Source organism: Fringilla coelebs, assembly GCF_963513975.1.
Source record: "Fringilla coelebs genome assembly, chromosome: 1".
Classification (NCBI taxonomy): Eukaryota; Metazoa; Chordata; class Aves; order Passeriformes; family Fringillidae; genus Fringilla; species Fringilla coelebs.
The window spans coordinates 88,529,820-88,600,998 of NC_140028.1; the positions used below are offsets into that span (position 1 = coordinate 88,529,820).

General features: G+C 41.2%; 1 protein-coding gene across 1 annotated transcript; it reads left to right on the plus strand.

The window, feature by feature from the left end:
• The first annotated feature begins 20,263 nt into the window (after positions 1 to 20,263).
• TMEM170B (transmembrane protein 170B) lies at positions 20,264 to 34,053 on the plus strand. Its single transcript, XM_084213674.1, has 3 exons — positions 20,264 to 20,371; positions 27,930 to 28,100; positions 32,031 to 34,053. Exons 1-3 carry the CDS (start codon positions 20,275 to 20,277, stop codon positions 32,159 to 32,161), a joined length of 399 nt encoding a protein of 132 aa, XP_084069800.1. The 5' UTR covers positions 20,264 to 20,274; the 3' UTR covers positions 32,162 to 34,053.
• Positions 34,054 to 71,179: the final 37,126 nt, after the last annotated feature.

Consider the following 71,179-nt stretch of genomic DNA (forward strand, 5'->3'; position numbering starts at 1 on the left):
ATTCCGGAATTGACACTGTCTTGGCTGTGGTGGGTTTTTGGAAATCATATTTTGTTATTGATCTAATAAATCTTTGTTGGTTTTTTTTTTATAATTTGGCTGCAGATGTGATCATTTATAACAGAAATGAGCATAAACCTGCATGGTGTGGCTGCCCTTATTTCTCTCTCACTTTGAGATTTTATGAAGAACCAAGCCTTCCTTTTTCCAAGCCTAGCCCTTTTGCGTTGGAGAAATGCCCTCTCCTCAGAGCCATGCCGCCTTCCTCAGAGAGTTTATGTCCTCTCCCCAGGAATGGATTACAAATTATGTTGGGAATACATTTTTTAAAACACACAGCCTCTTATTACTCAGTGTTTCAAGTGAAACAGCACGTGAGTTTGTTAACTCCGTCTGCCACTCTTCTCATGGAGAACGTGTTTTTTAAACAAGCTTTAATATCCTTTATTAAATAAAAGTTGTTTTCAACAGGAATACTCTGAGCATAATCCTGGTATACATATGTGCCCTTTTTTTAAATTAAAAAAAAACCTAAAGAAAGAAAGACTCCAGTAATTGCCATCTGCCACTTTCTTAGTAAACATTGCGATATGTCATGAACTCAATTACACAGATCACTGGGGTGTGGACAACCGGTTGTCGCTTTTTAAAAACAAGTGTTGAAATAAAACTTTGCTTTAGGTGCAGCAAATCCATTACTGAATGTCCATCAAAGACAAGGGGCTCCTTCTCTTTGATGAAGCCAGCTGTGTGTGTTCCCTTACGTCAGTGGAAACCTGCCCGGGTACAACCGGCTCATTTCTTATTGACTCCTGTAACTGCAGGCAGGGTCAGCAAACGGCACCAGGTACTGCAAAGGCTGCCCCAAATTCTGCATTCTGTCTTTGGTTGAGTCGAGGAACTATGTAATGGATTTCACCAGATCTGCTTCTTGGCCAAATGTTCTCTGTGGCAGGGGAGGCCACATTCCCTGCTGAGGAGATGCTGTGGGCTCGGTTTTAGAAATAAGTTCATTTATTTAGAAAAAGTCCAGACTGAAGGGCTGAGGCACTGCTAGCACAGGGGAGAAAGAGGAGTCAAAAGAAAATATGAGGAGAAAATTCTGTGATTCCCTTGAAATCTGAATTTGGAAGCTGCTGGGAGAGATGAGAAATGCAACTCAGAATTGGTGGAAAGGTATTTAAATTAATTGAGCAAAGGCACTGGTCAAAGGTAACGCCATGAAAACAAAAGGCACAAAAGTGGTAAAAATATTCAACAATCATTTAATGAATGGGGTGGTGGGGGTCCTCATCCCTTTTCCCCAGCTCATAAGAAATCATAGTTAATTTATTAAAGGAACAATGGAAGCTTGAAAGCTAAGAACTCCAAGGTTAAGATTTGCTTGTTTTAATTTGAGTCTTTTTAGACATAAACAGGTAGAAGGAATTCTTAATTGCACGATAGATGAGACCATGCAGTGACCCACATCTGCTAATTGAACAAGGAGAACATCTTTTAGGACGGGAAACAAGTTACAAGTCCAGAGGCAACCTGTATTGCAAATACAAGAGGCGAGTCATGGTTATGATTCCTAATTTATGGTTCCTAATTTATGATTCCTAATTTATGGTTCACAGGACATTGAATCATCTTCTCTGGAAAACCTACAGAAATCTGCCATCTTACACCAGATTCTGAAAAAAAATTGTATCCTTTTTCAAATTACTACTGGCATCAGCTGACACTTCAGATGTCTTTAAATGTCTATGTAATTGTCTTACTTTGTGTTCATAGAACATATGGGTCAGACTCCTGTCATCCTGCTTGAGTATTCATTGTAAATTGATATTAGGTTGGTGAAGCAACTTCTGGGGCAATTCAACATCTTCTTTCTCTCTTTCATGTTTGCATGTCTTCTTTCACCTTTCTACACAAACCAACCTGCTTTCTCTTAATGATATTTTGATCAAATATATCATTATATATGGGGGGAAGGAAGACTGTTTGTGAGAGCTTTGGTACACACAACAAAACTCCTACTGACTTTATTGGAAGAAGGATCAGTTCAGAACCTGTCTCTTCTTTTTGTGTTTGTTGTTGTCTTGTTGTTTCTGTTTTGTGTGTGTGTGGTTTTTTATTGGTTTTTAGTTATTTTATTTAATCTTGTGATTTTTTTTGGCCGAAATGCACCAACATGCTCTGAATATGTGTATCTTACGTTCAGTAAGGCACAAAAAGAGAGCTTTCTAAGGTTCCCATGACCTGCTTACTGTTCAGGAGCTGCCTGTGTTTGATGTGGTGGGCACATTGTGCCCAGGTTGTCACACCTATTTGCTTCTCAGCTGAAACCCACTGGTGCAAAGCTGCAGCCCATTGTGCTGAGCACACTGGCCCCTTGTGAGTAAATTACTGAGTGAGTAATGATGAGTGAGACCTTGATGAACTTGTATCAAAGGGTTCTCTGAACTCATTTTTAGGAGCATGATGTGAATTATATGGAGCAGGTGTGAGTGCCAGGGGAAGGTGGAGGTCAGTGTCACACTTCACAGCAGAAAGCCACCCACCATCAAGGCTGCTTTTCATGTGCTCAGCCAGTGTGAACACTACTGAGAACAGAAGGCCCTCTGAGGCTACGTGCAAGCCTGAAGGAACAGAGCAGGCTTTTGAGGGAGGAAATCAAAGACGTTGGAAAAGTTCCTGCTCCAAATCAAGGTAATTTTTAATGACTCCTAAGTCAAGACTGGACTGAAGAAAGAAAAACATCATGATTTAGAAAAATCCTCTCCCTTGACTTCAAAGTAAGGAGGACACTTTCCAGATCAAATCACCTGCCCCAGTCACCTTGGCAGAACAGAGAATGACTCTGCAGAGGGAGCTGGTCAGAATTCCTGCACTGTGCTGCTGCCTTCTGTGAGGAGGGGCCGTGTGCTGTCCTGTCCTGAGAGAGCATCCTCGAGGGTGGCAAACAATTGCCTTGACTGGGAAACAGATCCATGCTGTGTGCTTTTCTCCCAAAGGGAACAGTAGTGCTTGGATTTGACCTTTTTGTGCCGTCTGTGTTGGGTTAGAGCTACCCAACCCCTGGAGTCTTTCCTCCTGGAGATATTGTCTGATGATGCCCTAAGGCTACTGTGCCTTTGGTAAACTGCCTTACAAGGGAAAGCCTCTGGCTTTACTTCCAACAAAATTCATGAGCTACTACAACTGGGAGAAGTTTTTGAAGTGTGGGTGAAAATTGTGTAAGGGTTATGAAACTTTATTTTAGCAAAGCAATTTTGGCTGGCTCCCAGTGGTTTGAGAAGGCTTATTTTGTACACATTCAATAATGTCACCTGGAAAGTCATTCTTGTCACTGTGTTCCTCAAGACACTGAGATCTTAATTACTGCTGTTCTGATAATGCTCCTGTGTATTCAGTGTTTGATGCTGCAGAAGCCAAAGCCACCTCAGCCTATGGGAGAAATTCCTGTGCATTTCATGGAGACTTCATCTCTGGTCCACTGTGGGATAAACCTGAATTATGAAATAACAGAGCTTTGGGTATTCATGCTCTGTGACCTGGTCTGGGAAAAGATTTGGATTTTGGTTTTTTGTTTTGTTTTGTTTGGTTGTTTTTTGTTGTTGTTGTTATGTTTTTTGGTGTTGTTTGTTTTGTTTTGTTTGGTTTTGGTTTTTTGTTGTTGTTGTTGTGGTCTTTACATTCTGCCTTGAAGGCAGTTAGGAAAGGGGGATGCCTACAGTGGTTATGACTTAATTTTTTGATTTCAGCAACTGGATTTGGGGGTGGAGGAAACAAACAGAAAAGTAGAAGTGTTAGGAAAAGAGTGTGAGGAGTCAGAAAGACTGCCATACAAAGCAGACTTCTATCTAAAGCTACATAATTTCTTCTCTATGTTGGCATACATCTGGAAAGTTTTGTAAGCCATCTTATATATTTCTGATTGCTTAAAAAAATTGTGAGAGCTGCATCACCCACATTAGTGTTACCCAATGTCAGCCTGCATTATGTAACTCCAAGGCAGTAGAGCTACAAAATTCCAAGACAGCTTGATCAAGGTTTTGTTAGAAGATGCTAAATGGTACAGTCTGTAATAACAGTTGCTGCCTATGAAGGGGAAAGAGCATTTTCTGCCAGTTCTGAAATCAAGGGTTGCATAATTTGCAGAAGTGGCTTTGGTTGAGGCTTTGCACTTCAAAGCTGTAATCTTCTGAAGTCTCTCCTAGTAGAGCTGGGTTCTCTTGGTACAAACTGTCACTCCTCATGTGCCACGGGTGCTGTTTGAACAAAGCCTCCTGGCTGGATTGAAACCCCTCATAATTAGCAGGTAATTTAAAAAAAAATCAGTTTCTCAAAGGCAGCATAAACCCCCACCAGCCTTATTGCTTAAATAATGCAGGAGAAGATCTCAAGTAATGCATTGACATCTGCAAATCAGAGTTAATTATTCTTTGAAATACACTTTCCAGAAATAATCTCCTTTATCACTTCTTGGTGAGAGTCATCAGCTGCCAGTAGAAAGAGCAGGGATAGACCACAATCAAGTATGCTACACAGAGCAGCAGAATGGGGCAAGAAGTAGAGTTGGGTTAGTCAAAATGAAATATTTCACCTCTGTAGCCTTCATTTGGCACCTTGCTTTAACCTTCAACAGGAATCAGTTGTGCCGTGCATCACCCTCTTACACTTTGAAGTCTGGAAATACCCTGAAGAATATGTTTACTTCTCAGATTAAAATCCTCCTAGCAGGGCTCATTTGAAAGAACACAATGTCACAATAGAGTCCAGAAAATGAAGTAGCAAAAAAAAAAGGTAATAAAATAGCAAATTTATAACCATGAAGTAAGGAGTACTTGACATCAGTAACAGTCTCAGGATGCTAAGAATGAGGACTCTAATTCTCCTGATGTTTTATTAAGGATAGGGCAGCAGAAAGAACTCTAGGCTGCCATAAGAAAGATGAGAGCTGATGCTTTTCCAGGCTAGCATTTGCACAACACAAGCTGCACAGGATTTTTAAGAACGCAGGTGAATGCAAAGGGTACCGAAAATAAGTGCCTGAGGGAGGGTTAGGCTCTTCAGTTTTCCCTATCCTGGGAAGGAGATGTGTGAGGTACCACCTTCACCACCAAATGTGCTTTGTATTTGTTTGCATGGTTTTCTTTTCATCCCATCTCTTTCACCAGTCCCTTCTACGTGAATGATTTTGGATGCACATTTATACTTCAAAGGCAAGAGTAAGAACAGAGTGCAAGGACAGAGAAGCCTTTTCTTGGCCACCCTGCTGCATTCTGGAGTTCTTCAAGCCTCCTGGTGGCCTGGTCCCATCCCTAGTTCCTCTTCCCTGTAAGTGTGGGGTGACACTGTCCATGATGGAAATCACAGATGTAGGCTGGTTTTACACTCCCTCCCTCTCAGCTCCACTCGTGGTTTATGGTCAGCTTAGTAGGTTCCTTTGCCTCTTTTAATATAAAAAGTGGCAGGTGCTGGTGGCCTAGACTAAGGAAGTGTGATGTAGCTTTAGACATGATTTATGTCTTCTAGCTATTCCTTAGACTAGCAAAGGGTATTTCTTCTTGCATCAACCTAAAACATAGTTGAAAACTACAGCTATCCATCAGAAGCAAAGACTAGGAAAACTAAAACCAGTCATTTGGTGCTCTTTTGCTTTATCCTCCATACAGCTTATTTTTTGAGTGGATGTTTTACAGGTACTTCCTTAGTTTCCTCCTCTGGACCAGACACCATGAGCTGCACTCAGGTTAAATCCAGTTTCCAAAGTAGCTCCAGTGCAGTTCAGGCATGGACAGGAGGCACAGACCATGGCAGTGCTTGGAACAAATATATATAGGATAGAAACAAGGCCTTCTCTACCTGGTGTAAATGTGTCAACGTGCACCTTGCTCACATTTTACCAGTGACTTAGTCAAAAGAAAGAGGTGGTGGTGGTGGTGAAACAAGTCAGTAAGCCTAAAGCCTTCTTGTCACAAATATGTAAGGGAGTCCTCTTCACTCTTTCAGCCTTGTTTGAATTCAGCTGGGTTAAAGCAGTGAACAAACAATTAATAATTTTTTGCCAGGAGTACAATGATCCACAACAATGACACAACAATAAAAGAAACAAGCTGAAACGCCCAATAACCTCCTCAACACTCAGCAGTTATGCTGGTACATCATAGAGCATAACTGAAGTGCTGGATAATAAAAGAGTTAATTAAGTAATTCTAAAACATTTTTTCCACTTTTCTGCTGAGCAGCATATGAGAGGTTCCTAACCATCAGTGGCATAGAGGGGCCTTTACAGGAACAGGGATGAAGGAAGGGAAAATCTAGAGAAAAGGGCCTAGATATCTGAGCACAGAGCTTCCTCTTGAACCTAAACAAAGATTTTATTTTCTCATTTTCTTTCCTAGAAATGTGAAAATTTTAGGATGCAGTTGCCTGAAGCATTTTCTGTGTCAGCAAGTCTCATTTAAGGAGACTACTGATCTCTTGTTCCTGTGTCTGTGCTGACATGGCCCAGCCTCTGTCTCCATCAGTGAACCCTCTGTGGTGCTGCTTGCTGGATAACATCCCCTGGCAGAGCACGAGAAAGGCCCCTGACCACCTCTGTGTGCAGCAGCAGATGCTGTACTGAAGAACATGGCTGTTTTATTTCTGGATAATTATTTATTTATGGATATTTATTTCACAACAGCAGTAGCTGCTAGTGCAGTAATAGGCCATTCGAAGGAACAGAAAGTAGCTCTAGGAACTTGGAGTACAAGCCCTCAGGGGGGCACGGACCTTTGATTTCTGCTTACAGATGCGTTCTTAATTTTTGAAAGATCACTTTACTTTCCAAAACACTATTCTGATCCTTTTTGCCACATTTTCAGAAGTAAAAAAATATCACATTGGGATATCTAGAACCTCTGCTTCCTGCCTTCCCGATAAGGTCTCTGTGAACCATGTTTGTCCCTCCTTTTTCAGACATGAATGGTTAGACATGTAAATATTCAGCAAAATTTCGTTGCCCTGCAGGAAGAAAACCTGTCTGACTGTCTTCGGGTCCTAGTTTCTAGGACTAGGACAGACTAATCATTTACAACTTCAGTGCCTTGTCACAGATACTGTGTCGATCAACCAACACGTTAATAAATATTCTAATTGTCTGAGGTATAAATTGGGAGTGGGGGAGGATTGCAGACCACCTGTTAAATAATTGCCAAAGACTATGCAAAGCCTTTGGTGGCCTCCTGAATAAATGTAAGGTTTATCTGCATTTTCCTCAGAGTAGCCTCCCTGAGCGAGGCAGAAAGAGATTTGTGCCCTGAGGAAAGGTACGTGACAGAGGTCTGTTCTTCGAAGGCAGCAGCAAGCAGTGCCAGCAATATCCGGTAGATCAAATGTTTCTAGGCTCTCGTGTTTCTTGTCTGTGAAATCAGATTCAACTGATGGCTCCCAGGGAACGTACAGAGTAGCATTCCCAGCTAAAATACTGCTTTGAAAACTAAACAGCCCTAAATGCATATTAGGTCTCCTTCATCACCGCTGCTGGGCATCACAGCAGGCAGTGGTTAATTACAGCTGCATTTATAAGTGGGCCCTTGGGCAATGAAACATTAATTCTCCAGTGTCATTCGCTATGCTGGCCACAAAGTCAATGCTGAGTTACTCACATGTCTGTCAATGTTTGGTTACTGTATCTGAAGCGATTCTCATAAGCTCAATCCCCTTGTTGTCTTCACTAACTAAATCAAAAAGTAAAATAAAATTGTCTTCCAGCCAAAGCCTATAGTGGCATATGGAGGATCTCTTCCTTATGACTAGAAATAAAGGATGCACAAAGACAAGTATGTGTGTCTCCAGACTTGCTATACACCTCCAGCTAAAAAAAAAAAAAAGTATATATATATGTGTGTATATGTGTGTGTGTGAGAGAGAGAGAGAGAGATATATCATGCCTTGATATTTGAATTTTGCTTCCCCTTCAGCCCATGGCTGAGTCAGCAGAGGAGTCAAAATGAATTGCAGATTAATGTTATGAAGGTTAGAAGTAAAGGGAACAAATAGCTCTGCCCAGTGTAGGAACCAGAAAGGAAGTCAGGGTAGATTCAGGGTATTGGCACTAAAACACTGAAAGCAGCAGGTTATAGTCACTTACAGGCCTTTAGCTAGGCTTCTGGAATTATTATGTGAGTCACATGAAGACATGTTTTGGACTGCAGTTAATGTGTTGGTGATAATAATTGTGGTGTTAATTATGCAAAGAGCTCGCTCTTCACATGTGATGCACATCTGGTGTTATCTCAAAGGCAAATTTTTAATTTGTCGCTGAGACCTCCATGATCCTGAGCACATTGAAAGAATCCTGATTGATTGTGAAACCCAGTAGGCACTGTGACAGAAAGCAGTATGATAAATTGAGTGATTTGAGAAATGTGCTTTTTTGGTTGTTGTTTCTGTTTTCATCAAGAGTGACATTTCAGCCTTAAATGGATAGCCTGACTAAAGCCCAGGCAATACTTATGCACCATCTAAGCTTTGACGTTTTTGGAACACTGTCAGAGCAGTGTGTTTTTGGACTACTCACTCTGGTGTGGAATTTCAATCTTTAGGTTTATATTATCATGCCTCATTGCAAAAACCTGGTAAAAACTGAGCCTGAATATGACTACACTCTCCAAATATGCCTCCCTGAAGCTGACCTCTTTGCATTCCTTACCTGGCTACATTTAAAGCTGCTGACACTTTTATGTAAAATTTAGTATCATCTACCTGAAATAGAAGACCAAATCCAGCTGTGTTCTGCAGTAAATAAGAACAGCTACTGTAACTTATTTGTCCAGGTGGTTTTACAGCACCCCCTGACCTTTTGTTAGGTTTTCTTGATGGTCTTTTCCAATTAGCATCCTAGAATGGAAAATTTGTATTGAAACAAATGTTTAAGCACTAAGGATCAGTATGTCCTCTTCAATGCCTTGGCAGGGGAAGCTCTGTTGGACAATCTCTTTTTTCACAAATGGCATCACTGTCAGTGCTGAAGCCTGTAGCAGAGTAAAGTAAATGGGGTGTCAGAACCTGGCCTTGCACCACACGTTCTTTTGGAACCTTTTGTATTTTCACTGTATTAACGGTGCACTCCATGGAGATCAGAGTGACCAGAGGTAATGCTGACATTGCAAACCATTGGATCCAACATCAGGATAAATTTCTGCTTAGCAAAAAGACTCCCATAGGGGGTAGAATCAAAAGGATTATCTGCTCTGCTAAATCCTATCCCTGCAATCACCTGACCAAACCAAATTCAAACTTCTTCCAGCATCTTGTAGGAGCCATGAGGTCTGTGGTGAAAGATAAAACAACACACACCAGCCTGTTTACCTGTGCCTGCCTCTCTTTTCTGGGTCTTTTAAGATCTACTTAACATTTTGTTCTTACAAAATGGGTTGAATGTGATCAGCTTTTGCTGATCACACTGTGGCATATTACAAAAGGGCATTAGGTGCAATTCACCACTGTGAGGCATCTGGTCTTACCTGTACACCATTTGCCAGTGAGATCTCAGATCACTCTGGAAATGTGAGTAATGCTCTCATTTCACACTTATGTCTTCATTAGCTGGGATTTTTTGTTAGAAATCCTTCCAAAACTGCACGATCAAATGTTAATACAATCAGCAAGCCCCTGGCACAAAAACCAGATTGCATTGGTCAAATAAGAGTAATAGAAAAGAGTCAGTGATCAAAGCACCTTCCACTATAAATCTCTAGGAATAGGCTAGGAGTTTTTCAACTAAAAGGTGCTTTAACTTTGCTTAAAAGCAAGGGTTGTTGCTCTAGGCTCTAAGATCCTCTGCATGCTCATAGATGCTGCTGGACAGAGTGGGCTGCCTCTGGAAGTGTAGAAGCAGAAGAGCTGAAGGTGAGAGAGGAGTTGCGGGGAGGATTCCATCCGAACAGCGAGGAAGGCAAACAGCATCCTTAAGGTACACCTTCAGTGAGCACCTTTCCCTGAGCAAGCCTTGCAGGTATCACAGGAGGGTGGGCAGCTGTGAGTCTTGGGCAGCTCTCCAGGGGGCTCTGGCAGCAGGGCACTGCTGGTGGGCAGCGTTGAACCACTGCAGGCTGGCAGCACAGCGCTCCTCAGCCAGCACCACCCGGATCCTGAGCAGCTCTGCTCTCCTCTGGTAGCTCTGGCTGCAGGGAGGCTGCAGCCGCTCTCTCCAACTTCCTCCCCAGACAGACAGTCTGTCTGGGAGGCTACGTGCCAGGGTTCGTGCTGTCCCAGGGGTTCAGCCCCTTGTTAGGAGGATTTAGTTACTAACACATTTGTAATTCTGATGCTGTTAGTGCTTGCAGCACTGTCATGGGTTTTACAGAAGCGGCATTTGTTTGCTCCTACACGAACGAGTAGAAACAGAAAGGCTAAATTTTCTTTTGTAGTGAGAAGTGGAAACCAATGCTTCAAACCTTTTCCCTGATGTCCTCACCCACTGTGCCACTTCACCAGAGAGGCTGACAGAAACAGAGAACTTGGGCCAACACGCATTTCTCCTTGTTTTGCAAACTGACCAAGTTCCCCTTTCAGATGTGAGGTGGTACGTGTGTGTGCACGCTGTGAGACCAAACAGTTAGCTAATCCGCTGCTCTGGAGTCTGTCTCACAAAGTGCTAGAGCACTGGGACGTTTTTCTTTTCTAAGTTGTTTAAGTAAACAAAATTAAATCTCTTCTTGGCCAGTTTTAAAAATCGAGTCATAAAAGCCTGGAATAGTTCTGTTGTATATATTTCCCTTGGAAAGTATCTGCTTCGGTTTTTCTCTTTGCTAATCAGGTCTGAGACCTCCATTAGAGAATAGTTTATTCCCAGCTTTAGTTAATATTTTTCAAGTGTGCTGTATTTGTGTACATTAATTCCTACCCCCTCAGCTCTCAGAGACTATCTAAGGACAGGACAGCTAATGGCTATCTGAAACCAGTCAACTTTTTCCCCTGATGCCAGAGTAAGGACAGGTAAAGTAGCAGTAGAAAACACCCTCTTAAATTAGCTGTGACCCTTTTTCTTTTTGTAAGATTCTTTCTGATTTTTGTGTTGTTTTCCTTGAGCTGTCGACTGTTTAAAAGTGGGTGCATTATTCAGTGCATAAGACAAGAAAACCTATTTAAATTCTGATGTCTTTGGGAAGCTTGTTCACATTATGCATTTATCTTGTGTTATAATCCCTGTGATAACTGCTACCTGAATGCACAAATTCTGCTCTACTGATTCTGATACTTACCAAGCAAGCATAAGGTGAGGAAAATGTTTGTGAAATTATCTTTATCCTCTTACCAGGACTTGAATTATTTTTAGAGCAGGGCCATAGCAGCTGGTGTAGTCAAAAGCTAACATTGTGTAAGCTGGGAATATTACCATTGCTGCTTTGGGTCAGATCCCACCTTTCCTAGCAGTAGTAAGTTTGTTTTACTTCTTTCTCTTCCATTACTGCCCCAGAAAGCGAGGAATTAGGACATACTCATGTACAGCTCCATCTACAAACATTTTCAGAGTGCTGCCACTTTAACTGCTCGTTTGTTTTTGTTCCTACAGGTGTATTTGTTTTCAGACCACTCAGTTTATTATTCTAGTCTCAGAATAATCTCTGCAGGGCTTTGTTAGTGCTGTTTTGGGGGAGGACCTGAGGGAAGAGTGGGAGGATGGTCATTTTCAGGGTCAGTGCAGCCTTGGGCATCCTTACACCGATTGTGATCTACACCTCTAATTAGGGCTTTGGACAGGGAGCCTGGCCTGCATTGAGCACACTTGTTTGCAAAACCCCCTGACCTAAGGCATGACCGTGCAGGCAGGTGCACATCACTTTCCTGTTGTTCAGCCTGAATTAATCCTTGAACTGTGAAATGCAGAAGGCAGAGCTCCTCCTGTTGGGCACAGCTCCGTGCAAATGTGCTTCCAGACCCAGGGTGGCAAGAGGATGTTGCACTGTGTGGCCCTCTCAGTTCGAGTCTCTGTCAGCTATCTGTGCTCTGCACAACTAAAGAGGCATAATTTTCCCGTCCTGTAAGAAGGAGATTTCTTAGATTAGATCAAAGAGGGCATTGTAGCCCAGACATAGTGACCAAGTTCATCCTGTGAGTGAGAGAACACACTTCCCATCCTCACCTGCCTCTTTCACCCTGTTCTTAAGACTACTGAGTATCATGACAGCCCCTTTTAGAGGGAACTGGAAGAGTGCCTCTGACAAATACTGACAATAAAGTACTTTACCTTTTTTTATCCCCCTCCCCACTTTAGTTTTTTGATCAGCTAGAGCTTACAACTCTATAAAATCAAATATTTCTCCTCCTGGTGGTATTAAATTGCATGCAAAGCTCTGTGGGCAGGTAGCCAGAACAATAACAAAGCCATCTTGAAAGAGTTTATCTCTGGCAATACCTTATACTTCTGATTTCTGTCTGTCTGAATTTTTCAGTGCATTTTGAACTGTCCATCAATTAAACCCCACAAATAAGTTTGCCTCATTTTTCTAATTGTAGAAACCAAACACCAAAGGTGTTACAAATAGAACTAGGAGACTTCTTTGTGTTTTGAGCACTACCCAAGGCCACTGGTGACAGGAGGGCTGTTCACAGAGTGTGATACTGCCTGAAGTGAATCTGGCCCTGTGGCTCCCCTGTCAGCATGAGGCTGGTCTGGAAAGAGATGCTGTGTCTCCTGATCCTTGGTTGTGCACCTCAGTGATGCTGCTGACTCTTTCCTTTCTTTAGAAATAAAGTTACTGAAGGGTCAGGCAGTATTCAAGGCAGTACAACAAGAAGAAAATCTTTGGTGTCCTGTTGGATCATACCTGCAAAATTTTATGAAGTATCAAGACCTGATCCAAACCTGTTACAATTATCCATAATTTCACATGATTTTGGTTTTCTTTTCCAGCAATGGGATTCCCTTGCTGTAGGAATGAGCTGATTTTTTTTTTTCTCTTTATGTCTAGCTTGAGTTTTGCTCAGCACTGCAGAGGGAGGTATTTTTGAAAGCATAGTTCTGTGACATATTTATATGATCAGCTTGAACTATGAACCAGGAGAGGAAACTCTAAAGGGGATGACAGGAATTCAAAGACTTGTTAAAATAGTTTGAAAATTCCAGGAATTCAAATGGGAATCTCACAATGGTCAGAACTCATATATGCTTGTGGTGGTGCCAAAAATTTCTAATTAACCCATAAATTAAAACCAAGAGCCAGATTCTGAATTTCATGGGATTGTAGCAGGGATGAAAGAACCAGCAGCTTAAAAAAATGTTGACAACACAGGTGCCCTCAAAGACATCTCTGAAGTCGACTGTACTGATGAAATGGACAGTTAGGGTATGTAAACCAGTGCTGCAAACGTACTGGGATAAGTAAATAAGTGGGTAAGACTTGTTAGAACTGGCCTATACTAAAGAGGAACAAAAAGTACTGGCCCTTACTGGCAGAACAGAATTGTTTCTGCCCTAAGGCAGCTGAATCTCTAGAAACACCTGTAACAGCTCTGCTAAACATAGTTACAGTTGTCAGATGAAAAGAAGAAACGATAAGATCAGATAATTCCCCCATTCAGAACTGGAGTCCCTGAAATCAATGAGGCATTTCCAGGTTACTTTAGAGGGTGCTGGGTCAGCAGAAGGAAGACCTGGGTAGGAACTGAAATATTTGTGGTTTTGCAGGTTTGTGGTATCGAAAAGCACTGCTACAGGGGGGGAAAGCTAGAAGTTTTGAGGAAATGTCCTGCTCTGTGATGCTGATGTGTCCTCTCCTGCCTGCTCAAGAATGCATGGATTGAGAGGCAAACAAGGGGAGGGAAGGAGCTCTGTGAGGGTATGAGCAGATATGGCTTTCATTGCGAAGCTTGAAGTTACAGGTATTTCAACTAAACTCAGATGTTTTCAATCTGAGTTTTCTTCAGTTCTAAATCAGAGAAAAAATGCAAATGTATTGCAAATGAGATGAGCCAGAGCTTAGGGCTGTGTGTAGAAGCTAAACTAAAATGCCTAGGTATTATCTGGACTATGGCATGCATATGTGAGATTAAACAAGAATTAGTTTAATGAAGGAACAGGTTTCTCTATCAAACTTCCAGCAACTCCAAAACAATCTAAAAATAGGATATTTAAAAAAATAATAGCTGGACAACGTTCTTGCTAGCTAATGACCTAAGCATATGAGAAACCTGATGTGGCTACCATGCATCAAATTGTTGACATGGACTGTGAGAGTCTGGTATGTTATTTAACAAATAATTGGAGGAGGGAGGGCTGTTCTGAAAGAAATACGTCTTGCTGGAAGCAAGTTTTCTTCATTTTAGCCAAACAACCTTTTTGAACATGTCAGTGAAGAGAACAACAAGCAAAAGTTATTCCTCACTTTTTACTTTATCTTCAGAGGAACAGTGAAACTGGCTTCATCCATATCTTGAATGATGGTTGTCCCTGCTAGACTGTTCCAAATGTCTCCTACTGGCAGTTCTAACAGATAATTGCCTGCTTTGAGTCAACTTAGAAAGGAAAACACAAACAATAATTTAGATTTCACAAGAATCCTGATAACATTCTTAGTCACAAGAAAGGATTCCTGGGAAGGAGTTCATAAAGAGCAATAAAATTCTTTTCTAAGTAGCAGCATAGTTGATATTAACAGTAGTCCTTACCTTAAACTGCTACATGTGTGTGAATGCACGCGGGTGTGTGCACATCTGTGAGTGTGTGCAGAGAGAGAGCAGGAGAAAGCTTTATATTTCTGAATTATGGTATTGTTTAAAACAAATACGTGAGTTGATCTTTTAAGCAGCGCAGATTTAAATATTTTTTAAAAGTTAGGATCAAGTCTAGGTAATTTTACTTCAACAAATCTTTTCAGAGTAGTCAGAGGGACTTTTCTATTACATGGTGGGTTCAATCCTTCAGGCATTTTAATACATGCAAACTATTGGCTCAAAAATCAATGTATTTTACAGAGGGATATTATCTAAATAGACTAAGCAGACTCTTTTTTTTTTTTCCTCCAAATTTTTAATTAAAAAAAAACAAATCTCACTGCAGTTTCTAAGCATCCGCAGGTATTTTCTTGCAGCAGCACTGCCAGCAAGCCCGGGAGCGTTCCGGCGGTGGCGGGCGCAGCCGGCTGCGCGGAGCAGGCTCGGTACCGCGGCGCTCCATCTGCCGGAGCGTGGGGAAAGTCTGCCGTGCGCCTCTGCCTCCCTCTGCCGCCCCGGGAGCCGGCTCGGGATGATTTCTGATGGCTTACATCAACCTGGGACGCTGCTTTCATGCTGGGGAGAGTTGCGGTATTTAGCTCGCGGTATCACCTTACTTCCTTCCTCTCCTACATGGATGTCCGGGCATCTTCATCCGTCATCGAGGTTAGCGGCTGAGATCGTGTTTCAGCCTTTTGAGAGCTGAGATTAGGAGGCCAAGGATGTCTAAAAGACCCACTTCTCCAGCCACAACTAGCTGTGACTGCCAGTTCTTCTGATTGAGTAGTAACTGTTGTGCATAAATCGGTGGTCTAGAAAGGGGACAAGTAGGAAGAAATCTATTGCTAACGTGAGAGGCATTAATTTATTATCTGCATTTGTAATATCTTGTCATTGACTTGGGTCAAAGGGCAAAAAACCCCTTTGAAATGGGGAAAAGTATCTGCTTATATGACCAGCGCTGGGGTTATCCATTCAGTTAAAACAGATCTTTAATTGCAGTGCCAGTCAATCTACATGGCCAGCTTTGGCTAGAAAATCTCAAGTGAGAATTCTGTTCTTCAAGGGGACCAAAAGGGGTTGCTATTTGGATTTTGATGTTTTATTGTGATGAAAATCTGTATTCACTATGGAAAATTAATATTTGTTTCAGAGCATGGCAATAGAACGTATTCAGTCTTGTCTGTTTCGCTAAAGAGATGTGACTTAAGAAATCAGTTCATTTTGAACAGCATTACCTTTCCAAGTGGAAAATTATTCAGCCAAGGGCTCTCCAATGAAATTTATCATTATTTCTTCAGCTTCTGAAAACAATACCAGAAGTTAATAGCAACTTATGTAGATGTATTCTGATATTTTGCAGGGCAGAGAAACTAAGCTGACCCTACTTTTCCACCTGTGAAACTCATTTCCTTTGGCTGAAGTCAGAGTTTACAGCTGGCTCCTTGCAGTGCTTTGCACGCACGCAGCACGGGGAAGCTCCCAAACCTCCCAGCTGCTGTGGGGAAATAGGGGAATGGGGGAAGGAAAATGAGCTCATCTGGGATGAAGATCAGTCCCTGTATAAGCTTTCAGGTGCTCCCCATGGACCCTTTCCCTGGCAGCTTTGGATGTGTACAGGAGGCCTGGAGTCTCTCAGGCGTTTGTGGTGGCTCAGGGCTGGCTGTCAGGCAGAGCTTGTGAGTTGAGTCCCTGCCTCTGGAATACCACACAGGAGCAGAAACCTGGGATTTCTACACAAATTGTGAAGGTTTCTTTGTCAGCTTCTCTCCCCTCCCCTGCCTTCCCTGCAGTTCCAAGCCTTCTCCTGAGCCCTGCTCTGCAGAGGGTTGTCAGGGCTGGTCATATCCCAGTCTGCCAGCCCTCCCTCGGCCATCCTACCAGCAAGCCCTCCTCTCTGGCACAGTCACCTTCCCTGATCCATCCCCACGTTCTCTGCTGTGCCTGTCCTCCCCATGTTCAGAGTGCCACAGCAGTGGAAGTGGTCTTACCACGCCCTTGTAAAAAGGACTACTTCTCTTTTTTTAACCATGAATAATTTATGGAATGGAGCTACCTTATCTGATGAAATTCTGAGATTATGTCCTCCTCCTCTTCTTTCTTCTTCTTCCTTCTTCTTTTTCTTTCCCGTTTTACTTATCAGGACAGTGCTGCCCACTGCGGTTTCTCCTCCCTGAGATGTTTTCAGCCCTCACCACCTTTGCCTGCCTTGCTCAAGCACATGTGGTTTATTCTTCCCCTGAGTGACAGTTTCAGCAGCAGCCTGGGAACCCCTTGCCATCATGACTGTTGCTCTGTACATTGCTGCCCACAGAGCTGATAATAATCCCTGCAGGGAGCTGCTACACTCAGGACTTCTGTGGCAGCACCACCCGTGTGGGAGGTCTTGCTGAGGACAGAGTTGGCTGCAACTCCCTGCTCCTTTGAAGCTACAGCTTGGAAGAGTGAATTTGTTTCTGCTGCCTCATTCAAGGGGCTCTGTTTCTCCAGAATGACATCCTCCTAGTGTCGTGCTACTGGGAAATACATACTGCCACGTATGACTCTTTTTTAAATTTGCTTTAAAGTCAGTAGTTTAGCCATATTTTCCTATTTTCCTGAATGACCCAGTTAGCCTTGTTTACAGATGATGAATTTGTATTCAAATTTGTACCCAGCTCACCGGCTGGATGGGCTGAGGATTAAGTTGAATAAATTATATGAATTATGGGCCATTTTTAAGATGAGTCTCCGTCCCTTTATCACTTGTACACTGTCCAAGTGTGTTGGAGGTGTTTGACAGAAAATGCTCAGTTAATTTAGATGCTGCATGCCTGAGGTTTGACAACCATTTTTAGCTCTTAGATGGAGTTTCAGTGGAAGCTGGACTGTGGTTTTGGTGGATCTCTCTTGGGAAGAGAGCTGGTTTGTTCTCCAAGGACTTAGAGGGGCAGGTCTGTGTTCCTGCTGTCCCTGCACTGCTGCAGAATGATCAGCCCTCCCTGGGAGGAGAGAGCGTCTGCAAAACCTTGAAGGATGGTCCCAAGCAAATATTGCAAGAATCTTCAACCTACAGAGATACTCACTCGACCTCTACAGGAATGTGCTCCCTGTACTTCTGCTGTAAAACCTTGAGGAAGGTGTTCTAGCAAGTTCTAGACCCTTGCTAGTGTTTCAAAGCCAGTATTCCCCATGCATTCTTCCTTGAGTGGAACACAAGAAAATCGTCCCTATGCAAGCTGAAAGGTCACCAGGCACCAGTGCAGCACTGTTTACAGATACATGCATGTTTCCATGCATGCCTGTGCCCTATCAGATAGTCTTGCTGACACTGTCAGTAGGTTATCATAGGAGATTTATGAGATACTTTTTTCCTGTAAGTTTGATTACACCACAGTGTTCTGCAGAGTGTACCTGATTCTTGGGATATTGGTCTACAACAAAAATAAATTTAGGGGTGAGGATTTTATTCAAGGACATTTAAAAATGTTTGTTTTCTCAATGTTTGGCACGCAGAGTTAAAAAGAATAAGCCAGAAAAACTGTTCCTAAATAATTAATTGCATGTTTCACATTCAAACTCAAATTATTTGACATTTTCTCACTGAGCCCTACTCCAAGTATGGAATAATTCTGACCTAAAAATAAATCACTACTGTATAATGAAGGGAACTGTTTTCTGTAGGGCCTGAATGGCGCAGCTGTGAAGTGATGGGGTTACAAGAAGAGAGAGGACCTTCCCTTGATCATGGAACAGGGACCTGGCCCAGACGCTGAGTTCTTTCTCCATTAGAGATCCCATGCTTAACCAATGAAACCAAGAGCCCCCTAGGGAGCTGTTCCCTGTGAGTTTCTCATTGCCTGGCTTGATACCTACTTGCAGAAATGCCAAGTACTGTCAGTTGCAAAAGGCTTTAGAAGCACTCCCCTGAACCAGACATCCTAACATCCTAGCAAAAATCTATCTGAAAAAAAAAAAAGGGTCATTGGCATCAAGGAGGATATGAGTTGATTTATCTTATTCTATAAATTGAAAATTTTATTCTGAATTGCTTTACCTCTCCAACCCTTTCCATCAAAGGATGCTGACATAAAATTATGTTTACGAGGTACTGTAGCAAGCACTGTTGAAGAAATGCCAGCGAGGAAGTGCGGGCACTAAATGTGGCCTAGGGATGCATATTTAAGAATGGACGCGGGATGATTGCTGGCTTTTACATCGGTAAGCACCGTGCATGCCGTGCTTCGAAGGAAGCCGCATCCAGCTTAAAGGGTCTGTTCCTTTATTACGTAAAGAAAGCGAAAACACCGAATAAAGATTCGCTCACGATTTCTGACGTTTTCTAACTTTCGGTGGCTTTAATCTGCGGCCACAGTGACGGCGGAGCTGCGAGGTTCAAAGGGGCAGGCAGGGACGTCACGCAGCGTTGCCTAGATGTTGCCTCGGGATGACAGCAAGGGATGGCAGCACGGGATGACAGCAAGGGATGACGGCTCGGGATGGCAGCAAGGGATGACGGCTCGGGATGGCAGCAAGGGATGGCAGCAAGGGATGGCAGCTCCTCCGCTGCGACGCGTGCTGTCACCTGCGCTCCGGCAGCTGCGGCACTCCCGAGCGGCGCTCCCCCTGCGCGCAGCGCTTCTCCGGCCCTGCCCCGTCCCGCTCCGCCGGGGCTGTGACCCAGACCCCGCCGAGGCAGCCGCGGAGGTGCGTCCGCCCGCGCCCTCTGGATCTCCGTGCGCTAAGGCTGTGAGCAGCGAGGTGAAAACACTGCTCCTGCTAGAATTCAGATTCTGCATTTTGCTCTTCTCCGGTGTTTACACGCACTCAGCAGCATGAACTTAAATACCAGCTTTAACACCATGGAATGTTATCACTTTATTTTCCCCTTTAAATCTACCCATAGGTGTATGTAGATTTTATTTGAGACACTTCTTGCCAAGGCAAGTTTCTTTGGGGGTCCACGACATCCCCAGTCTTTCCTGCCCTCTTTGACTCAAATCGTGATTCCGAATTCTGGTTCTCCGTTTGGTGGGAGGAGCCCGCGCCCCCCGCCTCCTCCCACCGCGCCTGCGCGGGGCCGCCCTCCCGCTCCCGCTGCCCCGCTCCCGCTCCCGCTCCCGCCGCTCTCTCCCGTCCCCTCCCCTCCCCTCCCCTCCGGCAGCCGCTGGTGTCTGGCGCCGGGAACCGCCCCGCTGCCGCCGCTGCTCCCGCATGGAGCCGCCCGCCTGAGGGACGGCCCGCGGCCGCCCCGCCCTCGCTCCAGGTGATGCTGGTGACCGGGGTGACGATGCCTCCGGCGGGGCGGCGGCGGCCGCTGCTGATGGAGGAGGCGGAGATGATGATGATGATGATGGTGGTGATGATGGGCTCCGCTGCCCGGCCCTGCCCCTGAGCGGCAGGGAAGCGCCAGCGGCCGGCTCCCCTCCTCCCCCGAGATCGCCCGGCTCCCCCCGGCCGCCGCCTCCCCCACTCCGTCCTCGATGTCTCCTCCGCGGCGCGGAGCTCCCTTGGCCGCCTCCCCGCCCTGTCGCTCCTCGCCGCCGCCGTCTCCCTCCCGCCCCGCGGTCCGGTGGCTGCCGGACCCCGCCCGGCGGCGGCACCATGAAGGTGGAAGCGGGGGACAACTCCATGATCAACCTGTCGGTGCAGCAAGTGCTGAGCCTGTGGGCTCACGGCACCGTCCTCCGCAGCCTCACGGGTAACGGGGCAGTGCGGGCCGGGCGGCTGCGAGGGTGCGCTCCGGGGCCGCAGCACAATGGAGGGCGTGGGGGCGGCGGTGGCGGTGGTCGGTCTGTCTGCGTGCTGCGCTTAGGGAGGGCTGGTGTCCGTGTTCCCGGGTGCCTGCATGCGTGTTCTGTGAGCGGGTATATCGGGAGTGTGTGTGTGTGTGTGTGTGTGTTTGCGCCGGCTGAGGGGTCCAGGGAGTGGAGCGGGGTCTGTGTGGGGTGCTGGCTGTGCTGGGGTGTGTGCCCGGTGTCTGGAATGCCTGCCCGTGCGAAGGACATGAGCGTGTGGGATGTGCTCGCTCACTTTTCTGTGCCCATGTATAATAAAAGAAGGCTAATGGCATAGGGTGTGTGTATGCGGGTGAAGTGATGAGTACCTGTGCGTGAGTGAAGGATCGTAGAAAGTGTGTGAGTGTATAAATACGTATTGAAGGCTGGACTATGTTTGTGGAGGTGGTTAGCTTTTTATTTTATTTTTTCCCCTTGTGGATATATGCTCGTTGGCATTTGACAGAGAGCTATAAAAAGCCAACTAGAAAACCACAAAGTTGAATGTGGAGAATCAGAGAGTTCCCCCGCTACCCGTGAGTATACCTGTGGATAATGAGACCTGTGGGAGTGAATGAGGTGACAGCTGTTTTCTGACAAGTAGCTGTAATCTAAAGCATCTGGGATTCTTAAAGACTGAGCTGGTACGAAAAAATTCTGTGAACCAAAGTAGAGTCAGGTCCTTCACCCTGTGTTAGGACAGGGGAGCTTTGGCTGGCTTTTGGCAAGAACTGGCTTTTTTCTTCTCAGTCTCAGGCTGAAAAATGGGTGTGGACTACTGCGAGACCCAAGGTGTACAGTGGAGAGGGGTATCTTCTCTAATTCTGTCCTTGGGTGAAGAAAAGCATAAGCTTCCAGCTCTGAACAAACAGGGTTGGGTGTCAATAGCAGAGATGTAACTGACTAAATTCTTTCTGCTTGGTTGTAGGTGTGCATTAGGTGATGACAGATTAGTGGAAATGTTGAGTAGGGGTGGGTTTTAAACAGTTATGGAAATATTCTAATATTTATGAAAGAGTATTATGTCACCTTTTTGCACTCTATAGTAACGGCTAATAGATATATTCTGTTTTCTTTTTTAATCTTTTAAATGTGGAAGAAGTGTGAAGGAAATAGAAGTGGGATGAAAATAGAAGTGTAGCTGAAGTTGAAGCTGTAGCAAACAGAAAGTGAATATCTTTATTGTTCTTTTAACTTTCAGGATGCATCTTAGTGTAATAAAAAAAGATTAACCTTTTCATATTTATCTGATCTATGAACTTTGTAGCGTGTGTCTGATAATTAGTGTTTCCAGGTATTAGTATGGTGACACACTAAATACAGCTCACTTCCTGAGTAGTTACTTTAACATACCTACTTTAAAAACTTGTACTCTTAAAGGAAGAAGTTCACAATGGATTTCACTTTGCTTTGTGCCAGACATCCTCTATAAAGTTTTTCTTATTAGATCATTATGCAGCATAGGCGTTTCTATCAAATTCAGTGCTGAGAGTTAAAATCAGCTCATTTCTCAGTGCTTTTGCAAGAAGATAAGGGCTTGCATAAGGTATTTTTAATGTGGAATGGTTTTTCTTTTTAACTTAAAAATATAAAAAATAATTTTTTATCCATTGTAGTGTTGTTGGAGAATGTGTCACTGCCAGTTGTAGTTGTGGTTTCTAATTTTGTGCTTAAATGATGGCTGCTCTTATAGCCATATCCTGTTGACCTGAATGTTCTCATGGACTGTCAGCAGTCCAAAACTTGCACTAGATTTAAAAATCTTTTCCACAGGTTAGAATATATATTGATATAATCATTGATATTAACAAAGAGCTGAACTAGTTACATAAGCCCTACCTTACTCCTTATTGCAGTAAACTTTGTTCAAGACCAGAAATTCTGTTCTTTTCCCTGCCAAGAAAATAGGTTTGTAAATTTATCTTCTTTGACTACTTAATCCATTCCCTTTTGCACCTCTGTTAGGTATAAGGAGAAACTTCTCCAGAATACTGGGAAAAGAAAATAATTAATATGCCATGTGCCAAGAATATTCAAGACTGCCTCATATCTACCTTTGGACTTAACGTTGTGGTCTGGACCGGACTTTGAAGTTGCACAAGTGAAGATTTATCTCCTTTAGATAAACCATATTGATTATGTTTTCACAAACATGTTGCAAAATGTTATCAGCTTCCTTCTTAAAAATATGTTACTTTTCTGAAGTTTTCAACAGGGTTCTGGTATGAACTCCAGCCTAAGTCAGGAATGCTTCATACCCTGATAGCTTAGTTTTGGTGGGTTCTTTTTCCTGCCAATGAAACCGAAAGATTATTTTTCTACTGTATATGTGAATCAGGTTCAACATAAAAAAAGGGAATCCTGTCTTCGTTCGTGGCCCCCAATACCCAGGAGACCACAGACAAGTTCATTGCTGCCACGTGCACATCACACCCTGTAACAGCTACAGCTGCTGGTGTTGTTCCTTTCAGCTGAACACCCATCACCCTGGGGTGCTTGCTTCCTATCTTCCTGAGCTCTCCTGGAAGGTGGAAGTAAGGCTTTAGGACTCATGGGAGAGGTGGGGTGGGGTGGCTTTTACCTCACTCTTTGTTAGATCCTCCAGTATATCCCCAGAACGCCTCCTTTATATGAGCTGGTTGTGTTTCAGAGTTAGTGTTAGATAAGGGTTTACTAGAACAAATCAGGTAGAAGCTGAATTTGAACTGAAAAAGGAGAATAAAATCCCATTGTTAGGATCCAGTAGAATAAAAATTGTTTAAAGGCTGCTTCCACAATAAAGGACTTGGTAATATTTCTACTAATAGAAGCTCCTAAACTCCATCCTGTGCTAATTTGTCCCAGATTGTCTCGATTTTCTTTGCCCCCTATGGTGTTACTTGGGAGGACTACTCTGTAATTTGAGATTTAAATGATCCTCAGCAAAGTGCTTTTTTTTCCACTTAAAGCAGCAAAAATGTTAACATCTCCAAACAAAAATTTGACTGCATTGTTGATAACTTTGAAAGTACCAGTTAGTAAAAAAATTAAGGACAGGACCTGGTGCTGAAGAAAAAAATATAGCATGTAAAGAGCTGAGTTACATTTGCAGTTATCATATGCTGTCACTTCATCTGAGTGCTTTGAGTTTATAACCTACAGGAATCTGACATTACTGGTTTTCCTAATTCTAAATTTGATGTGTGCTACCTTGTTGACTTAAATCTGTATTTTTGTATTCTTAGTACAGGTGCTTATTGCTTGACTACCTCTGTAACTAATAGTAGTAGGCTGGGTACTGGGCTTAGAATAGAAAGAGAAAGAGAGAGACGCTTTGTTTTGGAGCAATCAGTTTTGATTTATGACATGTTGTAGGCAATCATTATTCATCTGGCAAAACAAGATTAGAACTAGAGGAAAAGTGCTGAAGACGAAGGACTAAGGAGGTACTCCATGTTTACTGAAGCTGAGTGGCAGTAGGACAGCATATTGATACATTATAAAGATAATATTTGAAAATCATTTATCTGCTTGTGTAAGATGAAACTGTTGATGGAGTGCAGCTTCAAGTCTTGATAAGATGGAAGTGATATGAATGTTATTCTAAACAATGACATGCTTTAATAAGTCTTTTCCTAATCTCTAATGTTGTGTATGTCTACACTAATATATATATATATATAATGTGTATCTGTACTACATAAGCATAATGTATGCATGATATCTATCTAATCTGTATAAATACCAAAATTAACAAAGTGCTTTAAAACTGGTGTGATTTGGAATTAATTGCAATGTATTTGAGTTTTGCAGCTTTTCTGGTAGGAAAAAAATCCCTAACTGAGGCAAACCAGAGGAAAGGAGCATAAACACTGTCTTAAATCTTCTTTTCAGTTTAAGCACTAAGAATTTTAAACATGAAAAATGTATCTCAGTTGTTCCTATTAGAAGAGGTGTGACATCTTTGCAACATACTCAATGTCACTATGCTTGTATACTACTGGGCCTTCCCTAGTTCCTGTATTTCTCTAGGAACTGTGGAGTTTTGATGGACCTGTGTTGTGTTTTGGTGACTTCAAGTAATTTGGATACTCTAAAAGTAAATTCTGAAGTTTTTTTTAGGGTCAAGCAAAAGAAACTGCAAGTGTTTTGTTTGTTTGTTAGTTTATTTAGTTTCATACTATTCATATATCTATAGGGATGCTCTTTGAGGGCATGACTAAATAAACTGAGGCTAGGTGAGTATTTGAATCTCTCTAAAAGATATAGGTTAATCATTACCTCCATAACAGCAGGTCGTGTTGTCAAAAGAGCCAGCTAATTAAAATAGCTGCGCAAAGACTGAAATTGGACTGTGCTTTTTTCGTCAGGGTAGCAATACATAAATTCATGCTGCTTAAAGGATCAGTCAGTGTACAGGACATAAATAGCCTGGGACACTTCAGTCTCACTTCCTCTTCCTCAAAAATGGTGCAAGTCAATTCAGTAATCAAACCACTCAGTCATTTTTGAGCAAGTGAAGTCTTTGAAGGCTATTTGTGTTCAGAGGTCCACATTGTCTTTCTCTATTCTTTAGTGCCACCTCTCAGTGTTACTCCCAACCCATTCTTTGTGTCTTTTGCTGTTACTCTAAGGTACTGTTTTTGAGAGTCATCTCTCTTCATGGTTCAGGGCTTAGATGATCCTGAGTTTTACAGAACATGGATAATTCCCTGCCCTCACCATATGAGGGTAACAGTGTCTGTGTTGTCCTCTAGGTGAATGGAGCTTAAGGTCTCCTGGTTTGCTTGAAGGGTTGTCTCTCTCCTTGCCTTGTTCATCCCTGTTAAACCACTTCCTTGGTTGGCTTCATCACTCACCCTGCAAGCAGAAGAAAATAAATGACTGGGTTGAACTAGCAGGCGTAGAAAGAGTAAATAAAGGGGGATGAGAAAGGATAGCTTTGGGCCTTTCCTAGGGAAGGTGCTTGGAAGTGATTTCTCCTGTTTCAGCTCCTATATGATGTTTTAAGACATACATGATGTTTTAATGAAGAGAGGTCATAGTTTAACAAAGCTCCAGCTGCTTTTGTGTCAAACAGGGAATATTTCTGGATGTTCTCTATTTCCTTTTCAATATACCTGCTGCTTTTAAGGAGTAGGAGGAGAAAGTGTGTAGCAAAGAACTGAAGTTTATGTTTCTTTAGCCAACAGGACATTTTGGTGCTGGTTGTATTCTCAAGCCTCCTGCCCTAAATATAAAGTGAGGGGTGATGTTAATTTTCCTTGAGCCTTATTTGGAACATAAATAAGACTGAAGATAGTTGCTCACTGTGGAGCTATTTTGTTGTGTAAGAGTTTGTAAATATTTTTGGTTTCTTAGTTACAGGGGAGTAGTTAGCCTTCCCATAAGCTTTCATTTTCTTCTAAAAATACAGTCATCCTAGTGAGTTTTCCTAAGACTGGAAGTCATTTGTCTTTTCTACCTGATAAAGGTTGACAATGCCTACAAAATTTCCTAAAAGGTGCCTAACAAATCCTGTAGAAATTATGGGGTGTGACAGTGTCAGATTCCCACAGACTTTCTTGGTCCACTTTGGGTAATAAATCCTACTGTTGTCCAACTGTAGGTCTGGCAGGGCTGCCATGTTCTATATTGGTAGATCTTTGGTTAATCCTTTTGTTTATGTGCTGCCACTTGAATAAAACAATGGAAACACCCAGGCTGTGCTAATAGTAGACCAGGCCTGTTAGGACAGCAGGAGAGGTTCCCTTCCCACAGATTAGGTCAGCCAGTCTTTCTTAATTTTAGTTAAGGGGGTTTGTGGAGTGACTGCTTGACGCTCCTGCTACTGTTCTGTCACAGTAGCTTCTGGGAATGATGAGACTTTAATTTAGTGGAACAGTACCATGGTTATTGTCCTTTTGCCAAGGTTTTTGAGACCCATCTTGGGGCCAGGGGTGAGGGGATGGAGGATCTGATGAGAGCTGCTCTGAGCCACCCTCAGGATGTGGACACATGTACCCAGGCACTCAGAAGGAAAAGGTGCACCTTGAACTCAGTTGAAGAATTCATTGGATGTGGATTTGCCAGCCACTTTCCTTGCTGCTCTTTTAAAAAAGTCTTTTGGCAATCACAATTTAGAGGAGCTGTACATCCTTGGGCAGACATCGTGTTGCCATTTATGCCTGTGTGAAAGGGGAAGGGTTGAACTACTCCCAAAGTACTGCTAAATAAGAAAGCCTGAACTGTCTGTGCTATCTATATACATATCATACTGACAATGGACTCTCAGGGCTGTGGTTATTGTGTAGCAACATTTTTTTCCTCAGCATCTTTTCACAGTATGTTTTGTGCTGCTCAGTATTTTTAAAGTTAGCTAATTGGGTTGTATTTTTTCCTCAAATAGTTGATATGAGTCAAGCTACATTAATACAGGCTTGGCTCATAAGCAATAAGTATCTTGCTTTTGTAAGGAAGCTGGGGTTTTTTGTTTTGTTCTATTTTTGAGGGGAACTGCAGCAAAAACTGAATTAATGACAAAGTCATGGGATTATAAAATATGTACCCTAATTTGCTAAGTTCTGTAATGATACATACCCACTGTAGCTCACTTAAAACAAAAGGGTTTTTTTTTTCTTTTCTTTACTCACCCTTTTGATTTGCAGAATGTTTTTAGAAAGTTGACACTGAGTGAGAGGTTCTTGAGTTATTGTGTGGCTCCATTGATGGTTCCAGGGTTCCAGCTTTTTCTTTGAAGGTGCTCATCACATCTACCATTCTTCAAAGAAATGTTTGTGCTCCAAACATTCTCATGATCTGATGCCCTTTTTAGTAATTCAAATAATAGTCGCTGCCTCTCTCTGAAGTTCTGTACTGAGCAATTAGAAGCAAGGAGTTAGATGTGTTAAAATTTGTTGTTAAAATGATAATGTTTTTATCTGCACCTTTGAAGCTAATTTGATGGAACACTCTATTACAGCTCCTGGCTGTAGATAAGCTAAAGTCTTTAATCTCAGTTTTCCCATCTGATGTTACCTGATGCTGTCTCTTATTTGTGAGGGTGGGGGGTTGGGAAACAATAAAAGATCCGCACCTGCCCCAAAATAAAAACTCACGACTCAAGCAAACCCCAAACCAGTTCTTGACTTTTTCCTCCTTCAGTCTTTGTGTCAGAGAATATTTCATTTGACAGAAGCAATGCCTACTATGAAATTGCAGTCAACACTATTTAAAGAAGCCTTTAAAGGAATTATGGCTGGTTGTAAAAAAATATCTGAATTAAGATTTTGCCAGAATCCTTTTTATACTTTTTAATATAATTCAGCTAATCCTTTAAGACAGACTGCTGAAATGAGGAAAGTGTCTTGAGCATGTGCTGATGGTGTCACATGTATCACTTTTAAGATGGAAATCAGTATTGATTTTTTCTTACTATTGATTGTTTGCAATGTTTTAAAGTTTTTTACTTATAAAGTTCTTGTCTTAAAAACATTAACCCTTTATTTGACTGCTTTCTTTCAGAGATGTGGTACTGGGTTTTCCTCTGGGCTCTCTTCTCCTCTCTCTTTGTCCATGGTGCTGTGGGAGTATTAATGTTTGTGATGCTGCAGAGGCATAGGCAGGGGAGACTGATATCTGTCATTGTGGTCAGCATTGGATTTCTGGGTTCTATAACTGGAGCAATGATAACCAGTAAGTCTGCCTTTTGTTCTTGTTTGGGGTTTTTTTTGTTGTTTTGGGGTTTTTTTCCTTTCTTATTTTACATCTAACTTAAAGAAACATACACAAAAAAAAAAACCAAAAACAAACCAAATTGCTTTTCTTAATTAATTGTTAATTGTTTATTGAGGATTTTGCAATAGTTATAGAGTGGCTTCCCCCCAACCTCCCAAAAAAGAAAAATTAGGCTTTGCTGATGTTCTAGGTGAAATACTGTTTGGCAAGGGCATGTGTTACAGAGTTTCTTATGGAATTAGATAAATGGCTTCCACTCAAGATACATTTTTTATTTCTTGACATTATATCCTCAGATAGATGCAACAATTTTTTTTCTGTTAAAGCCCAAGTTTGCATAGCTGTTTTTAAAAAACCACACTCATGTTTAAAGCATTGCAGAAAGTAGGACTGTGTTATATAGTGAAGTGTGGAAGGCTTACACCTGACCAAATATGACATGAGTTTGTTGCCCACAATGTTTTGAGGAAATGCTGCTCATCTGTCTTCATCTACAGTTATTGGTATCAGATGCTGCTTTTCCATCTTTCCCAAGAAATTCTGTTATCTATGTCAGTACTGAAACATGGGCCATAAAACCTGTAGAACACTTTAATCATTCTTTGGTTTTATCATATCCAGCTCTGTTTATCAAATTTATAAATAGACTGCAGTAGCTTTCCCAAGCAAGTAGGAGCATGCTGAGTTTTCTCTTGTGGGGGGAAAAATAGTGAATGCTATTTTTTCAGGAAAGAAGCACGTGCTTGTCTGCAACAGTGCTGGTAGGGAGTTCTCAGCATTAAAAACCATGTGTTGAATGGTGCCTATGTTAACTGAGCAGTAGTTTCTGCCCCAAAAATCATCAGTGTTGCAGAAAAGATTGCCTGACTTCAAAGGTCAGGGAGCGTAAATCTAGCAACCACCATTTAGTCTGAAAGCAAAACTTCCCACCTTTCACTTTGGTTTTCCTGTGTTCTGCCCAGGTTATCAGAATAGTGGTGTCACTACCCATTCATAGAGGATTTGTGTCAGATTATTTCTTATTGCTGCTGAAAGACCTTCCTGACTATTGTTCTTCAAGGCTAAATAAAAATGCAAATGTCATGAGGAGTTTCACTAAGACTTTCCTCAAAATGTTGTTTTAATTGCTACAGATTTCTCAGCTTAGAATTTCCACCAGTTAACACAGTATGGTTCAGTATAGCTATTTTTTGTTGGGTTTTTTGGGGGAGGTTGGATTTTTTTTGTTGTTGTTGTTGTTTTTGCTAAGATAAGTTGGACCTAGTTGAGTGCCTTATGTTATGTTATGCTGATTTTTATCTTAGGATTAAAATGGCAGTGGCCTGTTAAAAGGTCAGCCATGCAGGAGCATTTCTGAAGAACTGAGATAGGAAATGTGAAAGATCCAAGCAGAGACTTTCACAGCTTTCTGTGGTGGGGAGGTTCAGGATCAGTGTCTCTCAAATGAAAGTACTTTGTGTCTTTTTTCTTTGCATAAAAAAAGGAGCAACACAGTTGTATTTTTGGCATCCAGTTTTGCAGGTCAAAACATTTAGCACGTAAGCAGTCCTGTTTGTGTGCACATTCATCTGAGATCTTCTCCAAGCTTACACTGTAGACTTGTTATGCTGTTCCCAAAGGTTTTGCACAGAGCATTGCAACTTGCTTAGGCAAGTATTTTACCTTGAAGTCTTTTTTTGTCTCTGGCCAGAACTCAGTTGTTTCATACTGATAGAAATTCTGTGGGGAGCTTTTGAAGGCAAATTATGGTGATCAAATATTAAAGAGGATGTTTAATAGCTATTATGCTGCAAACTGAGAGATGCAAGTTGAAATATCAGCTATTTGAATATGCCTGGTCCAGTGCTTAAGAAATTGAAATAGCAAACTGACTTCAATTTCCACTTTGCATTTCCAGTCTTCTGCATTGTTTGTGTAGGAGAATGATGGCAGCATAGACTATTGCACAATGTCAGTTTAATTTTGCTCAGGGAGATCTTTTAAACTTTCTCATGTTCTGGAACCTTTTCAGCAGAATATAGAAAAGCAGGAGACCCCTCTGTTTCTTAGCTTTGAAAAGTGATGGAAATTAAGAGTAATTAGAAAAGATATTGAAAATTACTATCAGAAGGCAATACAGTAAAAAAGAAAAAAACAACAACAAAAACCCCTAAAACCATAATGAAAACAAACAAACCCACAAAGCAACAACCAAAAACCCCCCCTCAAAGCCAAACAAGAATATATAAATACCAGGCAGGATTTTAAGGCAAGGATTTTAGCTGGGTTTGATCCAGAAGGGCCTGTCCTTCCTCCTCTTCCCCAGCACACTCCTTTTTGGTGACAAATTCTCATTTCCCTCATTGGCAGCCTATTGTACATACTTTTGGCTCTATACCATCTGTGCTGGGTTATGCATTACAGGTTGTACTGCACACTGCTATTTATGTAATAACACATAATTAGCAAACTACCAAAATTTTTATTGTTTTTTTCTGGATGCTTCCCAGAGTATCTCAGTGTTTTCTTAAAGCCCAAAATTTCTGTTATTGATCTAGTAGTGACAACTCTGGTATACTTTTTTTGGCCAGTTTGAATTTGCTTTGAGAGTTCAATCTGAAAAATAATGTCAGTAGTGGGCTCAGTCTAAAGGATCTCTTTCAGGTTTTGACAGCAGCTAGCCAAGGAACAAATGGAAAAGCTTATGAAAGGTAGCTGAGTGAAATACCATCAGGCTAACCTTCTAGTGAGGTATTTCAGACAAAATATACTTTACAGAATATGTTTAAAAAAAATTAACCAAAAATCTGCCCAACAGTATGATTAATAGTGTTTGTAAGTACTGTTATGGCCACAATCATGAGTGAATTCTACTCTTCCTAAAGCTATTGTGAAACTGAGGTGTTACTTTTTGAAGATGTCAGATGATTCAGATGCTGGTTGTACTTTCAGAAAATCTGTTGTGACTCAATGTATTTCTGTGTCACTGATGGATTTTTGATCACTCCAGCAGAGTATTCCTGTTAGTGTCTGTGCAAGACCAAAAAGACCTCCTTTTTATCTAAATCTTGCATACTATTAAAAAAATTATGATGACTTTTCAGTTCTCTTTGAGCCTGGAAGAGCCTCTGTGATCCCTGAAGGCATTTAATTATGACTAGATGGCATATAAGGTCTACAGTTAAGTTTTGGGTTTGGTTTAGGTTGATCCTGGCCTCTTCATCAAATGTGAATTTGCACACAAATGTACAAGAAAAACGATCTGTTGAATTTGGAACTTTTTCATGTGCTACAGTTCAAAATCTAATTGTATTGGTTAGAAATTTCCTCTCATGCTCATTTATGGTAAATACTGCAACCTTTTTCATGTTTTGCTGGATTTGCTAAACGATTGTTAACAATTCAGTAGTTTAGGTCGAAATAAACTCATTTAATATAACCACTTTATTCAGTGAAATATTGAATGAAGCTGGTAAAAGTGTGTTTACAATTGTTTTGTTGACACTAGCAGCTTTATTGTTCTCTTCTTCTCCCTGCCTATACGAGCAGTATTAAACCACTCTTCAGACCTGGTCAATTTTTAGAGGACTGTTTTGCTACCTTTTCAAACTGACACAAGGCAAAAAATGTTTAAAAAAAAATTTGAAGATGTATACAGGGAAACAACAAGATTTGATTTTCTTAAACTGATGATGGAAAAGTTGATCTGGTTCAGTTGGGAAAATCGTTCCTGAAGGATATATATAACTTATAAAATACAAGCAGGTCTGGTAATTGTGTAATGCCATGAAGTAATGCAGTGTTTGGTAATGTTCTATAAATAGCTGACACATAGACTAGATACTTTGTCACATATTTCAACCTTGGCTTTTTCTGTGATTTGATCATTGTTTTCCTTGTGATTCTCAGGTGCTGCAGTAGCTGGAATTTACAGAGTAGCAGGAAAGAATATGGCTCCGCTAGAAGCTCTTGTCTTTGGCGTTGGACAGACAGTACTGACATTAATTATCTCATTTTCAAGAATTCTTGCAACGCTTTGAAACTTATGTAGAAAGGGGGGAGAAAAACGTCTTTAATCTGAAGAGAAGCTTCCTGACAGTGAATTCATCGGCTTATGAACTCGAATTCTAGTGCAAGAGGAAGGAAGCAATGTGGAAAGTGCGCTACAAATCTCGAGGCTCAGTCAAATGAGCAGGCTGTCCTCTAGTGTTGGAACTGCTGCACTCCTGCGCTGCGCCTTAACGTGCCTCTGTCGGGGGCCAGGGGATCCCTGAGTGATCCAAGCAGAGATGGAGCACCTCGAGCAGCTGCCAGGCAGGTCCATGCCTGGTGGTGGCATCACTGTCCTTAACACCTTGGAATGAAACAGAGGGGCCGTCCTGAAAGTTGCTCCGTGTGCCAAACTTGGGGTTTGATTCTGAGCGGGTGGCTGGGTAAGCTCTGGAATGTAGAAGGATTCTGTGAATGTGCACAGTTCTCCTTGAATTCAGGTGAAATAGCGAGATAACTGACTTCTCTGTGTGTTAGAAGAATCTCTGTGAATGCTGAATAGTCTTGTTCAGCATTCAAACAACTGTTAGATCTGTTTCAAAATGCAGATTGATTTTGGTGGGGTTTAAGAACCACAGCTTTAACAGCCCTGATATATTAGCACTATGTGAAGAATGGCTCATGGCAGTTTTGTTCCTTGGCACATTTCTTCATAATTTTAGCCTGTCAGAAATCAGGAGTTTAAGGTGACTATATGAAGGTTATCAAGTACAAGCTGTTGTGTATGCACAAACAAATCTTAAAAATGTTTTCCTTGAAATTACTTTGTCTTAAACATACAGATGGCTACCAGCCCTTCTGCAAACCTCAGAAAAGGGTACTCATTGCAAATAAGCTCCCTATATTTAATTAAGCACTGGTAAGACCCTTAGTCCTACATGTATTCTGTAAGGAAAACACAAATACAACAAACTCACAGAGAATACACCTATGAGGAAAGTGGAAAGGGTTAACAATATGATATCTGGGTTTTCTACTGAACAAAAATATTAAGTGTAATAAAATAGTTACCAATAGTTACTCCAAAAATTTGTAAGTGGGGCAGCACTAATGTATTTACTACCTTGTTTCTGAACACTTTGTATCTTTGGAAAGGTTAAGATACCTGGAACTTTCATATACTTAGCTTTCAGTGGTTTGTGCTTTTCTAGTTTAAAAGGGATTGAGTGATGTTGTGCATGTGAAATGTCATAAATGTGAGTGTTTGGAGTAAAGAGAAATTTTAAGTCTAATGACTAATTATTTATGAAATACAAAATTTAAAGGGCATAAATTCTGTGAAGAATAAGGAGTCTTTTACATCTTTTCTCAGCTTAATGCTTTTCAGCAGTTCTCTCTTAATGATGACAGGGAGTAAATCACTCAAAGGTTTTGCTGTTATGATGTCAAAAAGACTTTCAGGATTGTCACAAACACTGGCACCTACTGCACACCTAAAAGAATATGTTTAAAATATAGTTTGCAATCCAGTCCTTGCTTAGTACTTTAAAATATAATGAATTAACCTGTCTGCCTTTATCTTATTCCACATACATTTCTTTAAAGAACTAGAAATGCTAATAGTATTTGTTTTCTTTAAAAGCATCAAAGTCTTGTTTGGAAAACATACAAAGTTACGGGCTTTGCAGGGAACAAGTTAAAGTATAGGTTTAGAAATATTTTCAGTGTTATTTTTACTTTTGGTTGCTTCAAAAATGGGGCTGAATACACATATTGTCACTGTTTTTGAATGTCTTCGGAAACTTTCATGTGGTTTGGTTTTTTGTCTTTTGTCTTTTACTTTCTTCTTATAATTTTTGGCACATGACCATTGCACTTTATTAGACAATGAAATTATGACATTTGTAACAAGCAATTGAAACTTCCCCCATTGTCTTAAATTGTGAGAAAACTGGTTTCAGGTATTTAAGTCAAACTGAATAATAAAGTGATTGAAGATATTTTTCCTAATGTGCCTTGTTACATATATGTTTAGGTGAGAGGATTTAAAAAAAAAGTCACATCTTCATTCTTGTTCTATTTTGATTATTTCTAATTAATTTAGTTACTTGATACAGTGTCTTGTTCAACAGAGTTTAAAACATTTTATTTGACAAACTGGAAATGCTTGTCTGGATCAAAACCAAGCACATCACGAAGCGCTATGTTCAGTAATTTAGATTGTCTCATGCCTTGATCTCACACTGAAACTTATTCACAGGTTCCAAATTTCCTTGAGCATCTCAATTCTTAATTTTTGTAGGAGGCTATTATGCTGCCACTGGCCAATGGCTGCCTGTCTTTCACTAAGTTGAACTACAGCAGACTGCTGCCAGCTGATGAGATACACGTGTTTGTGTTGATGAACTTCATTCTTCATTTTAATTACTGTGCCAACGAGGTTGTTGCCGTTGTAACTCTCCCCCTTGGACAAGGAGGCATCTTTGCAAGTTTTAAGCTACCTTTCTCCAAATAATTTTTATTGCATAGGTACTTGTATTCACTTTTAAAATGTTGTTGTGAGCTTAGTTCTCTCTGCATTGTATGGCATTATTGCCTGGCAACAAGGGAAAGGAGATAATGTAATGCTTAAGTGGCCTAACAGGGACAAGGCTTTATTTGACAGAAGTTTGTTTTCAGCTGTTTCTTGTGAGGAGTTTATAATGATGAAAAGTTTGTCTATGAAGTGTTCTTTGATCACAGCATGAGCGTACTGCTTAATAACCCCAGCAGTGAAAGAAAGTGTAAGTGGCCTTATGTCTGCAAAACTTGGAACTTTCATTCCATAGCCCTAGAAACAGTGTTGTTAAGCATAAGGTGCTTTAGTCAGTGTTTATGTGTGTGTGTGTGTATATGTATATATGTGTATATATATATATATATATATATATATATATATATATATATATATATATATATATATATATATATATATATGTGAATGAATGGTGGCTTTGTGGAGTGTGTTTTATACCTGTCACACGCTAACAACTGAAATAGCTTTTCCAATAGAAAATAGAATTACTTTAGCTAGCCTCCCCTCCCCCTTCCCCTCTTAATGAAGCTACAAAGGCATCTTGTGTGTGAATGGCACTGATGGTACCCTGGTTCACCCTTGGACAATGCAGTGTTGTCCACACAGGATGTTTTAGCACTATCTTCAATCAGCTCTGCCTGTCTCTGCATTGTATCAAAGTGCACATTCTGCATTGTGCAGAACAAATAATGCATCGGCACAGTTTAATATCTGGAAGAAGAGGGAGTACTGAATATATTATTTAATGTGGAAAAGCTACTGGTTTTTTAGAAGCTGCTGCTATCAAAGATTTAAATGTTCCACACACTTTCAATTTATCAGTATGATTATAGAATTGTAAAATACCAGGTTGGAGGGGACATCAACGATGGTCTGGTCCAACCTTTCCTGTCAATAGCATGGTCTAGATAAGGAAGCCCAGCACCCTGACCAGCCAAGTCTTTAAAGTGTCCAGTGCTGGGGAGTCCAACACTTCCCTGTAGATTTTTGTTCCCATTTTGTTCCAATGGCATTATTCCAGTGTCCAACTGGAATATCACAAAGTAATTTGTACACACGACCCCTCATCTTTTCCATGCGACTGCTTGTAAAAAGGGTGATTCTTCTTTGTAGCCACCCTTTGAAAATTGGAATATGGTGATAAAGGCTCCCTTAAGGCTTCTTTCTTCAAGGCAGAATCAACCCAGTTCTTGGCCTTTCCTCATATGTCAGACTTCCCAGACCTTTGATTATCCCAGTGGCCTTTCTCTGGAGCCTTTCCAGCCTGTCCATGGTTTTGTGTGTTTTTTGCATGTCAGGGACCAAAGCTGAACACAGAGAACCCAGTATTTCAGGTGTGGCCTGTCAGGTGGCTGAGTGAGACAATGGTGATTTTAGCTCTGCTGCTGATGCCCTTGTTGATCCAGTCCATCATGTCAATGATCCCGTTGGCTTCCTTTGCCATAACAGCACACGGCTCACTCACATGGAGCTGCTTGTTCACCAGGACCCCCAGATCCCTTTCCACAGAGCTGCTGCTCAGACAGGTCCATCCCAGCCTGTGCAGCACTCCTGGATTGTGTTTTGCCAAGTGCAAGATCTTACCCTTGTCCTTGCTGAACTTCCTAAAGTTCTCTGTGCATTCTATCAATGTCCTTTTAGTTCTCAGTGTGTTTTTTTCTGCTTTTCCATCTTTGGGACACTTCTCTTCAGAGGCTCACAGTTAAGCCAAAGAGGTCTCTTGCTCTGCCTCTTTCCTGACCTTAAAGGGGATGAATTGGTTTAGTGTTTCCAGGAGACTGTTGGTGAAAAACTCCCAGCACTTTACCCTCCATAGCATCCCTTCCCATGGGCTATGGCCATAGTGAAGTTTGCTCTTCTAAATCTAAAATGTTTGTTTTAACACTGACCTTCAGCGTGCTCAGCAGGATCCCAGTACTGTGGCCATGGCAGCCGAGGCTGTCCCTGATTGGAATTTTACAAAGCAGGTTTCCTTGGCTTGTGAGTAGCAAGTCCAGCAGTGCCTCACCCTTGACTGGCACATCGAACCATCTGTGCTCCAAATATATCCTCCAGGAACATGATGGATAACATGTGGGATGCTGTGTTGTTCTTCCAGCAAGTGTCTAGGCAGCCAAAATCACCCATGGAACCAGGTTCTGTTGACCCAAAGCTTTCTTAAGCGACCCAAATATTGTTTAATTGTTGTTATTTCCTAGGTTTGGAGGTCAGTGGCAGATGCCTACTTGGAGATTCCCTTTGGAGGTGACCTCTCTGACCTTGACTCAGGCATTCAACTGAGCTTCCACAATCTCTGTAGGCATATACTGGAGGTGATTGCTCTTTGGGTTCTCATCTTGGGAAGCAGCAGAGGAACACTTGGCACTGCTCTGATTGGCTTCATTTATTCCCCAGATCAAAAACTTTTGTTTTGATTCAAAACCTGGAGCTATGTTTCAGGAAAAAAAGCTTCTAAAAATTTTTGTCTTTAAATTTCTGGGTAATTTTGAGTTTATGGAACTAAGCTGTGTGCTGTGGCTAGCCATGACTTGCTGTTGACATTTTTTTTAAGAAACCAGTAATTTAACCAGTTTTGAACATTCAACATGGATGTGAAGCTTGTCTAAACTTATCTAAAGTAGCTTTCTATTTTTGAAGTACACTGTTGTGATTTTGATAATGAAAATAGTGTTTCCCTCTCAACATATTGTACATTGCTATTTATTTTGCTTTCAATTTGTATTTGAGTTCTGTTGTGGGAGCCACAGATATAATGCCATTTGAGCAGAAACTGTAATGGAGTCTGAGCTCTAATAATTGCAAGAACTGGGTCTTTTTGTTTCAATTTATGTATTTCATGCACTAGGCATATTTTAATAATGCATTGCCTGCATTCAATCTAAGTATTTATATCCTGAGCATATTAAACTGGATGTTTTTGTACACAGCCACCCAACATCACATGTGTATAATTCCAGAGACACAGTAGTGTTGCTTGGTGTAGCGAATTGTGGATTAATCAGTTAGCCTCCCTCCCCAGAAAGTCTGTGACTCTAATAATGCCTAGAAATGCAATTGTGAACCTGAGAATGCTTTTCAGTTGCTCTTCTGTTTCAAGAAATAGGGTTTTTATAGTATGTGTATTTCAGTTAAGGGGACAAACATGGAGATAGGTCACAGTTGTCATCCTAATCGAATCCAATCTAATCCTAATCCAATCTAATTCCAAGTAATTTGAGACAAAATGAAATTCTGAATGTTGTTCATAAATTATGATGGAGTATTACATACTCAAAAATGATAAAGCATGACTCTTCTTCAGAGTTACCAAAATTTAACATACAATTGCATCAGCATATTGATGGGATACCTTTTGAATTATAGGGGTTTTTTTTAGTCTTTAGAGTGGGAGCAGCCCAAGGTGGAAAGACTGCTGTAATCCTCAGCTGAAGTAATAAATGTTCTTTGAGTAGAGATGAATTTAACAGAGCTGAACATTTGTTTTGGGCTAATGGTCAGATATTTGGTGGAGACATTTGTCACCACCATCACAGCCTTTAAAGTCAGTGGGAAAAGTGTTCTGTCCTCTGTTACAGCAGTGAAATCTTCACCTGGGTTCATTAATTTGTGTATGTAGCTACATGCACATAATTTTGGGAAAATGAAGTTATCATAGAAAGTAGAATCCAACCTGAGTACATGCATTTGATATCGTAAAATTGTGGCAGATTATGTCCTGAAGCATGCTGTTTCTGCTGTTTCCCACAATTGTGCCTGAAGTTACACATGAAATTCAGGCTGTGCATCAATTCTAAGTGTAGGACATCTCAAAGCCTGTGAAGATGTATTACTGCTTGGGGTACTCTCCCGAGTGTAGCAGGTATAAAAACAATTGCCCTCTAAAAAAATGATCTAAAGAAATATTTTCTTTCAGGAACGCACATTTTGTCACTTCTGATTGCTCATCTTGTAGTTACTGAAGACTTTAGGAAGCTACTGCATGAATCCTAGCAGGATTTGATAGCTGTTGAAGGGAATGGATAGTATGTCCTTTTGTGCTTCTTCTGTGGACCAAAACACCAACTCTAAGGCAAAGTAAATACTGAAGAGACATTTTCAGTGAAATAAACAATACTTGATTGATACAAATGGCATTCCTTTTGATTTGACTAGACTTAACTCTCTAGGCTTACTTGTAGTATCAACACTTACTTAGTATCAACACTGAAAAATCCATTTTGGATTATCCACCAATATAAGGTATATGGGAGCTAAAAATGTAAAACCTTTTAAAATTACTTGGCTAGAGGTTTTACTTGTTTGAAATTAGCCTAAATTTTATACAGATAATGAAGTTCTGAAGGTCCTTAATATTTTGGGTGTTTTAGAGGATAATCAGGTATCTATAGAACTAAACTTTTGACTGTGACAATATATAGAATAGCACACAATTCTTCAGAAGTGCTTACAGAAGCCACTAAGAATAAATACCTATTTTACAGTTAGAAATAGTATTTAGCATCTGCATTGATAACTTTAACAGTTGTACTATAAGCTTTAGAAATACAGGTATTATAACCACTTGGATTTGGCTGAACAAATAGGAGGAGAGGAAAACAGGAATTTGAAAATCTTTAAAAATGACAAAGGTAAAAAATATCCATTAGTCCACTGATAGACTTGTGCTCCTTCAGTACAGCTTTTCACCTAGCATGACTTAAACAACAGAACATTGTTGGTCTCACCATAAACTGTCTTGTTGATAGAATGCATTCTTCAAACTTGTATTAGAAATAGATGTTCATATCTTCACTTTATGAAGTTACCTAAGCTAAAGTGTTGTGACCTAGGCAAAGTTATGAAGCTCAAAGATAGTAACAACTGTGATGGAGAAGAGTGACTGAACATTTAGTTGATTTATGCTTTGTACAGGACCCTGTTATAGTGTGCAAAAGGTACTTGTTTCAAGTGTGGATGTACTGCATGCTCATGTAATAGTTTAGCCCCAGTTAAAAAAGGGATGGCATTTAAGCTGTAAATACTGTATACTACTATATTTCATTTTTTAAGCAACTTTTTTATTTCCCTGTTTGTGTACAGTTCTCTATGTACATAAAAAAACTAAAACAAACAAACCACAACATTTTGAGAAACTTTTGTAGTTATCTTTTGCATTTTAATTGTGTTAACAACCTAAATATGTACATTCAGCTGTCTGTTTAGTTTGAAGTTTTCATTGCATGCTTTCAGGTTCTTTGAAAAACAGCAATAACAGTTGGACAACTATTTAAAGTAAAACATTCTTCTGCACAATTTCCACTTCCATTCTTTAGAATGCAGACGCAGTGGAACAGTTGTCCAATTGTAAGATTTAAAGAATCTTTAGGTAATTATTTATATACCTTTTATTTTTGGTAGTTGAAAATGTCTCATAGCAGCTTATAAACAGAATTTGCAAGTTAAGCATGATTTCTCATGCTCATTTATTTAACTAAAATTTTCTATTACAATATTTTCATAAACTTTCTGTAGCTTATTGCATGTTCTTCCAAGTAATCATGAAGCTATGTGTCAACCTCTGTATGAAATACTCTGACGATGCAAGTTTTACATTTTGTGAGTCTGGTTGAAATGTACAGATGTACACACAAAATAAAGCTAAAAATAGTAAATAAATGATGTACCTTCCTGTAGACCACAGTGGTGTGTCCCTGCAATTGTCTGAATTGTGATTTATAGATAGAAAAAACCCCCTGACTGGTACCTGTGTGAGAACCAGACTGAAGTGTGTTGTGAGTAATACCTTCATTTCTCCGTTGTTTCCACACACATCTTTATAACCTATGGCCTCTGTTTCTTACAGTCAAACTTCAGCATGTGGGAAAAAAAATGCCTGAGCAAATGAATCATCTGTAAATGGCTGGGTACAGCAGAAACTGAGGCAGCTGCTTCTGTGGTTATAATAAGGATTTGTTTACGCAACTGGCTGTATGGAGTTTAGAAAACAAATTGGTTGCAGAAATGAGAACCAGATTGATATAGTTCATCAGGTTAAGCCAGCTCACAAGAGAAAGCTGTTTGGGAAAAACATGCTTAGTCAACATGATGTAAATGTTTTTATAGGTTTGTTTTTTTGTTGTTTGGTTTTTTGTTTTTTTTTTTTTTGTGTTCCTGCTGAGGTATATAGCTGCTAGTTATTCCTGCTTTTGCCCCATGTACTTCATTTTTAAGGAAGTCTAATTCACAATGATTAGTCATTAGAGATGCTGTTTTGACAGACTGTAGTGTAAGCTTTGTATTGCTTATTTGAAAGGAAAAAAGTTTAATTTGCTTTATATTTTCTTAAATAATCTGTCTGAGAACATTCATTGGTAAATCTGTAGGTCTTCCCATGGAGAGTGGAAGTACTGCTCTTAGAGATGGCATTGCAGGAGCTGACTTATGAAGTGCTTATAAAACTAGTTTGCTATGTCTCAAAGTAATGGTGGATAGTGAGTTTTTTTGTTTGTTTTGGTCTTTTCTTTTGTGCATTTGAAATTTTGTTTTTGGGGTTTTTTAATTTGTAATTTAAAGTTGCTTTCAAGATGAGCTTTTCCTGTGAGTAATGGAGGTACAAAAAGGGAAATCAATCTAGAGGGAAGGATTCAAAATACCTGAATCTTCTGATTATAAACTCAGGAGGAAGTTGTGTAAGGCACAAAGTAATGCTGTGCAAAAGTATCAGCTTTACCAGTAACTGCCAGAAGCAAGCAGCTGCTTTGATTTTGCACCCTGTGTGGGGTGGGGTGCCTGCCTCTGCAGAACAGCTGGGTACCCTCTGGATCTGCCTCTGGACACAGCAGGGATGTTCCACTGCCACCCTGCTCCCTGGCTGCCTGCCTGGGACCTCTGCAGGAGCACCTGTGACATCTGGGCTGTGTCCCCAGCAGGAGCCAGGGGACAGAAGGAGCTGAGAGCACGAGAGCTGCTCCAAGGTAAATCATCTCTGTGCCCAAAACAGAGCCCTCACCCCAGGAAGAGCAATGTCCAAATGCCATTTCCAGTACCCCACAATGGCTCATTCACAACTGATTTTTTATTTTCCTTCTTAAAAAGTAAGATGGGCTTATTTAAAAGACACATACTCTCCCAAAGAACAGATGATCTTGTTTTCTGAGGAGCTTAGTTTCAGGAAATGCTGTTAAGCATTACATCTTACATTGCCTCACAGAAAGGTTTTTAAATCAGTTTCACTCTTCCAGACACACGAGAAAAATAATATGTCAACTTTAGAATACCAAAAGTAATTAGCCTGGTGGGTTGAGTGCAACCAGAATAAAACTGTGTTAAAATGTTCTGCATATTTAAAGATATATATAAAATGTCTACAAACATATATGTAAATATAGACACACACACATATGTATAAAAATATATATCTATATATCCATATTTACTAGAGCTTCTCTTCCTGGCTATGCTTTGTAAATGGTGGTGGGGTCTCCCTTTTTTTTTAGAAGTATTTGTTATTTTTCAAGTGTTTCTAGTAAGCTTGGGCACAGAAGTACAGTGTAGGTGAAGCTTGTTAAACTGTAAAATAGGATATGAGTTTAAATTTTTCGGGGAGCATGAGGACACAATTTTTATTTCAAGTATGTTCCTCTTGTCCAAATAAATTACGGCATGTGTCAGCTCAACTCTGCTGATGGATACTAGAAGAACACTGATTACTGACATTCCAGGCATGATAGATACTGGCACTATCAGGGGTTTTTAAAATTGTTAAAAGCTGACTGAAAATATTATTGTAGAATAGCAATTTGAAATGTTATCAGTGGAAGGGGAGCCAGAGTAATCAGTAGTCTGAGCCTATAGCTTCCTATTTAACATGGAATTTACCCCAACACAGCTGTTTCAGGGCCAGACTTAGCTGCCCCTTTGCACAGTGCCTGACTATCAGCTGAGCAGCACCTTTGTCCTGTGGTTGCATTTTGCTTTACAGCTGCCTAAACTGTCCCTGGTGCTATCTAAAAAAAAAAAAAAAATTAAATAATGGTGCCTTAAAAAAGAATGTTTCTAATGCCTGCACTATTTGTTCTCTCTTCAGTGTTGGAACAGTTACAGCTAATGGAGGCCTTTCCATTTCCAAACCTTGCCGGGTACAGCTTCTGCTTTTAGTACAATTCCAAGTGCCCTCCCTCGTGAGAGGTTATTTGTTGTTCCCTAACTACCCTGGCAGAGGTGTGCAGCCCTGCTCCCAGCACTGGGCAGCCTAGAGCCTTAGTCCTGCCTGTAGCCCTCTTGTGCTGGCATGCACGCACAGGACCTGCCCTACAGAGGCTGTAACTAAGTGTGAGACTGTAGAAAAATGTCATCTAAAGGCAGGATGGGAAGCATGAGGCCACAGCCCTGTTCAGTGTGCTAAAATTATAGGGTTTAGAAAATTGCTTTTTAAAAAGTCAGAATTGGGGCTGTTATCACAAAGCTAAGTAACCTGAGTGGTTAGGGATAAAGCATAACAGCGCTTGAGAAGTCAGTGACTGCCGGCCGGTGACTTGACAGGCTCACTGGATGTGGGTGAAAATGCCCTGACAGTCCATTAGGTGGCTTCAGTGGCACACACTTCAGAATACCTTGAAATAAAAGCATGGAACTTAGCTAGGGTGAGGAAGCAGGGCAAGGGACAGGGTGGACAAGACTGGGATGCACTGAATTATGGTGAGGATCTCTGTTGAGTGTGAAAGGGAGCAAGGAAAAGTGTATTTCTCAGAATGGGGGAAAAGGATGCTGCAATAACAAGAAGGGAGGCAGCATGAACTTCATCTGGAAGGCTAGGAGAGTTTTATTACTCGGAATATAAAAAGGCCGACATTCACATCAAAGATCATGCCTCAGGTTTAGCATTTTTAATTATGGCAGTTCTGTACAGGAAGGGAAGGAAAGCAGTGAGATATGAAAGAAAAGAATAACGTGCTGGAAGAATTATAAACAGATTCCAGACCCACCTTCATACTTCACCAGTTCTCCTTCAGAGTCAGGTGCTGCACAGAGGTACACACCCAGAGCTGTTTTCTCCATGCAGAAGGAACACTTCCTCTTTCATGCAGTCCTTGTTCTGTGTTTTTTGGATGCCACCAGTTCAGAAAACTCATGCCTCTATTAACCAATGACAAAGTAATTAATTAAAAAACTGTTCAGGTTCAAATAATATTTAAGTTGTTTTTATCTAAACTGGTTATTTGAGGAATAGTAGAACAAGTGCTTGGACACATTGGTTTTCCACAAACACAAGAAAATATTTTTCTTGATAGTTTTTAAAACTAGCAAACAAAAAAAACCAACAAAGTGTTATGTACCTCACTGTACCAGATCATATGCTATGAACTTTTTGTAATCCTGAAGCAATGTATAATCCTTCCTTTAGAGGACTGTTGTTGCATAAGGGTCGGATGGTTTGTTTCTCCAGTTTGTCTGATATTTAAGCAAAACCCCTGCAGAGCAGAAGTTCTGTCACTAGGTGGTAATCTTGGCCTATCCATGATTTCTCTCCTTCCTTTCCTCTTTCCTCCCGCACTGCACTTCAAGATAATGACCAAATCAACAATCCTGTTTTAATGCTGCTTCTGAATATTATGTCTACAAAGGTAAGTAGACTTAACATTTATAAGCTTAGGACAGACTGGAACTATTCATTCTCACAGTTTTCTTCATAGCATTATCCTTGTTTATGATGTCTGGTACTCAAGGTATTTATTATTTATTCCTGGTCGCATGTTTAACATTGTGCTATATGACATGAATATTTCTGAAATTCAAACTAAAATCTACAGGAGAAGATGAGAAAATCCAGATCTTCAACATTTCAATGTTAAATTACTCTTTACCTGAGGAAAAGCAGAAATGTGCTTTTGGTGGTGGTGGTGGGTGTTTTTCCAAATAAAGAAACAGAGCAGTAGTCTGTTGGCTTGGGAATTCAGGGCACAAGATTTTGCCTGGTGAGACATAGTAAGAAAACAGTAAAAGTGGGAGTGTGCAACAGCCTGGGACAGAAGGGAATTTCTTCTTGAGGCTATACTTCTATCTGGCTTGCCACAGCAGGTGCTTTCTTTGGAACACCTCCTTTCTTTCCATGCAGTGCAGCTCTGCAGGCTGACAAAGTGGGCCTGTAAAACCGGGAACTTTTCAGGAGCTGAATGTGACAGTTTTGCCATCTGTGTTCTCTCGTGCAAGCTGGGACTCAGATCCCACAGGCCAGCTTCAGGCTTGCCTCTCTCCGTGCACAGCCATTGCATTAAGTGCTCTCATTTCACTGTGTGTTTTGGAAAGTGAAGTCCTGCTTGGCTCTCTAGTTGGTCAGACTGAGATATGAGATACTTCAGGAAGAAGCACTTCAGTGCCAAGACAGGGCCTGGCATTTGAGTCTTTGCAAGGCACTTCCCAAGGGTTTGGCAGTCGGAGTAATCACTTTGCAGACAGAGAGGATCTTGGTCAAATAATGCCTTGACTGGCATGTCTGAGGAAGATCAGCTTGAAAACTGCCAGATTGTCAAAGTCACATTAAAATCTCAGTCAACTGCAAGAGAAACTCTCCAGTTCCCACTGGAAGTAGAGCTATTTCACAGGATTTCATGTCCTGTGGGAAAGATTCCAAACAGTTCTGTAGTGAATTTCAACAGCTTTACAGTAGAGAGGGAAAGTGCCTGAAATTCCTCATGTAAACATTAAACCCCCCATACCTCCACTTATCTGCCTAAACAGTCCCATAATCACAGTGATTGCATGCCCAGAGCTGAGCCACCCATTTTCATATTGAAGATTTACAACTATTTTTACGTATTTTATAATAGTATAGTATCCTGGAGCCAATCAAGGGAAAATAAGAACTTCAGCCGATGACAATCCTCTTGATTTCAAATTAACTCCTTTTTGGATCAGTTAGTCAGCTCTTTATATTTAACTTTGTCAGGTTCTGAGTACAGATTTCAGTTGGTTAATAAGATAAAGAAGACTTCAAATCTCTACATTTAAAAGCTGTGAGGGATTGATTGTTGGGGTTTCCCCCCCCTTTTTCTATTTCAAGTAGGTTAAACTGTCTTTGGAGTGCTTCTTCTAACTGAAGTCATCCAACTAATTTTTTCAACATGGTGAAATCTGTTAAATCTAAGCTATAAACATATTTTAGATATCCTATGGAAACTTCCAGTTGAAAAAATAAATGGTGAGTCCCTCTTGTAAACTTTCAACAATGCCAATAACAGCAATATTCTGCCTTTTACCATAAGTCTGAAGAGTGAGTTTTCTAGTAATTTTACAATTCAATAGTTGAATGCTCTTGCAAAAGCTGAAGGGCCTCTAAGCACAAGCAATGTAGTGTGTGGATCATGTGCTTGGAAGGTACTTAAAATAAACTGTAAAGGAGAGATTTATTACTTCAGTAATTAAACAGAAAGAGTAAAGTAAGCAGGTATTTAATGCCAGAGATTGCATGAGGGATCATTGTTCCATGTCAAAACATGAACTTACAAGTGGTAGAAGAGCCATAGTAAGTTCACATAGTTCCAGTTTTGAAGCTGAAACTTGTAGAGCTATGAGTTTTGAAGACATCCTGCCTTAATTTACAAACAAAACAAGCAGACAAAAGGCTAGATAGTCTGGCCTATTGCAAAACAAGGCCATACTCAAAGGTCAGACTGAGTTTGGGAAGCGCAGGAGGAACGAGCATGGATATCCATCTATCCAGCCTCACCCCCTGAACACCCAGTGCTCCTCAGCAGAGCAGCCAGGGTGAGCATGTGCTGCTGGGGCTGCAGGGAAAAGAGCTTCTTTCCCTGACTTCTCTCTCCAGGTGAGAGAAGGGGACAACCTCCTTTAGTGAAGTCTCAGTGTTAGCTAAACAATGAACGCTATTCACCTGTAAAAATGTGCATCTGAGGCTTCTCAAAGTGTGTCTGCTCTTTGGTAAAATGGCTATTACAAATCTTGTGCCACAGGTCTGCAAGGTACAGCCTAGTCTCAGGCTTCTTAAGTGTTCCATGCTCTGATCTTCCTTCAAGGGTTTGACATTGGTCTGCCTTGGTTTGTAAAGGTTCAACCTACCAATTTCATCCTATACCTAAATCAGGGAGTTAGGACTGAACACCTAATAGCCCCATGCCAAAAAGAGCAGGAGCAGATGGTGCTGCACCTGTGTCAAAGTATTAGTGATTGTAACACTGCCTCCCCAATTGCTTCCTGTGAATAACAGATGGGTCACAAACAGGTTATATCAATTGATCTTTCCAGCTTCTCTGCTGTATTTGCCAGGAAATTTCCCTCTCCAGGCTCAGTTTCACAAACATGTAATTTAATGGGGACATGGTTGAATTGCTTGGCTCCTATGGTTATATAAAAATAAATGCAGAGAGCTCAACACCAGAGCATGCACAGTTTGGGGAGACAGGGTGGAGTGTCATAACATTTATTGTTAGTCTGTAGTGAAAAAGAGCCCTACAAAAACCAAATATGGTGTTAATTTGGGGTGTTCCTTTCTGTGGCAGTGAATATTCTGTGAAATCTCCCCACTGCCTGCGCAGTTTCTGCCATTGTCCAAACAGCACAGGGGGTGGTGTGTGGGCAGTGGGCAGTGGTAGCCTGCCATAAGTTCCAGGTGTGAATTTCTTTAAGGCTAGCTTCTTTCTCAATAGTTCCGACTCACTAACAGCTGCTACTCTCTTGCCTTCTCGTTCACAGGCTCTTGATGTGGTTTTTGCAGCAGGACTCTTCTAAAAGGCTGCTACCTACCTGCACTGGTTCCTGCTCCCTACTGGTCCCCCTGGCCGCCAGTAACTCACCCCTTACAGTGAGCATGAGATTAAGTAAAATTATGGGATCCATTTTTTTCATTGCCATAGTCAGCTGAGATGTTTCATACAAAGCAATGAGCCTCTAGGTATGCCCTAGGTATGGCTCACACATATATATATTTATTAGAGTGGCACAAGCTGGGGCAAAGGAGTAATTCCCAGTGGGTATCAAGTCCTGCAACACACGCAATCATATTTAGTTGCTCTTAACAAAGCACTTTAAGGGTTTTTCAGTAGTCTGCCAGGTCTTATTCATGCTGTGGTTTGCTGGCAGCTATGCTGACCATAGGCCTCTTTTTCAGTGAGTCTAATTTTCTTTCAAACACCTTTTAATTTTTCCTGGAGTTATCTCTCTGACTTCCCATTTTTTTATTTAAGATGACGCTTTTTTTTAATGTTTTCATTTACATTCTGATGTGAAATTACAGCTGCTTTTGCATGCTCCTGAATTACTCTTCCCTCTGTCCCCAGTTCCAATAAAGCTTGCTGCAAGATATCAAAAATTATTTGTCTTGAACTGCCTGGGATAGTTGATATTACAAATATGATGCTATGCAAAAGTACTGTAAGATATTCCTTTTCACCTAGGTTTACTTTTGGCTGGATTCCTTAAATGAGCTATGGAAAAGAGAACTTTATGTTCATGCAGCTTGGGGCAGAAATGATGCAGCATACTACCTCTTAAAAATCTATTTTAAAAATCAATTAAAAGAAAAAAACCCACACCATTATATTGTGGGCAAGCAAAATTACTGTTTTCTCCCTACCCCTGGGTATCTTTTTCCAGGTGCTTTAAGGACATGCAGTACCTGTCAGACTCTATGCATTTATGACTCATTTTAGTTATATAAGAGAAAAGAAATAATTGATTTATGCCAGACAAAAGGACACCAGTACAGAGAATGTGCCTCTGGGATTTTAGGAGTGAGGGGAAACATATGGGTGTACAACAGTAAAATCTCTTCTCCTTCTTGTTCTCTAGGAAAGGCAATCTGCCAGGGAACAGTAAGGAATTTCAAGCTGCAGATGAGCAATGTTACTGCAAATGTGTCTATCTTACAGGATATTGTTGTTCATTTGCTTTCCTGCCATGAGGACTTCGTGTTGCAACTAGAGTGGAGAAAGGGGGAAAGATGTAGGGTGTAGTCCCATATTTTATTCTGAGACCTGGGATTATTTTAGAAAATGGCAATTCTAGGATAATAGCTTAAGTTAGCAATATTCCTTAGCTAGATGAGCACTACCACAGCTTTAGTTAGTACATGTACAGGGTTTTAAATTTGCTTTTGTCAATATGCACATCTTAAAATCTCTGGTGTCTTTTTTCCTATGCCCAAAGATACTTAGAATAAAAAGAAAGCAAATCAAACAAAAGGAAAAAACTGAAAAAACAAACAACCCCCACCAAACCCAGACATGGGCATTTCAAAACTTTTCAATTATGCAGGATATATTTAGAAGTATGTTGAAGATTTCAGGCTTTGCAGATGGCTGTTCATATTGCAAATGCCACCAGAACAAGCTATTAGTACGATCTGAAGGATGACATGTAATCAACAGGCTTGGCAGTAGAATGATTTTCTTCCTGTAAGTGTTCATCATTTTCCTGGGGCAATGATGTCACCAGAGAAGGGGTGAAGGTGTAGGAAAGGAGAATATGGAGAAGTCCTGTTGCTTGTTTCTGTGGCATCCTGATTTATGGATAATGAGAATGTTCCCTGTCTCAGTACCAAATAATATTTATCAGCCCTTCAGGAGAATTACTGTTATTTTAAGCATGCTCTGATTTATTTTCATAGAAAAAACTTTTGATAGATGTTTCATGCCACTGACCTTTGTAAGTAAGCACTCCATGTTTCACTGAAGCAGCAGTAAAAGCAAACCATACATTAAGAAATGCATTTCACTTATGATTCTTCATTGCAGCACGCTTCACGGGGGCATCGACCCAATGTCAAAAGAAGGGGTCAATTTAGTTTTAAATCCTTAGCCTTGTGACAGCAGTTTGTGATCTGAAGAAGGATAAGGTGTACCAGGTGCAATGGCTACAGAAACAAATTGCCTATGGATAGGCACAGTCTCAAACACTTCAAAAACCACAGAGGCTTGCAAGGTAAGATGTGCAGGGCCTGGCTTCCTATGCATGACTTCCACAGTATGAAGTTAAGGTGGAAGAATAATTAATTCTGAGGTAAGAGGGTGTACAGAAAGTTACATGGGAGTAGTTAGCCTAGATCAGGTGTAGACAAGTGTTGTTAAAACAGGCCTCTAAAACCTGTGTGTCATGTGAAAGACTTAAATGATGGGTCCTGTATGGTGCTGACAGAGATATCTAAAAACCCTTATGACTTACAAAAAGTGATCGCACTAATTACTGGCTAAAGCAGCAATGACAAAGCCCTAAAACCTTTTCCTTTTTTCTTTTTCCCCCACAATCACAATATTTAAAGAATCCAGTGAACATGAAGAAGTAGTTTTTCAGCATCCTACTTACCTGTGCCTGCAGTGCAGTGGCCTATTGCACACCCCTACTTCTCTTCTCCTACATGAAGCAGCAGCCTCTATTTCTGCAGAAGTGATGTCTGCTGTCAACAGCAGTAGGCTATGTCATATCTGGGGAGAAAAAAGCTCAATGTGTCCATTAGGATATGTTTTGTTATGGGCAAATGAACAACTGGTGAGAGGAAATGTCCTGTGGAAAAAGTTGCTGAGTGATGGAGGATGGTGAAAGGAAGCAAATGAGCAAATGAGGATGGTGAAAGGAAGCAAATTGGTAATTTAGAGAGAGGGCAACAAAGATGTTACAGGTCAGTTCTGGGAGTAGCAAACAAAGTATTTCACTCTAATTAGCTGAAAAAATATTGGCAGTTTTAATTTCCTGAACAATTAGGACAAATAGAAACGTCTTTTGCTTGCTCTGAAAAACATCAAAGAACATCAGGTTACAAAAAGAACTAAGGATCTGCAATAACAGAAATGGGAAGTGTAATAATCAGCTAATTACACCTGGACAATAGACCCAGACCTCATAAATAAGATCACTGTCTGTCTTCTGGTCGGCACTGAATGAAATCCAACTTTTTGCAAAACATGTTTTGAATGAAGGCTAATTCACTTCCATATAGTGTCTGCTTATTTTCTTGGGAAAAAAATGAGTATAATAAAACAAGGTAGCAGGGAGTTGATCTTGTAAACTAGAAAGTGAAGTGTGAAATTTCAACAGTGAAATTTTATGGAATGCCAGTAATCCTTGGGAGAGCAGGTCTCCAGTGGGTACAAATACTCAGAACTTCATTATTCAGCTTCATTTTGTAGGTGGCTTTGCAGAAGCTGTAGCTTGCCCCTGGGCAGCCCAGATGCCAAGTCAAATTGTTCCTCAAATGGTATAAATGGATCAAATCGTTAGCTGTGTGTTCAGGCTACGTGGGAGGGAAGCACTGCTGCTCTTCACAACTTAATGGCTCACCCCCCATTTCATTCTCAAACCCCAGAGCATCCTCATGGCAACCTCATTATTACTCTGCCAGGAAGTTAATCCTAAAGGTAACTTGTGGCCTCCTTGAGTATGATCAGCTTTCTGTCCTTGCAGGACTATCCCCCAGTCACTGTGAAGCAAGTGGACAGCAGAGCCATGCCCGTGGCTCTCTGTGTTGTATCAGTGCTACCAGCCCTGCTCAGAGGCCCTTGCACTGGGCTGTTTCCCTCTTCTTGAATTAATCATTTTGGGTTAAGCTTTGCCAGAGTGAGTTTCTGGGATAGGTCTTGTTTTTCACCTTTGAACAATAACAGAACTGGCGCACTACCAGGAAGGGCAGTGGCTGGGCTGGGTAGGAAGGAAAGAATCATATAGGAAATAATTGTGTAGGAGGTTTTTAAATATGAGGAAGCAGAAAATAAGAGCCAGGACTTATACAGATTTGTGATGAATACATATGTTCAACTATAAGTGATATCTGCATAGCAAACTGATCTATTTTTAGTGGGCAGGCTTTGAATCACTGTTCTAATTTGCTATTCTTGTTTTTCCCAAATGTATTAATCCCTGTAGGTGAGTCTAAACTGGAGGATTAAATGTGAACAATTTATAGCGATGGGGAAAATTCAGGCTGCAAATCCCAACCTGAGATTCATACTCATCTGTGATTATGTGTGAGACATTGAGTGATAATATCACCTGGAGATTGGAGCTTTGTTGGAAAACTGGATGACTGCCCAGGATAGGGATGGGATGGAGGAGAGGAGACCTGTGATTTTTGCACAGGTTGCACTCTGCTGCACTCACAAAGACTGCTTTTTCTTTAGCTGCAGAAACAACAAAATGTCCTGGCTTCCCAAACCCCTGTAAATGCTCTGGCCAGCTGATGGATAACTTTTTCAATCTATCCAGAGTGGGCAGACTGCTCCCAGCAGACATTATTCCGGAGGAAGGGGAGGTCTGTGAAAGTGAATGACTGACACTGCAACTTTCCTTTATTTCTAAGCTCTGTGTTTCCTCAGAAGCACAGATGGGGGCAGAGGAGAAAGGGAAAGTTTTTCACTGTGTGGATTGCCAGTGAAGCAAAGGGTTGATTGTCTTCAATGCATTTCTGAGAAGAGAAAGTAAAATTAATGGCAACCTTTGGATTTTTCTTCAGGAGACAGTTACGAAGCCAAATTGCACTTGTTAAAGAGCACTGTCTATGATCCAGCTGACACTTTCTCTATTCTTAGTTAGAAGCTGCTGGAGTGCTTGAGGATAATTTTCGGTTCTTGCAAGCTGTGAATGACTGGTAACTTGCAAGCCTTTATTTATTTTTTTAAAATATGGTGGACTGAACAGTTCCTTCTGAGGGCTGTTAGAGGTTGTCATGTAATTGTAGTCAGAAATAGAGCACTACATAAACAGTAGGACAGGCAGAAAAATGCCTTAAGAAACAGTGCCAAAAATAGAAGCTATTATACAGGACATCTACCTGGTTTGGAACACTGTTTTGTTTCCTGGCTGTATGGTGTTACACTCTTGCACAGCAGATCCTGCTCTAGAGGCTCTCTTTGTAGCTGTTTTCTGATGTGGATGTGTGTTTCATATTCACCTTTGCATAAATTCTGGGTACCTTTGAGAATAAGGAGTCAGTGCCTACCTTAGCCTGACTTAACAGCTTTTGGGGATCCATGTGAAAAACACGGCTTTGCTACAGACAGCTCAGCTGTGATCTTGGCAGTCTTTCCAGCCTTCAGTTTTGCTATTTTTATTTTTTTTTTTCTTCCAGGCTTTCTACTTTTTTTTCTTTGCAATTCAGCTAATGATCTCTGGATCTAGAGCTTGGCACAAAGGCTTTTATCCCACTGCTGAAGTGGTGTGTTGTGAAGTGCACTGTGATACTCTGCTAGGGAGAAGGGATCTTTGATGATATCAAAGAATTTTTACGAAGCAACACCACAAAGATCTGTGTTGTTTGTACTGCTATTGGCAGGAATATCTGGAACAAAGGAGCATATGAGCTCAGATAACCTTCAGATTTGAAAGAGGAGCAGCAAACCTCAAAGCTGAAAGCAGGGTGAGGCAGTAAGCTTGATCTGATTCACAAAAGAACAGTGTAGCTACTTTCTGAATTCTGGGGCACATTTGATCTTTCCTTCCTTGACTCTCAGGACACCAGAAGTTATGGTCTACCTGTGGAATCTTGTGCTTCATACACACATATCAGGGTTTTGTCTATTACCTTAGCAAGGGTGATTCATTTGGTCTCCCATTCCTTATCCCCCTCTCCTGCAGACCATGGGACTTGGCCAGTCAGCCTACATCAGTGATTAATAGTAAATAACATCTCCTCAGTGTAGTCATTTCACAATCTGCTTGCACAGACTGATCCCTGAACAATGGCAAACAGAAGGGGTACATATCTTGAGCTGTTTACTCAATTTATGAGCAGCAATGAAGTGAATATTTATTTATGAAAGCAGTGCAATATGCAAATGAGAAAGGTAAGAAAGCAATTAAAGAGATGGCTTAGTCTAGCTGGTGGCTAGCACTACATTAAAACAGGTAATTATTTGTAATGTACTGTGGAAATATCTCTTTACCACCTCCTTATTGTGGCATTTACTTTATTTTCAGTATGTGGCTGCATTTGCATATCAATTTTTAAACCTCTTAAAGGTTAGAGATTCCTACATCTCTTTTCTGCTGTCACTTACACAGAGGCTTCAAGACAGACTGACCCTAAACCGTTCGGTGTTATTTTCAGAAAGCAGCCAGAAGTGACAGAACCTGCCAAATCTTTCCTTTTCCTTGAAAGCACAGTTGTCTTGAGGGAGTGCTGCTTTGCAAGGACTTTTGCAACCTTTGTTTTTGACTCCTCTGGAATGTGACACATTGTTATCGCACTTGCCTGAGAAGGCTTTGGTTGCAGGTTTATCATATACTCCAGGCTCATGAACCATTTCCCTGGGGACCAGGCTGCATTCTTGATTTGCATGGCGTCTAGTGGCCAGCCAGCACCATTCAATTCCTGTCCTCTTGGCATCCTGTCTTAGAAAATGACCTTCTATTCTCCCTCAGTATCTCCAAGTTGCTATTGAAAAAGTGCCTGCTGTTCAGGAAGACCCACAGGCAGTCTGGCAAGAGAAAACAGCATTTGAGTCTAGGAAGTTTCAGTGATGCATGTATACACACAGACACACACAGACGCAGTCATCTCAGGAAAAGCTGAGCTGTTTATGTTCCTGTCTTTGAAATGATGAAGAATACAGAAAAATTCCAAATATGTACAGTATGAAACAGGTGCAGAGCAGCCCAGTGACAAACAAAGGGCAAAGCAGAAAACCCTTCCAAAACACAGGCTGAGTTTGTGCTTTACAAAGTGCTAATTCATAAGTTATTTCCAACATACAGCTGGGTAGATGCCAGGTTTTCTTTGATTCTGCCTTATTTTTTTTAAGAACTCAGTTCTGAGAGGAAAACAATAAATAATCCCTTTTTAGGAATTCATTGCCAAACCATCTTGCAGCTCTCACATGGTAATACTGTAGACATTAAGGCACTTGTACAGTTGACAGGATCCCCCTAGAACATAATTTTTAATCCAATATGCACTTAATCAATTATCTTAGTTGAGGACACAGTGAAGTTGTCACATTTTTGGAATCAGGTACCCACTTATCTCCTCTCCACCAAGTAATGACCTTCTAAAAATCACACTTTGCCGACAGGAAAAGCTCTTCTTTCCTTAACTACCTCAGCAAAAATGTCAGTTGTAATATATTTATTTTTAATCAATAAGAATTTTCATAACAACATGGAAAAACATTTCTTTCACCTTACATTCCTTAAACTGTCATTCCAAGTTTTAACAGCACATTCCTAACTGAGAAAACAGAGCAATATGTGCCTGATTTATATTGTAGCAGTCCCTGGTAGATCTTACCCTTTCCAGTTTACCAAGACGGGTAAATGCATTCTCAGCTGCACACAGGTTGTTTTCAACGAGTTAAAAGTGGGGCACACACACAAGTTCCTTGCTGATGTGCATCTGTCATGTGCAGTCCATGCAGTTTGGTATTTTTAACAAACACAGCCAAGGAGGGCATTGCTCTTATGGAAAGCCAGTCCATATGGAGGAAAGGAGCAGTTTTCCCATCTGTTGCAGTCCTAGTTGGGCTCGGCATGTGGGGTTAATGGCCCTGCAAAGTAGTGACCCTCAAAGAGCATGGTTAAGGGAGTTTCTGGCTGCAGCCCTTTCACCCACCTGGAGGACAAAGGGCTTTCTGAGGCACAGAAACAGGTTCCTCTGGCAGGGCTGTGTCTCCCCTGAGCGTCCCAAAGGTGAGTGTCCCAGTGCTGGAGCAGGGGGTGCCCTGCCTGCCTCCAGCTGCATTCGAGCATCTCCAGGTCTGGTTTAGCCTTATCAAGGAGCATTGTACTGTGTATATTACTTAAAAAAAAAAAAAAAGTTAAAAACAATAAACTTTCTGAAGCGTTTTCTACAATGTTTAAAAACCCAGCGAAGGAACAGTGCCCTAGGAAACCTTGGCTCAGTACCCAAGCATTTTTCACCCATGTTTCAGTTTCAAAAATAGCTCTTGTTTTTAAGGCTAATCTCAAGACAATAACAAAGTAATGATGATGATGATGATAATAATAAAAAATGCCCACTTCCCTCAGAGATTGGGTGGCAGTTCATGCCTCTTTCAAACCTCATTTTAAATGTAGTCTTTTCCTGTCATAGCCCTTAAGGCAATTTGAATGCTATCAGTGACCAAAAAAAGTCACATCACTGTGGAGCAAGAAGCAGGAGAATTTTCCCTTATTGTTTTAACAAAGAAAAATAAAAATGTGTAAGTTTTTCTCTTCAAATATTTATCTTCAGTGCTGACAAAACTGATATCAAGAGCCAGAGGCATATGTCCACAGGTATGTGCTTTTCCAAACCTCTCAGTCCCAGCAAGTTTTAAGCTAGTGCTACATGGGTTGTGGTGGGCAGGTTTTGTGGTGGGAAAGACCCTAAAATACAACATCTTTCCCTGATTTCAGACTTAGAGGGCACCCTATTGCTGCCCCATGTCAGGCTGAGGCCTGCCCAACTTTCTCAATAGTTCCACTCTCCATTTATGCCCAGGTCTTTGCCTCAGACATGGAAAGCAGAGATGGAGTGTGCCTAGGTCTGACATGGTTATATGCTCCTGTGCTGATTTTTGTGTTAATCCTTTGATTTGGTTTAACCATGTATGTTCAAACTGATTATGCAATAAGCTCTTCTGGGAGTGCTGAACCTAAATTGCAGCCAACTATCACCACTTTAGTCATTAGTAATATTTGTTCTGATAAGTATAAGTTCTCCGGTCTTGCTATCAAAACAGACCAGTTGTGCCTCTTCTTACTAAAATAAAACAACATTAAAATGTCAGAAATTCCTTTTCCCTCACAGGAAATAGAAGGATATTATTGAAATTTGTTGTTGATTTTTAAATCTCTTATTTCACTTTAATGTACCTGTGGAACAGAAAGATGCAAATAAAAAACTTGCATATAATGCTGCTGAAAAGTTCTGTAACAATTTAAGAGAAAATATTTGTTGTTTAAAAACTTACTAAAAATATATTTTTTCTAAAACCTGGGGTTTTTTTAGCTAAAAACTTTCCAGCATAGAAATATTCATAAGATTTCCTGAAAAGTTCTTTTTCATTCATGTAGCATTAACAATAGCACTGGAATAATTTCTAGTTATTACTACAGATGCTGATTTTTAGAGGGGAGGCATACTCAGTGAAGAGATTATCTGAAAGACGTTGTAATTTCTTCCCAAAACCAAATTTTGCTTATCTGATAATAATAAAGTTTTTAAAAAATTATGATAAAATGCGGAATTAAACTGTTCATCTTAAGTTTAAAAATATTTGAAATTTGGGAGATTCTTTGCTAAGTGGGATAGAAAGCCTAGTTGAAATGGATCACACTGGCAAACTGTTGATCATAAAGGAAAAAAAAAGACAAAAAATTTCTCAACTGGACTAATACTGGCTCAGTGCACAATAACTTTTCATTCCTGACTAGTTAGATGATGTTTCTTTGCTGGAGCAATTACACATTCACCTCCCCAGGGGCCCATGTCCTCATGGAAGTGTTAGCACACATTCCTCTCTAAAAGACTTTGGGCATGTCCAGCTGAGGTCATGGTAATTAGAGATAGAAAAGACCCTTTGGATGACCATATCTTTTTTCCTGCCAATGCAATTCTGTTTCTTTAGGAGGTGTATTTACAATTGACTTGACAAAGCTTTGGAAAAGTGACTCAAGATGAGGCTATGGAGAAGGTTACACAACCAAGAGATTATAAGAATACTCTTTATTTTTTTTTTAAATGTTTTCTTGCACTTTTCTTGCTGCTATTATTTTTTTCATCTGATATGCACCTGGGAATCCCCAGGAACAATCCAGTTAGGAGCTTGTCTGTCATTAGCAGCTTCCTACTTCGTCACACTGCACATTAGCTCACTTCTTGAGCAGACATTCAGGACTCAGCACATGATGTGGACTTCCTTACCTTTTTATTACTCTGTTGTTGAGCCACTTTCTTTCCTGGAAACCCTTAAGCTGTCCTGGGCTTAAACTCAAGTTTGCTACATGTGAACAACAGCATCACAGTCAGACCTGAAAGTAAAATTATTGTTTTGAGGGAGGTTTGTGGGAGGGGGAGCAATATTTTTTTCTGACTTCTTCTGCTACTTCTTGTTCACGATACTGCCTCAGTTATACTTTAGTTACTTGTCAACATTACCTCTCCCCAACACTTCCTTTGACAAGAATGAAAAGCCTGATTATGAGCACACTTAGTCTGGGCTTACATCACTGTAATTCCATATGGCAAAGCCATAACTACAGATGTTGAAGGTAATAGTGTGTTTTACCTCTTTTCCCTGGAGTTAACTGGTACTAGTCAGATGTCCACATTCCCATTGTCTCCACGAATCCTTGCTTGTATGTGCTGATGTATTTATTTACCAAGAGAGGCTTTTCTTTCCCTGCCTTATTCACTGCATCATGGAAAAGACTTCATGTTCTGTCATATTAAAATAAATACCCTTGTACCTAAAGAAGAAAAAGAAATTCCTGTGTAATTGTTTTCAAAAGCTTGATGAGGAAGAGGCTGCCTTCCAGTCGTAAGTGATGGTTAGGATATTAACAAAAAGAACTGGGAGATTTGTTTTTCAAAACCCCCATGTTCACAGCTGCCTCTGCTTTGTCAGGAGGCTGGACTGGATGACCTCCTTAGGCTCCTTCTAACCTGGCTTAGTCCATGATTCTATGAACCTGTTTGAGGTGAAAGCAGGTAATTAAATGCACCACTTGAGGAAATTTCAGTAAAAAATTATTTGGTAGAAGTTCATTTTATGCTTCTCTCTTACACAGCTGTTTTTTCACACAGAGACACAGTATTTTAGAAGTAGGTCTTTTAAAATAATTTTCAGAATTTATCTCCATGTTTCATTTCTATTCTCCATATTCTATTCTGATATCAGACACGATATGAGACCACAGTTTTGTTACTTGAGAGTTAAATTGCCTGCCAAACTCTGCTTTAATGTCAAAGTGTTGCTTTTACAGAGAAGATAAAAGCACAAAACAAACAAAAATTTAAAAGAAAATCACGCAAATCCACAGCAACTTTCGAACAGCGTGCAGACAGCAGGGTGCCTCATAAACATCCCTGCTTACAGAGTCACCTTTTGAAATACCAGCAATTATATTGCATGAGGCACAGTTGCTACTCATGTGCCAGTTGTCACTTTTAAAAAGATGACTATTAGTTATATTTCCTCCCTATGAGACATTGTGAAGCTGCTTAGCATTTTGAGGAAGCAAGCATGTTTTCCAAAATGCATATATCTTAGGAAAAAAACCGCAAACCCCAAACCCACGACCAAACAACTTGGCATTTACAAATGGCATAGGATATTCATGGCATAAATAAAAGCTCATTTTCTGTTGCAGGTGAGGGTTGCTGTCTGCACTCTCACTGCAGCCTCACCACTGGAAGACTGCCATGAATATGTACAACACGTAGGAGACCAAAAAGGAAGAAAGCAGGAGCAAGTTGTGGAATAGAAAGTAAGTCTCTAACACCAGCTCTGGTGTTAGAGACTTTTTGTGACCATTACACAGAGTTCTCACTGCTGTCCTTTCACCACTGTGGTTTTTTAAGCACTTAAAAAAATTTCTAATAAAAATGCTCTTTTAGGTTCATTGAACACTTTCACACAAAAAGAAAAAAAAAATTGAAAACCTGGCTCAAAGGCTGTGAAGTAACATGGGGCTTTTAGATGCCTCTTCAAACTCATGTTGGTCTCAACCCGTACTCACAGAAATTGGGAATGCAGAGACAGATTTAGCAAAAGGGTTTGGTTTGTAGAAGCTTCCAGATCTCTGTTATACTTCTTTCTTACTCTGTGTCTGACATTAAAGATGCCATTAGAGATGGAGAAGTGGCAGAGACAGAAATAGAAATACTATTCTTGGGGTGAGGCAGGGGGAACAAACTCAACGAAAGACCTTTCCAAAATGCCAACCAAGGCCTTACATCACTGCTCCCCTCTGCTCTCTACGTGTGTATAAGTGAGACAGCTGAAGAGACACGGAGCAGGACTCGGGGCCACTGCCAGAAGGGGTAGAAGGTGGGCATGATCTTTCACCTTTATTTCAGCAGTCAAGTGCCCTTGCACAATCTGTCTGGCACTGTCTGACGGCATCCTACCTCCTGTGTCGCCTGTTGTGTCCTGCTCAGCCATCCAGTGACTGGATGCCTCACACGAGGACAGTTTGAACCAGATTATTTAAACAAATGGCACTTGTGCAATAAGGTGTTCTTGCCACTGTTCCTTGAGAAGCGGCAGAGGCCTGGGACGGGAGTGTCTGCTGTTCTGGCCTTTCTCAGGAGCTCTGTGTTGTGTGAGCCTCATGTTATGTAATTTCTTGTGCCTGCCAGATTTAATTGCAAGCCTTTTCAGAACTTGGGAATGAAATGGCTAGCAAAAAGTCTCCAGTGTACAACTAAGCTACGCTGCTCATTTTTCATTGCAATATGAATTTCCTGCAGGAACAGATGAATTGTATTAGAAAACACTGTATTAGAAAGCTCACATTTCTTTCCATAAGTGGCACCAGTTTTAACAAAATGCAAACTGTTCTGCATACCTAAAGAACCACAAAAATTTGCTTGGGAAAGGACAACTAGATGTTTCTCTTACATGGAGTCAACTGAAATATGGTTGATATTTACCACTCCAACCTGGTTCTGAAGGTACTTTATGTCTCCATTAGCTTCCCAGACTTTATTATAGGTACAGCCTTTATTAATGTGGAAGTTAGGAAGGAAAATAAAAAAGTAGGTATAGTAAATATTTAAATTTTGGCTTATTAAGAATGAACAGTATTTTTTATTTTAATTTCTGAACTCTTATATTCCAGGTATAAGCCACCATGGGGTTTGATACCTACTGCTCTAAAATGTTATTGCTTCTTATTTCCATTTAGGGAGGAAAAATCTTCATTGTTATGGGTAAGTAGTCACCGGAGAACATGCATTAAATCAAAGCTAATCAATACTGTGCTTAACAATGCATTACCTGGGAAAACCAAACAGATGTTTGAGAAGAGCAGAATTACCATGTTTTGTGTAAGTCAGTTCTTGCACAGTTTTTTGAGAAATCCTGATCAGATCTCTCCCCTTATTTTTTGAGAATGAACAAAAATTTTCTGCTTGCTATATCAGATCTGACCTCTAGCCTCTTATCAAAGAACTGCCTGCATTTTTTCCCTTAATGTTCATTTTGGGGTATTCCAAGAATAGTTGTCTTCGAGGACTTGGTTTCACTTGCACTGAGATCTAGAAAAGTTTGTTTTCACCACCATGTTGAAACACCTCTAATTATTGAGAAAAGGATAAATCTTACCATTTAATTAAACTAAATGTGATTTTTCTGTGGTTGTATTTATGAGAAAGGAGATAACCACTCCCTGACAGGCACAAAGATTTGGCCAACAACAGACCTGTGTGTCCTACAGATAACCCTTGCTTTTAACAAGTTTTGGTGGAGGAATCACTGCTAGATTTCAGGATAGCTAGCAACCTTTTCTCTCAAGCTAGAGAGCTCAAGAAGAGCTATTTAAGGTTCCTCTCTATGGAGAAGCTGTTGAGGAATAAATTAGTGGGAGAAGCTAAAGAACAAAAGGTGGTCTCTGAGAAGAGTCTGTAGTACCAGACTATTTCTATGGAGTGCGGTAGCCAGACTGGAAGCCCCTAGTTCTCCTTCCCTGAATAGGGGTGGCATCTTGGTTTAGAGTCCACTGTTCTAGTCTCCCTTAATTATGAGGAAATCTGATATTTCATAAATAGAGCACAAAAAGCAGAAAAAGAAATTCTAGACATAATTTTGCTTCTGAGTACAGCATAGGGCTTAAAGGGCCTCTGGGCAGAATACAAACAAAAAGAACCCCAGGTTGAAGTACCCTTAATGGCACAGTTTTTCAGTATGGCATTTAAAGTCAGTGAAAAGCAGAGTGTGGTGGTAGACCATACTTATCAGTAACCTGAATCTCTAAGAGGCACAATTAAACTGAACCAAGCAGGGCTTAAACAGGTAACACTATCCATAGAATAGTTTCCAGGTATTGAACTAATTCAATTAATAATCTATTTTAAGCTAACCTTTTGCAAATTTTGAATATCAGCATTCATCACTGTGATCCAAGCATAACTACCTCATGCTAGCTCGTTAGAATCAAAAACATGACAGGCTGACTATAAAAGTAAAATGGTCTCACTCATCAACAGGGTCCAAGATGGGTGAAATGTAAACAAGAAAACAGCCATATATAGCCATATAGGCATAGTAGTTTACACAACTACTGACAGTGATGCTAAGAACAGAGCTGGCTGCACAATTTCAATCTTCTGTGTGCACTTTTGTTTCAAAACACCTGAATGTGTGTATGCGCGATGCTTGTTTCTTTGGATTCTGTCTGAGAGTTAAAGGGGAACAATGTCCAAATCCCTTTTTATCTCTCATTATTGTTTTGGCACAGGGCAAATCCTCAGTCAATTATTTGCATGCACAGCCTGGCTTGAGGTTTAACTCTATGTGCTTTGTCCTTTCCAGCGTTGTGTCTTTGCTTTAATATCATTTACTGCCACGTGGCTGCCAAGGCGAACCCATGTCACCCCTGTCCCAATGTCACTTTAGATGGGTGCAGTGAGAGGGTTTAACTCAGCTGCCTACACGATGCAGGGTCACTGCTCACAGCAGAGGTGCAGCGCTGCTCCAAGTGGTATGTTGGCACTATGGCTGGGGAGAAGGGAAGGCAGGACAAGAAGGTGAGTGTATGGGAATAAAGCAAATAAGGAGCTGTAATTGCAAGTAATGTGCTTAGCTTGATTGCTTGATAACCTCTATTTTCAGCTCAGTATGATCTTGTGAACTTCGTGGCCCAAACTTTGCTGAAACAATAGATATGGCTGTGTAACCTTTGCTAATTAGAACCACAATAACAGCACATGGATGTGTGTGCATAGCTGGGTGGATGGCCAGAGTTAAAGCCCAGTGGAAATATTTTTTGCATGCATTGATCCAAAGCCTAGTGAAGACAAAGGGAATGAAGTCTCGTGCCAAAAGTGAGAAGACCCAGATCCTCTTCTGATTAAGTCTGGAATGTTCTGTCCAGACCTTTTAGTTTTCAGGTGTTTTGAAGGTAGTTTTTGCTTTAAGTGCTCTTCTATTTCTGGGAAATCCAGTTTGATTATTGAACACCTTCATGTATGGGCAGAGGGATATGCTGAGTGATAGAGCTGAAGTGCTGGCAGTGGCCTGTCCTAGACATCGGCAGCCCTGTCAAGGAAGAAACTGTGAAGTTCCTTTTGTAGGAAGGTTGGGGAAATAGAATGGAGAAAAACAGAGTGGGAGAGCTGGAAGCAGATGGCAATCCTAATCAGTGATTATTCTGAGTTATATAAAATATTGAGATAATCTAGTCAGGTACAGGGAATTTAGCAGGGCATAAACTGGAACAAAAATGAGGGGGGAAATAGATGGAGAGGTCTGAGAACTACCTGCAAGCATGGCAAAGCATTAGGACAGACTGAGAGCTGCACCATGGGAAAGCTCAGACTTGCATTTCAGACTTGAATTTGCCATAATAAAAGACCTTTCCTAAAGCTTGGGGGTCAAAATGACACCAAGAACTTTCTTCCACAAGCAAATGCAAGCTGGGTGAAGAACTGTATCCTTTGAGTTATTTTCTCTCCCCTTCAGCAGTCGTGCTTGTGGGGCACACCTAAGATGAACAGAACCTGCTTCCCCGCTGGACAATGGACAAGCTGTTTTTCCTCATAGCCCATCCTAGAGTCCAGCATGCAGCAGGACACTTGTGTTGCTTGGACAGAGGTGGAGAAAGCCGCTCTTCCACTTCCACTCCCTCCTTCTTTTCATCTAACAGGAATACCCTAATCAGGGAAGTATGCACAGGCTGTTTTGCAAGGGGTCAAATCCATTTGGATGAAATTCCAGAGCTTCAAGGATAACAATGGCAGGAAGAGAGGTTTTTAAGCTGGCCCACACAGTGCCTTGTTGACAGATTTGGCCTGCTGCCTCATGCTGCCCACCCTTGCAAAGCCCTGGCTGCTCCTGACACCAAGGAGAACTGAAAGCTCACTGCAACTGGAGTTAAATGAAAGAACCTGTCCATTAATTATTAAATTATTCTGTGACAATACTTCTTGCCCAAAGCTAAATCTCCTCTTCAACACTTTGGACATTTTAATTGATTTATGGGATGGTATGTTAGCAAAAAGGGAATTCTACTTTGCCCCTTGCCTCATTCCCATAGAAAAACCCTCCTATACAAACCCCTGTCTAAGCATGGTTTTCATTACAAGCTCAGGTCAGATATTTTCCATCTGTATGAGGGAAATCAGGCCTTACTGATTGCTCCTCAAAGCGTATGGGGCAACACACAAGGAAGACAGAGCACATAGATTTTGTGTGCTTGCTGCCAGTGTTGGATACAGTGGCTGGTTTTTCATTCCCTCAGCTGCTGTTTTTCCTGCTTCCTTGAAATTCCTCAACAGTTAACAGAGGTGGGCAAATGGACCAAAACCAGAGCACAGGACTGCATCTGGCATTTGCTTCAGGAATGTGAGTGCTGTAGACCGGGAGATGTTTCTCTATCTGGCTCTGACCCTGGGATGAGGAAGGGGGAGGAACTAGAGGGCTAGTCCAAGTTAGAGCACATTTTTTCATTTCTAACACACCATGCAGTGCTCTGCTTGTCTGATAGTGACTGTATGGGAAAATTCTGTCTTATCAATTTGTTAAAAATGCCTTTCTCGTTGGGGAATAGGAGACAGCACTCACATGCACAGACAGAGAGTGTAGGAGTGCTTTGGGAGGGCTCTGATAATCGGGAAACTCCAAACCCCAGCAATTCTGCAAAACAAAACAGAAACTCCTAAAAGGCACCACAACCACTAAAAGGAAAGGCATTTTTTCTGTCAGTGTAATGACCAGATCAACCTAATTTCTGTCATGACTGTTTCGTTTCTTGGTTTGGTTTTGTTTTCCCAGCTGACCACAAGAGTGCACTCATGGAATGATGTCCTGCATTGTTTCCTCTGGGCCATTTCCTTTCCCTCAGCTCTGGAAGCAGCTTGCAGCATGTGGAGGTCAGGAGGTCAGACCTGGGCCCACGTGTTGTTTCTCTGGACATATAGATGCCTTGTCCCCCGGGGAGGAAGACGCTGCAGCTGTACATTGGGTGGAACATACTTGCATGATGAGTACACGGACACGTCACCAGGGACACACACTGGGGTACATCTGAGTGGCACAGGCTTTGCCCACAGGCTGTGCTTGACGTTGGTAATGATTTTCTTCCTTATAAGGGATGGCTATACTTAAAGAGCATATCTGAGATTCTCCCACAGTCTCGTCTTGCTGTATAGTTGGGGTTTGGGGATTTTTCCTTCCCTTTTTTTCCCCCTCTCAGTGCTTCTCTGCTACTCTTCTGTGACCTTCTAACACTGTAGATCATTTGTCAAACAGCCAGTAAGGGCTAAACAGAGGCCCATTGTAGTAGGCACTTGCAACAATTTGTTAACAATAAATATGATGTGATTAGTAAATACCTGATAATTGAGTTACATTATGTAGAAATATCAGCTTTGGTATTTGCCAGAATGTTGTGGGGGTTTTTTTGCTTTTCTTTTTTTCAATTAGCTTTCCTCTGAAATAATTGTGGTGACTTTTTCACTTGCTCAGTTTTTTCCTATACCTCTGATTCAGGACTGCAGTCGAAGTTCAGCTCTGAATTTGTATCAGAGTCTAGGACTGAGACTTAGGATGACTAACTCAATCGATGATTAGAAGTAGAAACGCAAAGGAACACTTGAGAGTCGATTCTTACACCACACACAGTGGGTTTGACCTGCCTTGCAGGGCTTTCTTTATCGATAAACGTAGTGCTGACGGAAGACGCGTGATCTTTATATCCAGAGATGTACAACGCAGAGAACAACAGCAGGAAGTTCCATTGGTTCATGAAGGAGCCTCTTTCATGGCCTGGGCTACTAATAGCAGAAAAGTCAAGCTGACACTTCACTGGTATTTAATGAACTACACATAAGAAATAAATTCAATTTTTATGATGGCAGTTCAAAATAACTCTTTCTTTTTGTTTTCCCCTCCCTCAATGCTTACATTTTGAATCCAATATAGACCAGACTGCCCATAAGCTGCAGGCTATATATATACATAGCTGTGGGTCTGTGACCCCTATGATTTCTTCTTCAGATAATGTATTTCTCCAAGCAGGAATGGTAGCCATTTTATATTCCCTCCCAAATCTTCATTCAAAGTGATTATTTCCAAAATCAGAGCTGCATAAAAGAATCACTTAAGGTGCAATTGCACAGCAAGCAAACTCATGAATTATATGCAAGTTGTAGTGATATGAATACTCAAATATTTGTGGTTTCACTTCTTCAACAACTCAAAAACAGCTGCATAACTAAACACTTCACTATCATTTAATATAAACTCTTTCTCATAATGCTTTTCTCTCTTCCACTCCCCCCAATTTTTTTATTTCTACTCCACCCACTTCCAATGTTCCTACGAGCTTTTCCAATTGTTCTGCTCCTTTCGGGTTTGTTTGTACTGTACACCATCCGTAAAGGCATCTCTGGAACTTTTAAGTAGTTTTGCAAAGACAACAGTGGGAAGGCGGTTGCACATCATATTATTTTTGGCTAGACCCTTCAGGAACAATGGCTATTGTTTGGCAAGCTAGCAACAAGGAGGCTGCATCAGTGATATAAGGGTTTAGAGCCTGGGGGTGGTTCCACAAATGATTGTGAGGCATTTCGGAGTATGCACGATTCAAAAACATTTGGCAACATCTGTTTTTTAAAAAAACAAAACAAAAAAAAAAGGGTGGGGAGGGGGGTGGTAAAGAGGGAATGAAAAAAGTGCAAAGCATCCACAAAACTGAACCTATGGATAAAAACAGTGTGCTCTATTAACTTGCAGGTTTTTTTCCTCTTGCACATAATTGTTACATGTGTTGATCGAAATGACATTCTATTTGTTCTCCCTCTTCCTGTGATTTTGACTCTGTAAGGTGGTGTTGGTGAGGCGCCGCATCGGGACACCGCGGGGGTTTGCTTTCGGCCTGGAGCTGCTTTGGGCTCGCAGCCGTGGAGTGCAAGAACGCCCGTCCGAAGGACCGGCCCCGTGCTCGAGAGGTGAGCGCCGCTGCATCCCTGCGAACCCCCCGGCGTGCCCTGACGGAATTATTCACTAACGCCGCTCAGAACGCTGGGGCCGCTGCACCCCTGGAACGCTGAAGTCGCCCACCCGTGGGCGATGCAAGGAGCTGCCATGGGGAGGACGTGGCAGCTTTCCGCGGCGGGAGAGGGCCCTTCCCGGCGCTGGGGCCCGGCGGAGCTGTCCCGGGAGTCGCCCCGGGATCTCGGCTCCCGCCCGTGCCCTCAGCGCTGGCGCCGCGCCGCCGCCAGGGGGCGCTGTGGCGCCTCGGGATCGGGCCGCGCTCCCGCCCTGCCGCGCGTCCCTCCGGGAATCGCCCCTCACGGAGCGGCCGCAGCGCCGGTGCCGCACGGAGCGGAGCCGCTGGGCTCTGCCGCGCTGGTTCCGGCGCTGGGGAGCCCGCTGGCCGCGGTGCTGCCGCTTCTGTGCTGAGTGCAGGGGGTGCTCGGCGCCGGTGAGGCCGCGCCTCCGCTGCCGTGTCCGCTTCTGGGCACCGCGCTGGAGCAGGACATGGAGGGCTGGGGGCGCTGGAACCGGCTGCCCACAGGAATAGTGGAATCGCCGTCCCTGGAGGTGTTGAAAAGACGCGTGGATGTGGCACTTTAAAACATGGTTTAGTGATGGACTCGGCAGTGCTGGGTTAATGTTTGAATTCAAAAATCTTAGAGGTCTTTTCCAGTCTTAATGCCTCTATGGTTGAAAGTGTGGTTCTTTCCTGTTTGAAGCACACTTCCACAATTGTGCTTCTCTGTCCACAGCTAGAAAAGCCTGATGGAAAGAAATGCTTAGCCATGGAGCTCCTTTTATACACGTGTCTTCATTTCCCACTTGAGCGCTGATGCTTTTGCACACTCACTGCGGGTTTCCACGCCAAAAACTTGAACTAACATCTCAAAAAGCAGTCTTGTGTTGGTATATATTGGTTTCTTTCTCCTCTGCTTAAGGAACCTAGTCCATACCAACAGTGAAACCATATTGTCCTGCATGCTTGGAGGAGGTAATCCTGCTTGTCTTAGGTGTAAAATAAAGCATTATTCTCTTATATGTGTGCTGTTCTCCAGGTACTGAGGGAAATTACCCTCTCAAGGTGAAAGGAACTTGAAGCTTTGCTTAAAGCTTCATAAACATGGCAGGCAGCTTTATGTTTATGTCTTGAGAGTGTTTGATAGAAAGGGACATTTGAAACACCAAGTGTTACCATTAAATTTTATAGCTCAGAACTATTATTGGGCCATATCCTAGAGGTTTAACTCAAACCCTTGTTTTTAGACTCACCATGTCTGAAATCTAAACAGAAGGGTAGTGACATCAAGCACTAAAGGAATTTGGTTTGCTTTTCAGGAACATCGAACTCCTTGCAGTGAGGGTCTCTGGAGATCTCAAAAGTGAAAAATTCTGCTTTAGGCCTTTTAACCACTTGTTCTGAGGTCTGGCCTATTGTAATTGTATTTGGGTTTTACCTGATGCTTCTTTCCAAATGGCTAATTCAAGAACAGTTTTTAGCTGTAAACCAGGAGCTTTAGTTCAAGAGCAGTTCTTGATATTAGGGTTATTTAAATTAATCCCCACTGCCAATAGCCTCTTCCTCTGAGGTAAGAGGTAGCTACAGATAATCAGCAAGATTAAATACTTACAAAAATTATTATGAACCCATCTATGACTGCAATGATTTTTTTCCAATATTTACTGAATAACTTGCCTGGGAAATAGGTCTTAGTTTGGCTCTCATGGTTGATTCTAAGCCGTCCCTTACCCATACCCCTGAGACTCTGGTTAATTTTGTGGCACAAAATATTTAATTATGTGCTCTGCCAAGTGAATACAAGGTCTCAAATTGAATTTCAGTGTCCCTGGGCAACTATTTTAGACACTTTGGTAGAATGTAAATGCATATTTTCTGCATGCCAGATCCTGGCTCCATATCCATCAAAGTAAATCCTCAGTAGTTCCACTGAAGGCTTGGAACAATCTTAAATTATGTTGTTGAGGTCACATTGTGACCCTGAAGCTCTGGCAGAGACCCAAACCAAGAAATTTGTGTGGGAAACTAGGGAGGGGATAAATTAGCACTTGCCTCTACTTTTTGTGGAAGTAAACTGTTACAAAGGTGTGAGTTAAGATGAAAGCTCCTCATGGTGGTGGATATTGCTTTCCAGCTGTTTCTGCTGGAAACAGCTCAGTGTGTGTGTGTGTGTGTGTGTGTGTATGGGATGAGTCCTTATTTTCTGATGGTGCTCTGTCTCAAATAAACACCAGTTTTGCATATTCATCCCCCCTTTTGCACTGTCCCTTCCCCCTCACCCCCTCTAAACAAATAGAGCTTAATCTTATAAAATGAAAGTCCGGGGGTAGGTTCTAGTCCGGGTGGTTTTTTTTCCTCTGGTGAATTTAATCCTTCATTTTCTCTCTCTCTGCCAAATGCAAGTGGCAAGTCTAAACAGTATTAGGTAATTGTGGTTGTCATGCTGCAGATTGCACTGTGGAAAAAATTAATTGCTGTTTTTTTGCCCAGGGGTTTGAGCCGTGGTCCCTTCGCCTGCCTGGGACAGCGTCGTTTCCGTTCCCGCTGGGGCTGCGTTCCGTGGAGCAGCATGAAAGGGCTCCTGTGCAGCTGCTCTGGGCGAGTGGGCGGGCACCTCCTTCGGTAATAACAGCTAATTTATACAGCCATGCACTTCGACGCTATAAATAAACAGTTCTGACTGGCTTCGCATACTTAAAATGAAATGGGAGAGACTGATGGACTCCCAGAGAGAAATCGGGTGTAAATGTCATCAAGGCCAGATCCTTACACAGGGTGTCTCAGTAAAGCCTTTTGAAAAATCAGAGGGAAAATGTTGGCTTGTGAGCAATAACACATTTTCATCCTTTCAGAGCTTTGTGGATATGAGAGAAAGGAACAAAGCAAATCCAAGATCCCAGCAGCGGTATTTTGGGGACAGGCATTCCTCATTGCTTTCCCAAAGTGCATGACTGGAATCCAGCTTCTCTCCATACAGGATGTAGCAGAGAGAAGTGCCTCTTATGAGCCCTTTTCAAAGAAATAAACAACCTTCCCTGTGATTCTCCCCAAAGCCCTGTAGTCCAGCAGCTCAGTCACCACATCAGATCCCAAAGGTACCACTGGTGTGAGCAGGAGCTGAGGGTGAGGTCTGTCATTTGGCTTCTCTCGGTGGAAGTGGAAAGACCTATCCCTCTGTGCTGGGGCCCAGGCTTCGTTTTGAGTTTCTGGCAATTAAACTCTTTGTACTGGAGTATCAGTACAAAATAAAAGAATTTAAAAAGAAGAGAGGTAGAGACAAAAACACCCAACAAACCTGTACAGGCAGTTCCCATAACTTTCGCTTCTTCCCTAATTGCCTCCGTGTTTTTTCTTCTGTCTGTCTCTCCAATATATTTCCTTTGACCAGCATCTTTCAGCTTCAACAAAAAAGGAGGGAGGAGTGTGTTTGTGTGGGGGCATGTGTAATTGCTTACATTCCCCTTGCAAAGTTAGCTGGAGTAAGTTATCTCGATAGGCTGGGAATTACTGAATGCATGCACTTCTCTCATTGAGTTCACTTAGTTTACAGTCTAGGCCTAGCATGTTAACTTCCCAGATTAGAATTTTTATCAGGTGCTTAACACATGAGAAGAACAATCTTATGTATACACATTATCTTTTTATTGCTCACAGGCAGCTTACAATGTGTTTTGTTTTTACTGAGCTCCAGCGGCATTTGAAAGGTGAAAATAACACCCTGGTGAACGGCGGCGTGCACAGTAGCTCTAAGCGAGGGGTTTTAGCAATGAGGATGGATTTAAACATTTAAGTACTGCAACGAGTTTCAAATCCTCTTTGAATGCAGGAATAATAAGAGAGATTTTTCTTTTTCACATTGACCATTAAGGAACACTTGTGCTACTCTTGGTTTTGCATATTTATTGGAGTTTGCAAAGCAGATCTCCAGTGTTTTGGATGTTAACAAAATGTTGAGGCTAATAACAGAAATCAACTATATTGAGGAAAATTAGTAAACATGTGAATGGAGTGTAATTATATGGCAGGCAGCTTTATGTTAAACAGTGCTTTAAATTAACATGCTTTCTGTCAAAGCAATCATACAGTCAGTATAATTAGGTTACTTTTGCTGCGAGATTAACTGAAACCAAGAAAAAGGAAGAAACTGTTGCCTTCGGATTTCCTGTTAAAATGGAGGGGAGATATTAAGCATAATATAAGCATATTAATATTACAGAAAGTTTCTCATTAGAAGAACTCAGCTTCTTGGTGAACTTTCTGAGCAGACATTTCTAATTACAGTGCTTGTTAGCCCAATTTGTTATCTAGCTAGCTTGGAAGTCACAGCGCTGTTAAAATTATCTCTCCTCTTAATTTTTTCCAGACTTGATGAAGGGCA

Bases quoted from the DNA above. Each gene is read 5' to 3' on its own strand.
- TMEM170B (XM_084213674.1), top strand. From the start codon at position 20,275: ATGAAGGTGGAAGCGGGGGACAACTCCATGATCAACCTGTCGGTGCAG. The intron at 20,372-27,929 runs GTAACGGGGCAG...GCTTTCTTTCAG, and splicing joins CGTCCTCCGCAGCCTCACGG to AGATGTGGTACTGGGTTTTC. The intron at 28,101-32,030 runs GTAAGTCTGCCT...TGTGATTCTCAG, and splicing joins AACTGGAGCAATGATAACCA to GTGCTGCAGTAGCTGGAATT.